Source organism: Tachypleus tridentatus, chromosome 7 (assembly GCF_004210375.1).
Source record: "Tachypleus tridentatus isolate NWPU-2018 chromosome 7, ASM421037v1, whole genome shotgun sequence".
In the NCBI taxonomy this organism is placed as follows: Eukaryota; Metazoa; Arthropoda; class Merostomata; order Xiphosura; family Limulidae; genus Tachypleus; species Tachypleus tridentatus.
Window position 1 is genome coordinate 137,136,105 of NC_134831.1, and position 72,089 is coordinate 137,208,193.

General features: G+C 34.1%; 1 protein-coding gene and 1 pseudogene across 3 annotated transcripts in view; one reads left to right on the forward strand and one right to left on the reverse strand.

Moving 5' to 3' along the window:
• Nucleotides 1-9,152: 9,152 nt before the first annotated feature.
• On the reverse strand, nt 9,153-29,335 carry LOC143256688 (programmed cell death protein 10-like). 2 transcript variants are annotated; one of them, XM_076514233.1, is made up of 8 exons: nt 29,284-29,335; nt 29,053-29,134; nt 25,837-25,890; nt 22,990-23,113; nt 19,230-19,356; nt 17,656-17,737; nt 15,087-15,169; nt 9,153-10,929 (listed from the first exon to the last, which is right to left on the reverse strand). In XM_076514233.1, the coding sequence occupies exons 2-8, from the start codon at nt 29,122-29,124 to the stop codon at nt 10,839-10,841; spliced, it is 633 nt and encodes a 210-aa protein (XP_076370348.1). In that variant the 5' UTR covers nt 29,125-29,134; nt 29,284-29,335; the 3' UTR covers nt 9,153-10,838. The 2 variants fall into 2 exon arrangements, with proteins under 2 accessions (XP_076370348.1, XP_076370347.1); XM_076514232.1 differs by having other exon boundaries at nt 29,263-29,328.
• Nucleotides 29,336-69,727: 40,392 nt separating this feature from the next.
• LOC143257818 (glutamate [NMDA] receptor subunit 1-like) overlaps nt 69,728-72,089 on the forward strand; it is a 212,548-nt pseudogene continuing 210,186 nt past the window's right edge. Inside the window, exon 1 of the transcript XR_013032002.1 lies at nt 69,728-69,870. The product of XR_013032002.1 is annotated as a glutamate [NMDA] receptor subunit 1-like (transcript). The remainder of the gene's footprint in view (nt 69,871-72,089) is intronic.

Below are 72,089 nucleotides of genomic sequence, written 5' to 3' on the forward strand. Positions count from 1 at the left end.
AACAAACTGATGTAAAAGGACAGTTGGGGTCAACAACTTATCGCAATTTTCAACTAATTAATTTTCCACAGACATGTTGTTCTGAGTAGAATGATTCGTTTAGTGCTTATAACCACAAATTAGTTATGAAACATCGATTGTTATCGCCAGTTGAATCACAACTATATTTCTTTAACCACAGAAGACTGTTTGGCGTGAATATCATGTTCAATGATCTACACTTAAGAAAACCATTCATAAAACATGTGCAGTTCTAAACATTGTGAATGCTAACAAACTCTCATTAAGAAATACACTGTTTTTAGTTAAACTTGTTATTTGTTCAGCCTTTCAACTTCTAACCATCTTCGGTGCCAGCGAAGTTATATGTTTATATATATAGAAAAATAAATAAATAATGTCACATATGTTATATATATATAAAAGTAATCGTAAATGTATCTACACGTTTATGCTGCCAGCAGAGAAAGCGTTAATAATGAAATCATTGGACAAACTAATAAATTATCATGGAAACACAGACATATTTTGATTTAAAGAACACAGATATATACTTTGTACGTTTTAAGACATTTCTTATGCATAAGATTGACAATCTCAATTTGAATTAGTATTGGATTTGAATACATGCTACAAGGTACATGAAACTTGGATTGTAGCAGCACAAGAGAAAAATGAACCAGGAGTCGGAACATGCTTACGTGCTCTATCTCAACTCGAATTTATGATTACTTGCCAAGTTGTTGAAGCAGCTGTTCAGGCTAGTTTTATCTACACAAACACGTGCATGTAGGGATGAAATGGTTTCCTTTCTTTTCCATATCACAGAGGAACCATTTTCTCGGAATGTTGAATCATATCTATCCATTGGAAAATTCAGAGATTTTTAAGGGTTACTAATAAATAGAGGATTTGTAAGGGTTACTAATAAGTATAGAATTTTTATTGAGTAAACATTTAAATGCAGAATAACACTTTAAGCCACATTATAAACTACACTAGGATTTATAAATTTAAAGTCGCATTATAAGAAAATATTTATCCATTTTGAAGCCAATTGGACTCTTGGTACAGTCAATTTAAATTGGGTCATTGTTAACTGGTTTGATTTGTTCGGTTTGTTATGAATTTCGCGCAAAGCTACACGAGGGCTATCTGCGCTAGCCGTCCCTAATTTAGTAGTGTGAGACTAGAGGGAGGGCAGCTTGTTATGCCACCTACCGCCAACTCTTGGGGTACTCTTTTACCAACGAATAGTAGGATTGACCGTCACATTATAACGCCCCCACGGCTGAAAGGGGGAACATGTTTTGTGTGACGGGGATTCAAACCCGCGACCTCCGAATTACGAGTCGAGTGCCTTAACCACCTGGCCATTTATTGTTTACCGAACAACTATCCATCAAATACAGAAGCAGTGATAAGATCTATCTTTTAATTTTTACAAAGTATATTAAAAGACAAATTTTAGTGTTAAGTTCTCAATAAACGAATTAATCTAACATATAATTCACTTATCTCTATTTGTTAGTAGGCTCGGCATGGCCACGTGGTTAATGCGCTCGACTCGTAATCCGAGGTTCGCGGATTTGAATCCTCGTAACACCAAATATGTTCGCCCTTTCAGCCGTGGGGGCGTTATAATGTGACGGTCAATCCCACTATTCGTTGGTAGAAGAGTTGGCGATGAATGGTGATGACTAGCTGCCTTTCCTTTTGCCTTACACTACTAAATTAGGGACGGCTAGCGCAGATAGCCCTCGTGTAGCTTTGCGCGAAATTCAAAACAAGCAAATAAACTTGTTTGTGTTCATATTTATCTGTGCACATTTTTGTCACCTAAGTACAGTCGGTATAAGTTGATGAAATATAATTTTAAAGCCCCGGTTGTTCAGCGTTAAACCTGAGCAGCTATAACGCTAGAATTTAAAATTTCCACGGCAGACACAGAAACTCCATTGAGTAGGTTTGTTCAAACTCAAACAAAATAACCTTAAATTATAACAGATTACAGGTTCGTCATAAGAAACCTATACTGAGCACCCATAAATTACCATAATTTCTGTTGTTTTTGTTTCTCTGTTCGATTTCTCGTGCGTCAGGCGAGTGCTCTAACAACTGGTTATACAAAGCCCACACTGTATTTCCTGCCAGTCAGTCAAACTGTGGCTACTCAGCTGGAAGTTTATGATCCAAATTCTATAAAACTGTATAGGAAATTACGTGCAGTGACTGTTTTTGTTCACAGATTTACTGTTCAGTTAGTGATACCCGATGAAGGGCATTGCCCAAAACGTTGTTTCGTCAACAGTATATATATTAAAACATGTTAACATTGTAGTTAACGTCTTGATGGTTTGACCCACAACAACCTTCTTCTTTTATCTCTAATTCAAATTCTACAGTACAGGACAAACAAAAAGTCTGGGCATCTTCTACACACCTTCATTTAAGATTCACGCATTAACAATTTTAGTTGTTCACGTTTTAATAATGACTTTTTTTTTCTTTTTATTTTCAGGTTTATTATAGGTAGATATGGTAGATTAAACTAAGTGTTCAATAAAAGAAGGCTTAGTTGCAAGTGTATGGTTGTACGAATGGAATTACACAGGTAAAACATTAGAAGAAATAAGATGTGACTTCTATATACGATTTGGAAAATAAACGCCCCTTAAAGGAAGATAGGAAATATGTAAGGATAGAATAAATTATTTCTTTCATGTAAACTCTCTTTATTGGAGGGGTGCCCATGCCCACCTTGTAAAGCTTCAGATGAAGTAGGATATAGTATTTTGAAAGCTTATGTTTATGCATAAGACAGAAGATTCCCGAACAAGTTTGTACTTGGAATTTCGCGCAAAATTGCACGAGGCCTATCTGGATAGCCGTTCCTAATTTAGCAGTGTAAGAAGGGAAGGCAGCTAGTCATCACCATTCATCGCCAACTGTTTTACCAACGAATAGTAGGAATGACTGTGTCACATTATAACGCCTCCACGGCTGAAAAGGCGAACATATTTGGTGTGACGGGGATTCGAACCCGCGACCCTGAGATTACGAGTCGAGTGCCTAAACCACCTGGCCATGCCGGGCTCTTCATGACATGGTACAGGTTGGAAGTTTGCTATACTTTGATAAATCCACGTTCAAATAAATATATTTATACAACTTTTTAAGAAATAATTTTACGGCCTTGTTATTTTTGAAGGAAATGTATTTTTGTCTGTTTAAAATAATATCAAGTAATATTGTTTCCAAGAAATATCGTTTGGAAAATTATATTTTATTTACTTCAAAACCAAATCTTTGATTCTTCAAAATATCGTACAGAGTTAATAAGCATATTTGTGTTAATATGCTAGGAGGAGATCATATGAACAACTCAAATATGCAACAGCACAAGTTTGAAAATGACATCAGAAAGTTTGTGTGTGTGTGTGGGATAAAGACATAGATTTGACGTTTCTTGCAATATACAATATGGAAATATATTTGTAGTTGCTTGGCTAAATTCCAAGTCACAGATGATCAATTTCAAGTCGTTTTCTGTGAAATAAGATATGTCACAAAATTAATAATCTGAGAGTGTCTAAGAAGCAAACCAACGAAAAGAAAATCTGAGATCACGAGTTAATTTACGCACTAACTTCCTGAAATATTTGATGTTCTTGACGAAAAACATTTATTCACAAACTGTATGCAATCGTTCCTAATGCATGAAGCACGTTAGCAACAAAACTAACTCTTCTAGTTAAGAAGTAACTCGCCAGGTGGTACGTTGGCACACGTACTCCGCTCATTTTGGTATTTCTGGGTATTTCTAACTGGTCAGTATCAATTCAGTGTCTAATCACATAATCGATGTATAGTTACTAGCAAACCTAAATGCACAGAGTAGAAAAGAGTATATATAGATAGCCCGTTGTGGCTTTGCTATAAAAAACACACAATTTTACTTGACAATAAAAATAATATTTTTATTTCAGAAAAACATGTCACCCCCTCCAAAAAAGCATGACAATTTTTTGTAACATCCACATTTTGGAATTTGCATGGCAATGACATAATAATTATTTAAAGAACATATGTAATGTTCGTAACATGATATATATATATATATCACAGGCCTACAAATTGTGTGTTTGTTCTTGTGATTCTCGTGTTCTTACCAATCGAATTACATAATTAGGCCTAGATGTAGGTTTTTTCAGTAGCCGAAATGTACATCTTTAATAAAGGCGTGCTTCTAAGGTTTTTGATCTAAGCGATAGTTCGTAAGTATCAGTCAGTAGGCCTAAGTATACACGCAAGTATCGTGGCAACAAGATCATTCTGTGACTGCATGTTTACAGCTTTCAGGTTCACGTAATCAGAGATTACCAATTTGCAAATTTAACAGTCCACATAAGTGGTTGCAAAAATCATCCTCCCCCCATCGGGTGTAAAAAATCTACGCCTCTGCATTTAACAAATCACAAACATTATTTCAACATAAGAAGTAAATCGACATTATTCTCTCCGATCAGAATTTTCGTTTCGGTAAGATTTTATAATGCTTTTAAATGTACGCAGCTGGGAAAACGATAATTAAAAGTTATCTGTTTAAGCCTTTTTTAAAAACTAATTTGATTTTTAACATATGAAAAACCATACCCTGACGGCTCAGTGGAAAGTTTAAAATACTATACTTTGGGGCTCAATTCTTGTGATTGACATAATTTAGAAAGCCAAGTGAGTAGCTTGGCACTTGAAAAACAAAAGGGAGAAATCTCAAGAAATAGAATTAGCCGAACATGTTTAGCCACCGTCTGAGAACCCAGCGAGAAAAATACTTATTTATGATATTAAACTTTAAAACCTTATGTCGCATGAATGTTTTTGTGAATGCATGTATAAAGCTGTTCTTCTATTTCCTTTATTGGATAGACATAGTTGCGCGCGCAACCGCTTCAATGGATCGTTGCTATCGCTACAGCAAGAGAAAAATACAGCTGCGCGACTACTGCTATCGCCACATATTTATAAATACAGTGTTGCTGTCGATGCCGTTACATTTGAAACTGACATTTAAATTTTTTTTTTTTTGTCAATGGATACTTTATCATTCTACAATAACTTGATACAGGCTTCTCAGAACAGCCTGTCCGTATTCGAGAATAATGAGAGGAAAACAGCTGATAACCAAACATCGGTCGATACATGTCTTCCGAGGGCACAACTGTAAGTCTTCGGGTTTACAACACTAAAATAGAGAGGTTCAATTCTTCTGGGCGGACCCAGAAGATAGCCCGATGTGGTTTTGCTATAAGGAAATACACGAAATATACGCCCTTCAATACATTCAATGATAGTACTTAAAGTACATAACGTCAAAAAGCGAACGAATATGATGACAGTGGTAATAATAAATGAGCTTATTAGTTCACAACATCAAAGGCATGATGGAACACGTTGGATTTTCGTAAGCAAGATGCATTGTATATATAATCAAACACGAAATTCTATAATAATATAGCATTTAATTATAATAATATATATTATAAATCACGATTTATAATAGTATATGCCTGGAATTTTCTTAACTAATTATCCGACATTAAATATAAGTTGGTATGTTTTGTTTTTTTTAAATTTCGCGCAAAATTACAAGAGAACTGTCTGCGCCAGCTGTTCCTAATTTAACAGTGTAAGACTAGAGGAAGGGAGCTAGTCATCACAACCCACTGCCAACTCTTGGGCTGCTCTTTTACCAACGAATAGTGGGATTGACCTTTACAGTAGAACGCCTCTACGGCTGAAAGGGTAAGCATGTTTGGTGTGACGGAGATAACGAGTCGAGTGCCTTAACCACCTGGCCATGCCGGGCTGCCATGGTTTATATGAACATATTGTATTATCAATAGAAACGTCTTAACCATGAAACGTTTTTGTTAGAAATGTCCAGTTCGGGAATTTAATACCATGTTTAGCAGTACTTTTGAATTAAATTTCTGCATGAAGATAAATCAGTGAATCTTATAAATAAATATTAAGTTATACTGAACATATAAACAGTAAATATAACAATATTATAAACAAATGCAAAGAAGACTTTATATATATTACGTCAGTGATAGCCAGCAAACCTTGACTGCAGATCGAATCATTTGCTTAGTCTAGCTTAATTAAGTCCGAAACAATATATATATAATACTATATAACAATTATATAATTATATCATATATAAATTATTATAATTTACATTAAAAATGTAACGAGTAGCGCATCCTATGAACAAAAAATGAAGCGACGCTTCCTACAATCGCCAAGAATTTTCCAATGTTGCGTCGACACGCTAATCAGTCCTAGAAACACAGTGGCGCTACGGACCGAGCGCTATTTATAATGGCGTTAAGTACAGCTTTATGAAGAGGGTGTGTCACACTATAGATCTTTAGGTTCGTAATTTGCGAGCCGTTGACGAAAACAAAAAAGCACCGTATTTTCGGACAGTAAATGCGTTATAAGTGACAGTTATATCCTATTATTCAGTCGGCCAAAGAGTTCGGGCCGATGCTATAGATTAGCTGTCTTCTTGTCTTTCAGTTCAAAAAGTAGGGATGTACAACTTTTGCACATATTTTCTCGAATACGTGAAAACAAACCAACAAAATAGATAGATATGATTAATTCCGATTTCACGTGAATATTAAGGGCACCACGAATTTAAAATATTGCAATTTATAGGATTCCGGAAAGTACGATTTAATACTTGGATCTTAAATCTGTTACGATTAATTCAATATTCAGTTTATACAAATAAAGCTGTGACATGTCATACAGAATATAGGATACAGTATTTCAGTGAAAGCAAACAAATCGTTATTGATTTATGTGTCCAAAGAACTTAAGGTACAATTACGATAATTTACACAAAATGAAATGAAACAGCGTAAATAATACATCTGATAACTTGACACTGTCTGACCTTACATTTAAATCCTGGTCGCACCAAACGTGCTTGCCCTCTCAGCCGTGGGGGCGTTATAATGTGACAGTCAATCCCACTATTCGTTGGGAAAAGAGTAGCCCAAGAGTTGGCGGTGGGTGGTGATGACTAGCTGCCTTCCCTCTAGTCTTGCACTGCTAAATTAGGTATGGCTAGCGTAGACAAGCCTTGCGCGAAATTAAAAAACAAAACAAAACAAACTGACCTTACATTTAAGAAGTTCAAAGTTTTTGGTTGGTTTGTAATTTGAAACACAAGAGTTTTTTGCTTTTTTTTAACAATGTACTGTTTGTTTTTTAATTTCGCACAAAGCTACTCGAGGGCTATCTGTGCTAGCCGTCTCTAATTTAGTAGTGTAAGACTAGAGGGAAGGCAGCTAGTCATCACCACCCACCGCCAACTCTTGGGCTACTCTTTTACCAACGAAAAGTGGGATTGACCGTCCCATTATAACGCCTCCACGGATGGGAGGGCGAGCATGTTTGGCGCGACTCGGGCGCGCACCCGCGACCCTGAGATTACGAAGCTCACGCCTTAACGCGCTAGGCCATGCCAGGCCTCCCTAAGTTAGCAGTGTAAGACTAAATGGAAGGCAGCTAGTAATTGCATCTAAGCAAAAAACTACATAAATTGGCTATTTGTAGAGTAAACACCACATATGTCGAAACCCTATTTTTTTATCACGCAGATTTACCGCTGAGGATCATGGAATCTCAGAGAGTATGACTTAATACTTCAATTCCAAATATGAAACTTCAGACTGGGTATGTGAAAAATTATGCTAATGAAAACAAACAAATCGTTCTCACCTTATGCAGTTAATCAGCTAAAGGAATGTGTAGCTTACTTACACAGAATTAAACGAAAAATTAGAAACCACATAACAAACCTACAACAGACAAATTAACACTGCATGATGTTTTACACATTAAAGCAATTATGCAACAAATCTTCGACAGAAAACGCTGCATAATGTCACTCATAACAAAACAGTATAACAAACCTACAACTGATAACTCAATATTGTATTGCGCAGTGACCTGGAAGGTAATTGTTTTTATTGCACAATGCAACTCATCGTTTAATTATTAAGTAAAATAAAGAAACAAGCTAGCATTAGCATCGAACGTCATTTTAATATATATAAAATTTAGTTGGAAATATAACCAGTGACTTGTTATATTCCTTCATTAATTTATAACACCACTTATTAAATATGCGAACACACACATCAGACATATTTTAGTAGCCTCTTAAACGATAACTACAGCCAAATTTCGTGAAGTAAAATATAGTTATAAACGTTTTTCTCTAATTTGTTCATGATATTAACAATTGCAGTAAATCAGTAAAAAAGATATTAAAAACCAGCGACCTCTATCGATATCCTTAAACACTTAACATATAAATACACGAAAACTTGAGCAAACAGGTAAATTAAATCACATTAACCGAACAAAAATTAACATATTTAAAATTATGCTTTCGTGTGAATGCACACGTATAGGTTAAATAAATCTATTGCTCTTTGTGATGATTGTTTTTTAAATGAGCGAAGCATAACTTGGTTTGCTTTGAATTTCGTGCAAAGTCACTCAAAGGCTATCTGCACTAGCCATCCCTAATTTAGCAGTGTAAGACTAGAGGGAAGGCAGCTAGTCATCACCATCCACCGCCAACTCTTTTACCAACGAATAGTGGGAGTAACCGTCACTTATAACGCCCCCACGGCTGAAAGGGCGAGTATGTTAGGTGTGACAGGGATTCGAACCAACGACCCTTAGATTACGAGTCGAACGCCTTAACCACTTGGCCATACCGAGTCCGAAGCATAACTATGATATTAAACTTAGATTGGGATGTTCATTTGATTCCCTCAACACACAGTGTATTACTAATATTGCATACATCCTGTCTAATAGTTTCTTTTTTGGCAAAGTCAATTTCAATTTTGTATATTTTGTGTTATGCCTTAAAAACATGGTAACTTATGTGAATGACTGAGTATTCTTTATATTACTGAAACAATTTTTGAACACTTTTAGTAATAATAATGTTTGAAACAAAATACATATGATAAAGTTTTACCCTTTAAACTTGTGTTTATTGTTGTGACTATTAACGTAGTGCGAGTACAATAATTGACAAGGGAAATATATCAGCTTCAGAATTTAATTAGAAACTCTTCATATACAAATACACATATAAAACACAATCCTAAAATCAGATATTATATATCTCAACTTTCAAGCCCGTAAAAAAATCAAATAAACAGTAAAAAACAACACAAATAGTGCCTTTGGAAGGTAGATGTTTCTTCTTTATGAAGTAAAGACAGGCCTAGCTTTTGGAAGGTAAATCTTTCTTCTTCAGGAAATAAAGATAGGCCTACCTTCCAAAAGCAATATGGCAATTTTGAGATTTCAACGTTTAAACACCACAACCACAGTGTATGACTGATGAATTATCCTATATCCTACGACCAATTTTTATTTTATCTTTACAACTGTCATCGACATATAAATTTCCTATATGATTTTTAAATGTAATTCTTTATCACACAAAACAGAACTGTAAGTTAACCCTTCACCACATGATTCGATTACATTATAAACACCACGAAACAAAAATAAACACTGGTTTTCTTTATACACTGTATCGGCATGCAATGTGGCACAAATCAAAACTATTCTTTAAATACACTTGTGTACATAGATATACGGTAACTACCAAAACTGATATGGGTACCTAGTTTTGCACAAAAAAATATTACTTCGTGAAACTTACTTCTTTGCAGGCTTGGAACACACTAAAGGTATTTGTTAAAATAATATCAATAATTTTTTGTGGGGGAAATACATTTTCTAAGATTTTTAAGATCAATTGCCAATATATAGTATGAAAATTAACATTTATAACCAACTATACAATTTCGCTACAGACAGTCATCTCACTGCTTTTTTATCATCTTAACCAAATGATTAACATGTACTATAACATCAGGAACATGGACAATTATTAGTGATATAGAGGCTACAAATTACAATTACATTTTGGTAATTAATTTAGGGTCTTGATAAGGAAAGTAATTATTAAAATACTTTCCACAAGTCTCTTAAATCTAATAAACACTACTGTAAAATTAATAACTTAAGTATGGATTTTTTTGTTCTTTTCTGCAATACAAATAAAATATTAGAAACTTACTCAAACAAATTTTTATCCTCAATAAATAGTTTTATTTCTATCTTATCTTTCATTCTTAACTTTTAAAACTGTATAGCTGAAATGCTGAGCGTAAATAACACACTTTATCCTCTGCTAAGATGTACTAATACACTGATGTTTGTAGCTGTACAGTATCAACTCTTATTTACAGTTTTTGCAGTAACTAGGAAGAGTATACCAGTTTGGTTCATAAAGAAATAAAGGGGGATCATTTAGATGAAACGACTTTCTTTCACCGTGATGAAAACACATGAATTGGAAGTATAAAAGTTCAATTTGCTAAGCCTACCAGCTTAACAAAGTTTGGATATACATAGCAAATAAAATGTACTTTTGATTAAAAATATGCCACTTTTTAATTACCTTTCATGCCAAGAAATTATGTGCATAAAAGAAAAGGCACCAAAGAGTTTGTTTATGAAAATTATCTTAATATTCACATATAACCTGACTGGGGATTATTACATCATGGCCATTCCTCTTTTGATTTATGAATATTTTGTCTTAAAATCACGGTACATCAAGTACAGTTTTTTTTTTTCTTAGTTCCTCAAGATGGTTCCTCGTCAAAATAAATACACGTCTTCAGCTGCTTCCCGTTCTTAAGACCTTAGTTTTGTCAGTATTTATCACTTTTGTTCTTGACAGTCACCATGATAACGTTAGTTTGGTGAATCAGGAACAAGGCACTTACAAATACAGCTTGAGCTCTGTAGAAAAATTAAAAATGAATTCAATGCCTTGCATCAATTAAAACTATTTCAACTGCATAAAACTGTGTTATATATGCGATATCATAAACTAAATTTACATCCATTGTTTGATGCAAGTCGTGTTAATTTTGTGATTTTATAGTAACAGCGACTTTTCACTTTTAACACCTTATTTTGGTAAACATGTATACATGTGTGTGTACATATACACACACACATCCTGTTTTGCAATTAAACATGTAATTTAAGTAAAATAATACAACTTTCTTCACATACTGATTTCTCTCACTTTTAAAGACTATTAATGTCATACACACTTCACAAAAAGAGTAACAAAAGACATAGCTAGTTATCAGTCTAATGATAAACAACAGGTGATTTAAGTGCTAATTAAACCACCCAATTTTATTTGAATAACCATATGACAAACACAGAGCAGACAAAAATAAACTGAATGACTGATATAGAGAAGGATTTATAATAGCTAACAAGAAATAACTATATGAGTTAATGAATCAAGACCTATGGTGTATGTTTTAAAAGATAACATAGCCAATATCAACTACATTATCATAAGTTCAACTAAATCGTCAAGCTCAAGGGTTCAAGATATAGTCTTAGTACTGTTTGGGAATACAATTCAGATGAGGAATTAACATAACTAAGCAATGTTTGATCAAATCAGACAATTTACGTACAGAACAAACACTGATTATATGGGAGATGATTGTTATGTGCCTGAAAGACCATATACTGAATGAGGTACTACATAAACCATGTATCAGGTCATCCAATAAGTAATGTCTGAAAATTTAATACAGAAAGTGTATCATCATTTCTGTCTTTGTAAAAGGCTTTAATGACTAAAATACGTAGTAAGATGCGTATAAAAATGTTCAGACAAATAAAGAAACTAACCCAACTCCACTTTTACAGATCATTAATCAAATAAACCCTTATAAAGATGGATGTGTCTGAGGGGTACATTAGGATTATAATGCTTTACGAGTTTAAAAAAGGCAATAGTGCAGAAGAAACTACACTAAACATTCAAGGTGTTTATGGTGTGAAGTTTCTCAATGAAAGAAAATGTAAAAGGTGGTTTCAGAAGTTCAGATCAGGTGACTACAGCTTAAGTGATGCGCCACGTTCAGGTCATCCTGTTGGGTCTAATGATGACTTGCTGCTGGCTGCACTTGATGAAGATTGTGCTGTAACAGTTGAAGAACTAGCACAGAAATTTAATTCAACCCATTCAACAGTTCACCATTATCTGCAACAGCTTGGAAAGGTGTCAAAACTTGGAAATTGTGTCCTCCATAATTTGATAGAAGCCAACCTTAGAGCAATAGTGGACATTTGCACTTCTCTGCACTCTCATGAATGTAACTCACCTTTTTTAGACACGTTAGTGACTGTAAATGAAAAATGGATATTTTATAAAAATGTTAAGTGCTGCAGACAATGCAAAATGGCTAAAGCACAGCCCAAAATGGATCATCACCCTAGGAAAGCCTTGTTAAGCATTTGGTGGGATATTGTTGGTGTGATCCACTTTGAGTGGCTGCCACTCAATGCAACGATTACATCAGACTTCTATTGCTAACTCTTAGAGTGCATGAATGTTGCACTCAAAGAAAAGAGACCTGCTTTGATCAGTCATAAAGGTGTTGTGTTACACCAGAATAATGCATGGCCCCCATACAGCAAGGATCATATCTACAAAGACTGAAGAGTTAGACTGGGAAAAACTTCCAAATTTTCCTTATTCTCCAGCTCTTGCTACATTTAATTATCATCTATTCCAAAGTTTGCAGAACTATCTTGATGGGAAAGAGCTTGGAACACATGAAGATGTCAAAACCACCCTCTCTACATTATTTTCCTCCAAACCCCAAGAATTTTATAGAAGTGGCATTCAGAAGCTTGTGAATCGTTCACAGAAAGTAATTAGTAATAATGGAACATACATTATTGATTAAATAACATTAAAGAATTTGAACTCCTTTCTCTTTTTCTGAATTTAAAATCAGACATTAATTAAGGGATGACCTGATATAAAGTAATGTACGAGACTAGCCCTGTATAAAGGGGATTTAATCGACTAAAATGTCTGTAGTAACTTAATGCACAGTGAAAGATTTTTCAATTACTTATCTTCCTGTTCCAAAAGTTTTACTGAATAAATACGAACAAAATTCTATTTTTAATGTTGTTGTATTTTGAAAAATCAACTAAACTGAAAATATACATTAAACTACAAAAAACAAGTGAAATCACAAACCAGATTTATATATAGTTATAATTTGTAAATTTTCTCTCTTTGTGTGTATAAAAAGCTCACTGAACCTTTATTTTCCCGATGTATTTTGTTGAAATGTCTTAATAACCAATTATTTCTGCTGCATAGATATGAATAATGGTTGAGAAATATGAAACTTCCTCCAAATTATAAGTTTTGTGAACTAAAAATGTCTAAATATTCTGACTTCAAAAATTTCAGTTGTGATTATAAAAATGTGAACATGTTCATTGTATTCACTAGTTCATTTCCATGCACTCTACAAATGTTTCTCTGCATATGAAATTGCACTTAAAAACAAGCTACGATATATTTTACATTACTTAAAAAAATATACTGTGTGACTAGGATAAAAGTATGGTAACTGATCTTTGTAATTTGATTTAGAAAAACTGTACAGTTTTGATGAATTACTGATTGAAGAATATATTATATTCACATGGCAATTTTTATGTTATACAAAAACTAGTACTTTTTGTGGTGTATAACAACAACATCCTTATATACGATATCACAAAAACATATCCTAAAACAAACATGAATAACATGATGTATAAAACACTAACAGTTGAATTCCTTGTATTAATGCTTCTACATTACGTTGCTACAAATACTCTACATTTTAATAATTGCACCAATCATATACAGTTTTCTTTCACCTATTATTTATAATTAAAAAAAACTGCATCATGAAGTGATAAACATTGAAGTAGTCTCATAATATGATAATAATGAAAATCCCAGAACTGAATGAAAGAATTAAAACCCTTCAAGTAATTTACTAATGTTCATTTGAACTTTTGTTTAAATTTTAATACATTATACTATTAATTTTATAATCTATATTAAAAACAAACTGATGTAAAAAGACAGTTGGGGTCAACAACTTATCTCAATTTTCAACTAATTAATTTTCCACAGACATGTTGTTCTGAGTAGAATGATTCGTTTAGTGTTTATAAACACAAATTAGTTATGAAACATCGATTGCTATCGCCAGTTGAATCACAACTATATTTCTTTAACCACAGAAAGGTGGAGACTGTTTGACGTGGATATCATGTTCAATGCCCGACACTTAAGAAAACCGTTCATAAAACATGTGCAGTTGTCTCTAAACATTGTGACTGCTAACAAACTCTCATTAAGAAATACACTATGTTTTTAGTTAAACTTGTTATTTGTTCAGCCTTTCAATTTGGGTTAATAAAATTTTGCACTTTCATTACAGTACTAATTCACACAAAACTTTATCACCACCTATATCATCCAGAAAAGGAAACCTTTATCAAGTACATATGCATTGTGAATATTAATAAAGATAAATCGATGAACTTTTTCAATTCACTTAAATATGACTAGTGTTTTGTGAATGAAATGTGCTACAAAGAATTTCCAGTAAGTGCCTCATATGCTAATTGCACTCACTGTATGTCCCATTATCCTGTTACTGCAACCCTTATATATTTCCAGTAATCTTGGAAAGCATTTTTCCTTTTTACCATTAAAGAGATATAGATTTGTACTCAGAAAACAAAGTTAGAAGTAAATAAAAAACCAAAAAGAAAAGCAAATTTTCAAAACTTATTCAAAAAAGGCTTGCTTAACATTTTCTCCACTAGGAACATTAGTTTATACTATATTCCTAGTGATTCTTCAAGATTACAAGCCTAAATTTCAGCTTGAACTAACTAATAAACATTACAGAGCAGCCAATTATAATGACAGATGAATACAAAACAGCCAATTGATGGGCAACAATTGCAGTGACTGAGACATAATTTATTGACAAACACAATAATTAACTGTTGAAATGACAGATGCCAGTGGGTGAGAAAAACATGCAACTTACTGCCCTTCTTTAAAAAAGTCTTTCAGCGTGTTGCTGAATCGTTTAGAACACTTCACAAACTCTTTCTTTCGCTGCTCCAAAGCCTGAAAGAAAAGAAAAACCACCATAATAGAAATCATTGTTAGTTGATTTTTCTCTTTTGTTTCAACTTACAGTTTTGAAAGACAATTAACAGCACAATCATTACAGAGAAGACAGGAACTTCTAGGCATAATCCAAGAACTAAACACACGTAACTCACAGCATGTTCAAAATACTGATTTGAAGAGCCAAAACTTAGCAGTTTTCCTCTTTCTCTGCCAAACTAATCTAAACTTGTATAAAGAGTTCATTTATGCTACTTGATCTAATTTTTAAAAGTAAGAATTATCAACTTTAAGTTATATCAATACCATCAACTACACTGCTGGCCAAAATCTTAAGGCGAATGAACAAAAGAAAAATATGCATTTTGCATTATTAGACTCAACCACTTATTTGAGTGGAGCTTTGAAAGATGAAAATAAGAACAGGGAAAATAAAAATAAAAAACTTTTTTAGCATTTAATAGGGAAAATGTGAACACTATGAAATTAGCCTAAATACTAGCTGATCAAAAGTTTAAGACCATACTAAAACAAAGCATTAATCGGTAAACACGTAACGAAATTTAGCCATTTGTGTTCAAGCATTAGCATTGTCAACATCTCCCACTGACATATCCTGTGTTACATTGGGTAAAAACATGGCAAAGGCTAAAAAGTTGACAGAGTTTGAATGTGGCAGAATTGTCGAGGTGCAAAAGCAAGGTCTCTCTCAATGTGCCATCGCTGGTGAGATTGGGTGTAGTAAAACTGCTGTTGCAAATTCCTTAAAAGATCCCGAGGGATACAGAACAAGAATTTCAAGTGGTTGGCCCAAGAAAATTTCATTGTCATTGAGCAGGAGGATTCAACGGGTTGTCCAGCAAGACACCAGCCTATTGTTGAACCAGATTAAGGCTCTTACAGATGTAGAATGCAGCTCAAGAACAATAAGTCAGCATCTACGAGAGAAAGGCTTTAAAAATCATAAACGTCTTCAAAGACCACGCCTCCTTCCACACCACAAAACAGCTTGGTTAAACTTTGCAGAGAAGCACCAAACATGGGACGTAGGAAAGGGGATGAAGTTTTTGCTCTCTGAAAACATTTAACTTGGATGGTCCCAATGGCTTCCTATGTTAGTGGCACGATAAGGATATCCCACCAGAGACATTTTCTACACAACACAGTGGAGAAGGTTCCATCATGATCTGGGGTGTTTTATCCTTCCATGAAACAATGGAGCTTCAGGTTATACAGGGGCATCAAACAGTGGCTGGCTACATTGGCATGTTGGAGAGAGCATCCTCACTGACTGAAGGCCCTCGCTTGTGTGGAAATGACTGGATCTTTCAGCAGGACAATGCTGCAATCTACAATACCTGCAGGACAAAGGACTTTTTCATGGCAACTAATGTGATTCTTTTGGACCATCCAGCGTGTTCGTCCGAACTGAACCCCATTGAAAATGTTTGGGGATGGATGGCAAGGGAAGTCTATAGAAATGGACATCAATTCCAAACAGTGCATGATCTTCACCATTTGGAATAACATTCCAAAGCAAATGTTTGCAGTTATTCACAATGATGGCCGTGCAACTCACTACTGCGACCTCTTGTTGGGTATTTCCTACCCTGTTCAGGACTTCTTTTTGGTATGGTCTTAAACTTTTGACCAGCTAGTATTTAGGCTAATTTCAAAGTGTTCACATTTTTCCATATTAAATGCTAAAAAAGTTTTTTTTTTTATTTTCCTTTTTCTTATTTTCATCTTTCGAAGCTCTAATCAAATAAGTGGTTGAGTTTAACAATGCAAAATGAATATTTTTTCTTTATGTTCATTGGCCTTAAGATTGTGGCCAGCAGTGTATACAAAACTAATGTTACTGCACTGGTAAGGGATAGCATAATATTGTACATTTACTATAAAATCTCCATTAATCCTTTGAAGAAAAACAGTGTAAGATTGCTTTTACTCATAATAGTAATTTACTATTTCCTTTCAAATTGTGAAATAAATTGTATTATTCTATGTGCGAATTTTAGTAATAAATCTAGAGATAAACATTCTGGGATGCTTTTGGTGCAGTAGATTCTAACTGTAAACTCTGAGGAAGTAAAGTGTCTGATAATACAAACCTCCTTTAGAACATCATCTATACTTATTTAATGTTTAAGCAGTGAAGTGCAACACAAATTTTGCATTTAAAACGTACTTTTCTTGCTGGAAATCCATATAGGACATTGATAAAATGAAAGATATGATTACAATTATCTGTCTCTTGGCTGTGTAGTATCACAAAGCCTTCTACCAAACAGATCAATTAAATAGTCTTGAATAACTCTTTAACAGATACCAAATTTGAGTTGCAAAAAACATGTTTCTATCAACATGAAACACAAAAACAAAAAAAAAGAGAGATAAAACAGTAGTTAATATAGAACTTTAAGAAGTGTAATATTTATTTTAAGAAATACAGTTTACTAATTTTATTCATCCAGGCTTACCTGCCTTCCACTAGTTGAATGAATGAAACTAGTGACTTCATACACAGTGTCTAAAAGCTTTTTAATTGCACTGGCAATTTCTCTAAAAAACAAGGAAAAAACAGTACTTATCAATTTTGTTGTATGTTGGTCTAAACATAATTTCAGGCAAACATCTTTAAAATTAAAATATTAGGTTGTCCAGTAATAAATTTCGGAATTCTCACAATGACATTCAGAAGCTGAACATTGAGTAACTTATTGTTGGCTGGTTGGTTTAATCCAATGTTTGATGCTTACCAGATGTCTTAATTGTTTGCTGTTTCAAACTTGAATAAAAAAAGCTACTGAAACTACATGGAACATCAACCAAGCATTTGGCCATGGATTTGTCACTGAACATATAGTTCAGCATTGGCCCCAATGGTTTGGCCATGGTGATGAAAGTCTTGAAGATCACAAAGGTCATGGAAGGAAGTTATCCTTAAATGAAAACACATTATGGGAAGCAGTTGAGACAGACCCTCGCACAACAGTATGCGAGCTTGCAGAAAAGCTAGGCACAAGCAAATAAAGTTTTGCCAATAATTTGAGTGCAATTGGAAAGAAGAAAAAGTTGGATAAGTGGGTTTTGCATGAGCTGATGGGAGATTAACAAAATTGGCGTTATGAGACCTGTCAAGGATGACGCTCCAAAAATTGAATGAATTGGGAATCGAGGTTCTGCCTCACCAACCTTATTCCTCAGACCTTTCCCCTACAGATTTTCATTTTTTTAAGCACTTTGACAACTTTTTGAACAATAAATGCTTTCAAAACTAGGCAGCTGCAGAAAAAGCTTTCAGGGAATTTACTAATCATAGAAACTCTGATTTTTAGAGCAGGGGCATAAACAACATTGTTACAGATTGGCAAAAGCGTGTTGAAGCAAATGGTGCTTACTTTGAGTAAAGCATGTTTTACAACACTGGTTTAAACTTTCCCAAACTTCACAGTTCAAAAACAACATTTATTTCTGGACAACCTAATACAATAACAATTTCTTACATGTTTCCTTGGCTTTAGTAAAAATTTTGTAAACACTATAAAACTGCTTTTTGATACACTCAAATTTTCATGTTCCTATACAAATGAACACAGAAGAACATTGTTACCAATGAAACTATAAAAACAGAATATTGAAAGATAATTATTATTTGTGGATTTACTTATTTAATATGTCTTCAAATACATATTTTTCTTAAGATTTAAAATACTTTTAAACATGGCTACACTTAGCTTTCCATATAGTACCACAAAAACTAACTGTTAAACCTGATTTACCAGAAATCTTGAATGCTTCTGCTGAAGATTTTGAGAAGACAAGAATAAGAATTAAATTATTTTCTTTATACTGATGAATAAATAGCAAAAATATAAAAGAAAATTTAAAAAAAAAGAAAGTATTATATTAGAAACCATAAGTTTACTGTTGATAATTGATTTTAAAATCTGTTAGCTCAACACAGGTAATATTAAATTATTAACAAAAAAATGAGGGAGGAATAGAAACATACAACACAAAGACCCTTAATTATAGAATTAGCCTAACTCACTTGATAGTTTCAAGGAATGTTTTTCGATCATTTATTTCATCTGGAATGCGACTCAGTATTTTTTTCAAGGAATATGCCTTTTTATTCAGTTCCTGGAAGGCATCTTCTGGTCGTGCTGACTTGTATTCTATCAAAACAATCAAGTAAAATATGATGAATTCTATTACACAACAGCAAATAAATTATTAACAAACTTTAATTAATGAAAAACACGTTCTTCTATGTAATTAGAAATTAGGACATTATTTAAAAAAAAATTAATTTCCTGTATAAATTGGCAATTGGATACTTTTAAAAATAATTAAAAGATATAGTTTGTAAATCCACAAATAAATTTTACTTTGGATATATTAATAACATTCATATTGTTTTCTAATAAATAAAAGTCAAAGTGCACTGGTAAACTTCACTGTGCAGCTTTCAATCACATAAAGTATACTGAAGTATAAATGTGCACAGAGTTACTTGTGACTAATAGCACTGTGTAATCTAATGTGTTTCAATTAGAAAAAGTGTTAAATAATACACTTCAAGAGACAGTAGATTACAGGTGAGAACTGATGTTAAGGAAAAGTGTTTGCAGGTGATTGTTGTTAAGTATATAAACCACACGACTTCAAGTTCTAGGATCAATTTATAAAGTTTCGAATTCAAGAGGAAGAAAGTTTTTGTAACCTTGTCTAAGACTGGAAAGGACTATTCTTACAGTCATACATGCTTGTAGTCTTCTCACTAAAAGAATGTGATTAGCATGATGTAAAGTAAGTAATGAAGCTATCAGAACAACAGCTATTTTATAAAACTGAGCTGAGGAAAAGAAATTCAGATTTTTAAATTGTTAGGATAATCTCTCTGTGGGAGATCTGTTCAAGTGATGAAATGATAATGTTGAAAATCAGAACTTGAATATTAAGAACTGTGGAGTAATAAACAAAAGTTTGAAAGCCAATATTAAAGTTGTGTTTCATCAAAATTACATGTTTACTAGTTATAACTTGCAGAATAGATAAATAGTGATTTGTGTTCTGTTGTTTTTTAACTTTTAGTGATGAAGAAAGATGTTTCAATCTACATTTAGTTAGAGTAGATTGTTCTGATTGGTTGTTTTAATTGTGTAGGTGATAATCACAACAAACTGAATGGCTTTTTGTAACATGATCACTTTTATTGGATAATCAATATGGTTTCACTGAGTGAAAATCTTGCCTTAAAAATCTTCTGACATTATGTGAAAAAGTTACTGTTTAAGTAGATGAAGGTAAGGATGCAAGTTTGGTGTATCTGGATTTTCAGGAAGCACTTGACAAGATGCCACATAAAAGGACTGCAAAAAATTGACTCTATAGGTGTGGGAGATAAGTTACCACACTGGATAGAAGAGTGGCTAGATGGAAGAAAGTGGAGGATTGTTACAATCAATCTGTATTAATGTCACAAGTGGGGTACCTCAGAACTCAGTCTTAGGACGTTTTTTTTGCTATTTACATCACTGATATAGATGAAGGAATAGTCAATACATAACTTAATTTTGCAGATGATATTGGATGTAACTAGCTGTAAAGAGGTTGCTGTTGAGTTATAAAAGGATATTATTTAGTGAGTTAGTCAAATAAATGGCAGATGGGTTTTAATTATAATAAAGATAATGCATGTGGGTTATAATTTGAAATATAATTTGGATGGGATAACCTTAACAATGGTATGAAGAAAAGAGTCTTGGTGTATTAGTCAATCAGTCCTACAGCCATCCAAGCAGTGTGCTGTTCTAGTGGTAAAACAAATAGAATTTTAGGTTTTATCTAAAGAAATATTGAATATAAGTCTAAAGAGTCATAATTTCATTGTACAGGTTACTACTTAAGTCGCATTTAAAATACTGTGTTCAGCATTGAACTCCTTACTTCAGGAAATGCATTGAATTATTGGACAGGGTTCAGAAAAAGGTTATTAGATTGTGCCTGGGATAGAGGGGTGTTCATACAAGGAGAGGCTCAAATTGTTTTCTCTTGTAGAGATCTGATTGTTTAAGATTGTGAAGGGAATTGATGGTGTTGATACATTATCTCTTTGCATATTTAACAGTGAGAATAGTAGGACTATGAGAAACATGTTAAATTCTAGTAGGGTAGGAGTCATCTTTAGCTAATACAGTTCTATTTATGTAACAAAGTGGTTGGCCTTTGGAATGGGTTGCTTTTGGATGTTGTAGAGCCAGTAAAGTTAAATGAGTTTTAGAAAAAATTTGATAGTTATATGAATAATATAGGCTAAGCTTTAAGTTTGTTTCTTTTTATTAAGTTAATTTAGTTTAAGAGTGTGGAACAGCCAAGATGTACCAATAAGTCCCATGTTGTCTCAAAACATTATGTCATGTTAAATTCTTTCAATTTTCTACAGATAGACACAAACTATAAGTAAAACATAAAAGTTAAATCAAGCAAATTCAACATAATAATCGATAATTTTCAAAATAAAAGAAAATGTTGATAAACATGAATTATTTTAATGGTTTGTTTGTTTGAAAGTACAATGGACTACCTATGCTCTGTTCACAGTGGATATTTAAATCCAATGTTTAGCATTATAAGCCCATGGACTTACTACTGGGAGGCTATTCTAACAGTATTTGAAATAATTAATTAGTTTTGTTTGACTTACAAAGCAGCACAACAGATATGTTCTGTGCCTACTGTACGGATCAAAACCTAAACTCCAGTGTTATTAGCCCTGTAGTTCACAGCTGAGTCACTGTAGAACAAGTTGAAATAAGCTTCTATGTATTTAACTTGTTTTTTTAATTTGAATCAGTTTATTGTTTAGTAATTTGTTAAAAATTTCAATTAGATTTTGGGATCTCTTGCAAAACATTTATAAAGATGATCTGGATATTCCTGACAGAAAATTTTCTTAGTACTTTGAAAAAAATAGTGTTGGAGGATGTAGTCTTTGTAAGACTAACAGCCATGACACATAACAGCAAAATAATTTTATAAAATGTAAAAACAACCAGTTTTACTTCTTTCCTATAGACAACTGAATGATAAAGTGCATAGGGTTTAGAAAAACATCTGATAACCATGCAAGATATCTTAATGACTGCAAAGTTAACTATATTTCACAATATTTGATATCCACCAAACACCTCTGGTAGAAGGATACTTTCATTTGAATGGTCTGATAAGAAATGATAAACCTATTGGCTCATCTAACAAGAGACACCAAATCTAGTGATGCTTTAAAAACCTGGGTTGGGTATCAGTGGTAAGTATTAAAACTCAGTGATATTACTTTCAGGTAAGAGTACCAGTAGTCTAAGTGTCTATAAACAAATGAATGTACCTATACCCAAGATATTAACATGTAAACACTGCTGTATCAGACAGGATTTTAAAAGATGACAGATCCATTCATCAAATATATTTCCCTTTGGTGTGTATAGTACTAGCTACACTCTAACTTCACTTACCCACATGTTGACAGTGTCTTTATTTTTTTACTTTTAGTTTAATGAAGTTTAAAATTCTCCATATTCATGAATGTTACTCTTTTAATTATGCCTCCAATGGCACAGTGGTATGTCTGTAGACTCACACTGCTAAAAACAGGATTTCAATACCTGTGGTGGGCACAGCAAAAATAGCCCATTGTATAACTTTGTGCTTAATTACAAAAGAACAATCTTTTAATTATATAAATTTATCTTTATGACTTAGCAAATATCCAACTACAAGTGTGTGAATATATATAAAAGAGCTAGTACCTTCTGTTTCCGGGATGTTTCCTTGTAATTTTAGTAAACTCTCCGTCATGTTAACAGAAAGATCAGCACGTTTAAGAAGTCCCATTACCAAGTCATAAGCAAATCCAGGGTTAAGATGTTCCACCTGTAATATCATGCACATGGTAAATGTCACACCTTTAAATTATTTTCAAAATAACAAGAGTGTCAGATCATAAATATTTCAGTTTATTTCTATTGGTTTTTCTTTTCCTATGATATTTTCAAATGATAAGAATTTTACAAATTTCAGAAATAATTACTTCAGATATTGAAGAAATATGAGAAAAGTTATTTCAAACATCAAACTAAAATTACGTGATGACGCAGTTGATCTCAAACATAGTAAACCTGAGGTGCATAAAAATGTATTTCTAAAATGTGGAGAAACACTAGTATCTCTGGGAATTACCTAATATATTTTGGAAGAAAAACTAAAATATTAAAAGTTTATACAAGTTCTTATTTTCTTGTTTGCAACTGGTAGTTTTAAGGATTTATATTCTGATATTTTGATAAATTATTTAAACTTTATTGTATTAAAAGAGTTAATTAAATTTCTGAATCAGTTATGTAAGGTATCTAAAATCCAATGTAAGCTTTTGGTTCTCTTGCTGGAAAGTTTAAGGAGAAAGATCTACACTGTGTGATGTGTTTATACTTTTTATGTAAGGTCTTTTCTATTTGTAACAACTCTTGTATAGTTTGAAAGCCAGAAAAATTATGATAATTATGGGACCTTGCTGCTTTTTGTATGCTATTACTCCATGTTTTTTGGTGCATTATTTAATTAAATAAAAATCATTTAGTGCAGTACTACTATTATTATTAAAAACTTTGATTGAGTGTCACTGATAGAAGCCAGCAACAAAAGGAGGCCCAGGTAAGTACTTTATTTATTGTTTTTCATGTGTATTCTCATTTGTTATTCTCTATTTATTATTAAAAAAGTATCTAAAATCTAAAAATAGGAAACTCTTTAGGTTACTCAAGGTTATATTCAGGTTATATTACATAAAATAAATAATAATATGATAAAAACTTGAAATTTGTGAGCAGCTCACAGGCTAGATCTGATTATATTTTAAGAACTCATCTGGCCCACAGACCGTAAGTAACACATGCCTAGTTTAGGCCAATTAGAATTAAAGTCTCAAAGTCACAGCAGCCAAAAGAATTACACAGTTATTTGTGAACTTGTTTATCTATATAAACAGCAGGTGAATGTGTGGACAATGCCATAACAAGTAATTATGGTATTTGAATCCAAAATTATTTTATTTTTTTAGTAAAAACAGAAGAACAGTGCTGGGTTGAAATCAGCAGGCATTATGGCAGGCCTGATGAGGTTCTAATAAGCCCTCTTAAAACTTATTTTGTGAGTGCTTTTGAGCATCAGTGTGATCTCCATTAAGCTTGGATGACAGCTGTTACTGAGCCAAACAGATTTTTCTAAAATATATAAGAGCCAAATTGCATGTAGGCCCATAATTTTATAGACTGGGTCCCCAGTAAAATACAAGTTACATAAATAGAGAAAACACAATTCATGAAAAACATCAGTGAGATATCTCTTCTGCTCTTGAAGTATGTAACAAATATTAACACTCCTACGAAAAGACGTTTCTAGTCCTGATTTCTCCAAGCCCGTTCCCCTGGCTGTGGTTTCGCTAGATAGCAGATAGGGACAGTGGGAATCTCGTTAATCCATTCATTAATGGATTTAAATGGCAATTTCATTTAAATACAAAATTATTAGCCTAATATTAATAACCTTTCAAGTTGCTCTGGGGCCTATTAGGCCCCACTTTTCACAGGAGTGTTAAGAAACTATTTATTAACATACTATAAAAAAAAGAAGAAGCCTGGACAGAAACTCTCTTCTTCAAACTGACAACTATGTAATTTGTGGCGAGTGTGATACCATCAAGATCTGTTTTACATCAGAATGGTTGAAACTTTACTATTCTTAGTAACCTACACATAAACTGGCTTAGAAACAACTTCTAAAAATAATACTTCTCTTAATCTGCTTAAAAATGACACCATAAAAAAGGGGGAAAATTTGGTGGTAAATTGAAAGAAACAAAAAATTAATAATACTAGATGTAGTAAATCCACTGAAATAACAACACACACACACACACTAATTCATTAGACACTTATGACAGAACTCTGCTGAAATAATTTGAGTACATTGGTGTATAGATTTTAATACTAACCTATCAAATTAGTTCATCTACTAATAAATGTTTTCATATGATTCATAATGTAAAACAATGTTTACAAACAGGCTGAAAAAAACCCAACAAAAATACAATAATTTGTGTCACTATTTAAATTTTTCATCTCTAACGTAACATTATTTGGTCTCCTAAGTTTAATACATTTAAGATTTATTAGCTTATATGTTATAAACTTAACAAAAATTAATATTAATTTATATCTTTAACTGAGGTCTGAAATTCAGCTGTCTGGTATTCTCTCAGGTTAGGTTCTACTTTATGTATGGCTAAAATTCAATGTGTTTATTTGTTAAATAAAATTTGGATAAAATAATTTGTAGTACATTTGTTTTTTCAAAGTAGTCATAACTTGATATATAATTATGTTCTGAAAACTAAACCCATATTTTTGAGCAACTGTTAATTTGTTTAGAAGGAAGTTTCAATTTAATAAAATAATTTTGTTAAAGTATGTACGTTAAATTCTGTTTCTGCAGTTTTGAATGCTCTCTCTTAAAACAATGTAAAATGTGGAATAATATAAAAACACCCCAAAAATATTTTGACACAGTCAAAATAAGAACATAATTAACAGTCAGAATACCTTAGAAAGTGAACTTTTCAGAGCCTCAGCTGCAGTGGTGTCCTTTCTTTCAAGCTGAAAAAGAAATACAAATTTGAAAGCCTTAAATACCACTATTCTTCTTACAATCATTATGTCAAGAAAATATGCAGGTTCAAGAAGTTTTAATATAAAATAATAAAAACCTTATGACCCAAGAGTTTTCAAAAGGTAGTCCTTTTTTTCTTCTTCCAACAATGAAAGGCCCACTTTTTGAAATCACTCAGGTTATATGGCTTCTTACGATAAGCAACATTTCAACTGATCTTCTAGATAAGTGTAAAATAATCAGCATAGCCAACAAGAGAAAATGTGAATACAGAAAAGAACAACATAAAAAATATACAGTGCGCTCTTATTTTTTAGTTGTTTTAAACCTTAAAATCTGTTCTGCACTGATCAATGTTGTAGATACACTAGTTTTCTCCAAAACTGACTATCTTGTAATCTTTGCAAAAGATGGCATATAAGAAAGACAGGAAAACAATGACACATGCAACAACTCATCAAGAACTGCAGTTTCTTTAGTAACATCTTAACTAGCTGTTTCTGCAATGCAATACCAGTTAATTTGCTGTTGCACTTGAGATAATTGAATGCAATAGTGAAAACTGAAATATGAATTTATTGTAAAAGTTGAAATAATATCAGAGTACTATACCAGTGTTACGAGCTATAGCACAACATCATATCTTAATGGTTTAGTATTATATATGCACAACAAGAAAGGATGATACTTAGGGTGGAAATGTTGCCATGCATGTTAAGATCTCTGAAATTTTCTCTTAAGAAAAGAAGAATTAGAGAATCTGATTGAGTTGTTTAAGATTGTTAAGGAAATTGATAGTTTTAATTTCTCATCCTTTTTCATACTAAAAGTGAGAACAGAAGATTTATGGGCTTTGTGCATGTTTACAGTTTAAAATTTAGTATGGTGAATGGGGATGGCCAAGATGGACAAACAATTTTGTTTCATTAGTTTTGGATTTCACACAAAGCTACTTGAGGGCCATCTGTGCTAGCTATTCCCAATTTAGCAGTGTAAGACTAGAAGGAAGGCAGCTAGTCATCACCATCCATCACAAACTCTTGGGCTACTCTTTTACCAATGAATGGTGGGATTGACAGTCACATTATAACATTTCCATGGCTGAAAGGGCAAGCATGTTTGGTGTGACAGGGATTCGAACCTGCAATTATCAGATTATAAGTCAAACACCTTAACCCACCTGGCCATATAATAAGGGAAAAAATAGAGAAGTGAATATAGGAAGACTTTGTAAAGAAAGAAAAGAAATAGTTCTAACACTAGTAAAAGAACACTTATAAACACTACATTATAGAAACATGTCAAACCAAAAAAGTACCATAACAATATTGTTGAAAAGGATGAACAAGATTAAGGGGCACACACTACAGAGTAAAGCAAAGCAAGTATTTCACAAATCAAAAACCTGCCAAACACAAAAAGGATCAGTTTCCATGTCACTTACTGAAATATTTGTGGAGAAAAGCATTCACACTGTAAAAAAACATACTGAAATGTTTAACAAAGATTATAATAACTATAATAAAATGTAACAACCAAAAGATATCACAAAAGACAATTTTTAACACTGCAGCTTTTATTCACCTAAAAAAAATGTAAAAACTTTCAAATTACAATATAAACTACATTAAAATTTTTATTAATCCACTAACAGAAGTAAAATTGCTCATGAGATGACCAACATACAGAATTATAGAGAAAATCTATCATATGGCAATGGCAGAAAAATAGTAAAACAAAGAAACCAAATTTGTAACAAAAAAGCATAAAATTAAGTAGGTATGAAAAACTTAGAGGTGTATGATAAAAACTAAAGATAAGATACAACAAAATAATCCATTAATATATAACTCACCAGAACTTTTATTACATTCTATGGAATTTTGCAACTTTTGAGCAATAAATTGGGATGAGTAAGATTATCAGCAAACTGGTCACTAAAGAAACTAAGGGAATATGTTGTATATCATTTTATTCCATAAGTATCAAAGAAGGTTTAAGGTCCTTTATAAGGGATTAGAAATCTAATCTAGAAAATCACAGGTTTAAAATATACACGAAACTGACAATATTATTAAAAATTTTTCCAACCTATATTTTTGTTTTACTGATTGCTGTATGATAATCTTCCTGTTCATGTAAACATATTGAAGCCATAATGATACTTTGTTAGACAATTACTACAAATGAAACTATACTTAAAATCTTTCAATTTGTAAATAGCTACTAACAATACTTGGTCAGTTTATTGAGAGGCTAATCAACCAGAACATTAAAATTGTTTTTTTTCATAACACTGTTAAAATCAGACTCTCCAAAATTCATCTTATAATTCAAATTATGATATTCCATGTGTATTACCTTACATTTTTATAGATAAAAGTCACATGTCATTTATTTCCCCAACTCAATACATTTGTAAATCAATATTATCTTCACAGATGGCAACACCCTGAACCTTTATAGTAAACTCAACTAATTTATTAACCACATCTTTTTAGAACTATCTTTGAATTTCTGGCTAGCAAATAAATTTCCAAATACAGCCCTATCTATAACATTTAATTCTGCTTGCATAATTTCTTAATCCAACTGTAAAAATTATAATAAATACTACACAATAATATATAGTTTATCACTGTTACCCAGCTACATCCTAAGACTAAGAGGACATATATTTCCAATGCTAACATGAGTTGGAACTCATGGCAGATACAGATGGTTAAATCTGATGAAGATAATTTTTTCAGTGTTAAATTTAAAAATTTAAACTGTTACTGTAAGAAACAAATGTGAAAACTCATATATACATTATAAGTTATAATCTTAATCACATCAATTGATTGATGGAGGATACACTGAGCATTATTTTTATGCTGAAAACTGTGTAGACTTATTCTGATGTTTATACTTAACACTAACAGTAATTATATTGTTAATTAATAATCAAGTGAATCAAAGAATACTTTCCTACTTTTTCAGTTTTACATTAACCAAAAATTTAATTTAAAAACTTGAGCAGTATTTTATTCTATTTTTAACCAGGCATACGAACAGATTGTAAATGCCTAACTATTAGTAGTAACCACTATTTTTGTTTCACAAGTTTTATTATTTGCCTTGGCTAGAACTTGTTTTGGGTTTCATACCTTATCCAAAATTGGCCTCAGAAGTATAGGGTAAACGAGATAATTTATCGGTAACTCCTCACCCATAGTCATACTTCAAAATCTAGAATCAAAGTATAATTAATTAATTGAATAAGCATTAAAAACAATGATATACTTAAATTTAGTTCAGCTGTTTTTTTTTTTTTTTTTAAAGGATATAGAGTTAAAGGTGAAAACGTTTAAACATACTAAACAGGAACTACGAATTACAGGAAACAGCTTCTACTATCTGGATATTGCCACCTAGTGAGAAACAGTTAAAGCGTTTGTTAATATATATACATATATATATATAGAGAGAGGGAAAGAAATATATTTTGTATGTGGCTGCGATCTGACCTTAATACTTATTAAAATAAAAATATAATACAATAAACATTTAGTTGAAATTCTATTTGGTAAACAATAGAAAGAGTGATTAAAATATATAAAGGTGATGTAATACTTGATATATTCAAACTAAACGACATCTTATGTGACACATGCGTTAAATGTTAAACGCTTAAGAATAGTCATACCTAATTTTGAAGCGATTGTATCTCTTACGACTGATATAAATAACATTTCAACCAAATCTTTTTATAATTTAATCTACCTAAGCAAATTTTCCCCATCAGAAGCGAGACACAGTAGTATATCAACACAAAAATTTCATAAAGTCTCATTTACACACTTTAATTATTGAAATGTAAAGAAGGGTATTTTGGACATAATTGATTTGAACTAAACCACAAAATTTTGAAAGGAAAAACACTTAAACTGCTGTGGCTAGTAAACTCTTTTACTTGTTATTTTATTTCATTGTTTAAATATAGATATATATTTGAGATTTTACCAATGTTGTGATCTGAGTACCATTTTTGATTATTATTTATATTTGAATCGGATATGTGAATTTACTGCCATTTTTTATAAAGCGCCCATAGTTAACACTCCTACGAAAAGTGGGGCCTAATAGGCCCCAGAGCAACTTGAAAGGTTATTAATATTAGGCTAATAAATTTGTATTTAAATGAAATTGCCATTTCATTTGATTCATTTCATCAAATTTCTGCCCAGTGCTCTGAATGTCAAAGTGAAGAAATTCAACCAAGCGCTGGTAAACGGCGGGAGTAACTATCACTCTCTTAAGGTAGCCAAATGCCTCGTCATCTAATTATTGACGCGCATGAATGGATTAACGAGATTCCCACTGTCCCTATCTACTATCCAGCGAAACCACAGCCAAGGGAACGGGCTTGGAGAAATCAGGACAGTAATTTACTGTCAATTTTTGTGCATTATACACAAATTATTGGCCATTAGTTCCTATTGTCTAATAGGAACACCCTACATTAATTGCATTGTTAATTAATAATCAAGTAAATCAAAGAATACTTTGATAAAGTATATTTTATATATACTTTATAAAGTATATATAATAATATTTATACTAAGAAACTAGTATATATATGTAAGATACATGTATCTTACATGTATATAAATATATACATCATTTACAAATATATATATTTGTACAGTTCACACAACTGTAGAAAGTTGTCTACATTCGTCACCTACTACTCTGTCTATAACAGCATGGAAATCAGAATCATGGATTCAGAACCGGGAGTCGAATACACTCAACAATGCGAAGCGAGAACTAGTGATTTTTTAATAAAGCGTGTGGACGTTAACACCATTTTATTATGTATGCAAGGATAATAAGTTCATTTGGAGTAAAATAATAGTTATTTTTAATGCGTTTTGAGTGACGAATTGAAGCAAATATATCACATTTACCGTGATGGCTGTAGCAGAAAGTCAGTTTAAAAACAATCGTCAGTACTGTGAAACAGGCAAAAAAATAATATTCTATGAACTGCAGTCAAAATCAATGTGTTGATTATAATATCAATTCAGTCGATAAACAATCACTACTATTGTGAAGCGGGCTTGTAAGCGTCTTCAAAGCGTATAGAAAAGTATTCGTAATGAATCTTCTACAATCTTGTTTAATTTTTTCACTCGTTTAAAGTTCCCCGCTGGTCCAGCGGTAAGTCTTCGGAGTTACAGCGCTAAAATCAGGGATTCGATTTCCCTCGTTGGACTCAGCAGATAGCCCAATGTGGCTTTGTTATAAAAAAAACACACACTCATTCGTTTAATAAAAAGCTATTTCTTCAAATTTAACCAAAACTTGATATTCATTTAAAATAGATTTGGATTTTCCATACTTTACTTAAGATAATGTTTTTTATTATTTTATTAACAAAACGTACTATTTCATTCAGAGTGATTTACCACTCCATGGAATCATTATGTGGCGTTAGAAATGTGAAAAAAGATGTGTAATTATATTTTGAGAAATTTAGTATGAGAACATAGTGTATCTTACTCTCCTACATCATAATTTCAACAGCTTTTTCCGTTTATTTTAATTTTTGTTCGTAAATAACACATCCATTTGAGGTGATGCAAAAAATTTACCTTGAAGTGTTATTTTTTGTAGTTTGATTAGTTAAGGAATTCTTCTGCTGTTTCATGGTATAATTGTGTCCCAGCTTGAGCTTTTATATAAAAATTACCTTGCGATTGTGTCATGTAACAAAGATATATTCACACTCTAGTGCTCATTTTCTGATTGGGAAACTATAAAGAGTATCTGTATTGTGAATGCAGTTTGGAAACTTTCATGCCAGATTTATTCCAACTTGGGAAGGGAGTGGTTCTTGTCCTAGTCTGAGAGAATCAAGATTTTTTGTAGAAGTTTCACTGTTTTTCACCTGCCGATCCTCTGTGCTGCAGTTCAACACCTATTGTTTGTTAAGTATCGGTTGTGCTAGATTCAATCTTGGGATTACAATAGATTACCATGTTCCGACAAATTTTGACCTGTTTTAATTTTTATAGAAGTAGCAGATGATTTGTTCAATTCCTCAGATCTACCTTTTCTTTCTACTGTTCCTTGTGTGACATTATCCAATACACATCATTGTGTTTTTACAATAACATTAGTGAAAATGAAATAAGGTGAAGCTGAGTTAACTTGGAGAAGCTCTTTGTTGAATAGCAAGTGCTCACTTGCACGATGTTAGGCATATCAGATATTTATGCTTTACCAACCCAGAAAGATGGCTAAGCCATGACTTCCTAGTTCATCACATACTGTTAGACGAACTATTTCATTTCAAATAACTCAGCGGAGGCTGAAAGCACAGACGAAAAGCTACCGTGAAAATGTGACCTGACAAACCATAGATTTACTGAGATTATTTCTGGATAATCTCTTCAGAGGCAACCTCAGATGAGCAGACATTGTTTGCCAACCACCTCTACCAATCTCTTAGTGGCATAGCCACAGTCATTGCAAGTACGTGATTCATGAACATGGACAACATGTGATGTATCATAGATAAGCAAGGACCCATTTTCACCAACCTTAAATATGTATTTGAGTGACTTTGGAGATTGCTTAGTAATGCGTCGTTGGAGCAAGCATGAGTTGAAGTTCAACATGTGAGAATTACAATCATTAGAGAGGGACTAATGCTCTTACTGACGTCAGTTATAAGACCATTATAAAAGTCATTGTTGCATAGTTATATCAACGATTTAACACAGTATGAAACCGAATAATCATTTATTGCCCTTGAGAACTTTGCTGTGTATGTTGATAAGTTGTGATAAGTAAAGTGTACCCCACCATTGCAGCAGCTGACCAATAAAATATCTTGACTGATAGGCCTATGCAACGTCACTTGGATATTAGAGATATGTCTAACCAAAGCTATTTCAATGGCAACAAGGTACGAAATGGTAACTGTAACAAACATCTTGGAGCAAAATCTTACATTACATCTGCAGTGGATCATCCAGGCTACATTACCAAACACATGTTATGGAACCCCCCAGTTATTAGCATCCCATTTGCAGATGCTGTGAAGAAACATGGTTCAGCCTGATTAGTTGACAGCTGTGCCAACTGTGCAGATGATGAAGATGGAGAGTTGTCTTAAGCCGTGGAATAATAGAATAAATATTTGCTGAAATTGTGAATAATTTAATCGTTTCTGACATAGATATCCTTTCGATGTGCTTTCACAAAAACTCAAATTCTCTCCAGATAGACCAAGTAATCAACAACAGACTCAATTGAAAAGATTTACAGCAAATTATTCAAGTCCACTAATTTAAACTTGCGAGACTTAGATCAGATATGGTGGTCGCTGATCTGAGCTAAAATAGCGTCTACCTCTTTCAGATCTGTAGTTTAGTACAAAATCTACAGAGACGAGTATGGCTAGTTACGAACCTGTAAAATTACAATGATGCATGATTAGGGTGTACTAAAACTCTACTTGATCTCACAGGTATCAATCATTATCAAGTAAACAAGCACTCTGGCCAATAACTACAAATATTTTTCCTTGAAACTGATGATTGGTTTTTAATGAATGGAGAATTCTGATTCCTCATCACTATTGGCTTAGTCTTCCTATAGGTAATATCTGCTGGTATATTTTGTGTGTCAAGTGAACTGTAACTCTAACATGAATCCATGAAATACTGATGAGAATATACACAAGAATCATGGACGACTGCAAGAAGGGACAAAAATAGAAATTCGCTCACCTTACTTTGCACAAGAAATTTCAAGTAAACTTAACATCGTAGTGAAACTAAACATTCTTAGTAAATTTAATTAGAACTGTAAATGTGTGTCTCGTTTAAGCGCGCGTAAAAGCCTATCCCCTACATAATATATATTTTGTCCCCCTCTGAAAATGTTTTTGTAGAATTATTTGACACGAACCGTATACTGCACGAGCTTATATAAAGAACGTTGTCACATTTGTCTAATATATAAGTGTTTTAGATCAATTAAAGTCAACTATTAAAGTTTAGGACGGATTTAACAATTCTAACTAGTAGGAAATTTTTTATGTGTTGTGTTTGTTACTTATAAACAAGTTAATTTTTATAAAAGATTAAATTAGATGAGTTTTTTATTTATTCTTCTAGAACACTAAAATAAATTATATAGATGCACTAAGTAGTAGTGCCAACTAATAGTCTTTAAATTGGTTTTCTCTTATTAAAAGTATGTTTTATGATCAAATACCTTAGGTAAAAATATTAAATATATTAATATATCAAGTTTCTCATCGTGAAGAAATGTAAATGAGCGTCAAATACCACTACATAAGGTTAAATATTTTATATTTAAACAATTTTTATATATTAAAGCAGTGGCATCTCGCCGCATACGCGAAGCATGACATCATACACAACTTGATTACTTCAGACGAATCCCTGACCATTCGACAATTACTACTGGTTGGAGAAATATACAGAAATGCTTTCTCAAAGAAATATTCACACAAAAAGATTTTAACCGACAAAGAGTTGAAGAACATAAAATTTACAGGACAGGTCTTAAACGTTAAAAAAAAAAGCGTAACACTCGCAAAGCGAACCTTTTAGGACATCAACAATCTCCAAAACCACACTTAAAGTCAATCCAGAGAAACACTCTCTTTTGTAAAGTGTTTGTTTGTTTTGAATTTCGCGCAAAGCTACTCGAGGGCTATCTGCGCTAGCTGTCCCTAATTTAGCAGTGTAAGACTAGAGGGAAGGTAGCTAGTCATCACCACCCACCGCCAACTCTTGGGTTACTCTTTAACCAACAAATAGTTGGATTGACCGTAACATTATAACGACCTCACGGCTGAAAGGGCGAGCATGTTTGGTGCGACTTGGATTCAAACCCCCGACCCTCGGATTACGAGTCGAACGACTTAACACGCTTGGCCATGCCGGGCCTTTTGTAAAGTGAAGAATGTGGTTACGAAAGAGAACTTCCTGGTTCAAAAATTTCCACTGCGCTGAAGCTGTACACGTTTCCTAGTTCTGTTAGCAGCATAATAAACAATGTATCAAACTCGACTTACAAGCTAAATGTGCATAGGCTTCAAATAACACTTCGAAGCCATATCTGTTCTTATGAAGAATATGACCGAATAAATTAGAGTCATAGCAAAACTTTTCAATCACATATTTGTTACAAGTTTCTCGATGCAAGGTCAATAAAATTTTATATTCTCAGTTAGCTTCAATGTGGTCTTGGAAATCAAAGTCAAAGTAGATGGCGTGTGGAAATTTTATGAATTTCACAAAAATAACTCAAGAGTTGGTGATGTGTAGTGAACTTAAAGGTGGCTAGTAAGTATATTTGTGCGAAGTTTAACAAACGAGCAGTTTTCCTGATAACTTTACCAGATTTTAACCGATTTGAATACGAATTTAAGTTTACGTAATTTTTACCTTCAAACCGCTTGTGGTTCTGTGAATGTTTTTCTTTCTGCTGAGAAGAAGAGTATTGTGGTCATATTCTGGATGACGAGAAACTCACTTGAAATAAAAATGTATCTCAGAACGGCTGGTAGGGGTTTAACACTTTTGCTAATAAAGCAGAAAACAGCGTTTCGACCTTCTCAGGTCATATGGGCCTGGTATGGGCAGGTGGTTAAGGCACTCGACTCGTAATATGAGGGTTGTAGGTTCGAATTCCTGTCGCACCAAACATGCTCGCTCTTTCAGCTGCGGGGCGTTATAAATTGACGATCAATCCCACTATTCGTTGGTAAAAGAGTAGCCCAAGAGTTGGCTATGGGTAGTGATGACCAGTTACCTTCCCTCTAGTCTTACACTGCTAAATTAGGGACGGCTAGGGCAGATAGCCCTGGAGTACTTTTGCGCGAAATTCAAAACAAACCACACCAAACCTAGGTCATATGTTTAAAACACATTAAGATTTATAAAATGAACTATTGATTGTTTATTAAATATCAAACGAGGTACGTGTACCTCTTTTTTAACCTTTCGATTGAAAAATGTTTTTTTTTCCTTTTTGAGCAAAGCCATATGAGGCTATCTTCTGTGCTCACCAACGTTAGATGCTCAAGGTTATATTTGGTTTATAAGTAACTAACTTTAAAATATTTAGTTATTTTGTCCAGTATCCTGGAACGGAAAGAAATGCTTGGGCAGTAAGAGCCGAGACGTTGTGAGTTTAAACCTCTCAACTCCGGATTTTCTTTAGTTGCTAACTAGTTTGATGTCGGCGTATTGAAATTATTTGATAGATGAGATTCCTAATGTGTTTGGATGTTATGGCTACAGGCGTCATCTATTACAAGTTTTAATAATTACAACAAGGACTGGTAATTAATTTTGATTTTTGCGTCTTTTTGTACTGTTTTTGATTTATATTAATTTTAATATAGTGCTGATAAAAATAGCCTTTTTACGGTTAATGAAATTGACAGTTTTAGAACTATCTATCTGTCTATACAAGATATACATTGTATATAGGTCAACGTTTTAGAAACGCTTCGAACTGCTTTAGCAACTTTAGAAATGTTTTCCAAAATTTGCTTTACCTAACGTATCTACCCTGATGTCTTACATTGTTTGTGCAGTCCATACCATTCTGAGCGTTGAACGTATTGAGATATTGTTTAGAGAGAAAATCTTAATATATGCATTCTTACACTTCTGTAACAAAACATTAAGTAGCATCATTAACGTTACAAAACAGGGATGATGCTACACATTGTACATCATCAAATACATCAAATGTTAAGTGCTCAACAACTGACTGAGAAACAAGGCTAGTCGACAGACAAAGATAGTTTTGTTTGGCAGGATAACTTTCAACTATATTTTAAACATTTTTTATAATATCAGAACTCGAAGAAGTAAGTTTATAATTATGTTTATCGTTTAATTTTAATTCAATTACTTTACGTTTATTGTCATACGTAAAAAAGAGCGGGTTCGAATCCCGGTCGCACCAAACATGCTCGCCCTTTCAGCCGTGGGGGCGTTATAATGTGACGGTCAATCCCACTATTCGTTGGTAAAAGAGTAGCCCAAGAGTAGGCGGTGGGTGGTGATGACAGCTGCCCTCCCTCTAGTCTTACACTGCTAAATTAGGGACGGCTAGCGCAATAGCCCTGGAGTACCTTTGCGCGAAATTCAAAACAAACAATCAAACAAACAAACTTTCCCGTGTATACTCAGAGATGGATCACTAGTGATAAGGGCATTGAGTTTGTATGTTTTCCTCTGTATTGATGAGTGATATATTATAAAAGACCATCTGAATAATTTCATTTCAGGCTTATATAGAAAATATTGGGTAATTTTTAACCTTTGTCTTTGCGTTTTGTGATTTTCAACCACTGGAAACAAGTTGATATTGAGCGTTTCTGTTCATGATACGGTAAATAAAAAAACATGAAAATAACAATATTAAACAGTATTAAACATAACGACATTTTATACATTATGATGTCTTTATGATACTAATAACTCTTTTTATGAAGTTTTTCAAAGAACGTTGATACATTTCAGCCATTGCTGTTATACAACATCGACTGGGTGTGGCCTATTCTAAGCATATCTAAACTAGGAATCCCGTGTGTAATGGTACACATTTCACTATTACAAAAACGCACTCTGACCTTTTGATTCTTAGGTGCGTAGTAAGAGTGAGACAGAATCTTTCTGTTCGTTCGTATGAGAGTACTTCAAGAGTTTGATGATGGATCACTTTTTTATAGTGAGATGCTGTAACCCTGTGTTCGATGATAAACCACTTATTTGTACGTTACTTTGTTAAATTGTATTAATATAATTATGCCATCATCAAACAGAGTTTACCAGAAAACCGAAAAGTAGATCCGGCTATACTATACTACACTGATGTGTTAGTCACAAACATTATTCTGCAGTGGCTGACGCGGTATTTTCTCCCAGTAAATTACAGCAGTAGATATCATGCAATTGTTTTGCCACACTGGCAGAAGATGCAGAACTTATACATATTTATGTTAAAAAATGAATTCGGCCGCATAGCATTGCGTAAATTATTGACAAGTGTGAAATGTAAACACTACTACAGCTCTCCCATGCTTCAAGCTAACCCAACAAGCGCACCTTATTATTGAAACCTTGATGGTGAGAACTACTATTCAATTGTCTTCCTATCAGCTAAAAACTGGGGACGGTTATACCAATAACGGATTCTGTAAAACATAGCGCGAAAATTGGAAAACAAATGAAAAAAAAAGTGATACTTCAAAGAATGTATTGATTTAGATTTCAGTTATTTAAATCGAAATGCAAAAAAAAACAACAACAAAACGTATAAAATAAGTGGTCTAGTGTAAATGTTTCTTTCCCAGTTGACTAGACTGTGCGAATTAAATTACGTATTTATACATGTACCCTGTTATGAAGAATACGTATGCACTGTATGCATACCCTTAATGTGTGTTGTGCAGCTACTAATTACATGCATACAATTTACATTCTAACAGTTCATATTTTACATCAGTGAATTGTTTATGGACTTAGTTATTTAACTTCTGAAAACGTAAAAAGGGTGTTGTATTTCCTGAATATCTCCATGAATATGTGAGGTTCTTGTAACACAAAGCTACATATTAAACTATTCGCACTCTGTTCACCACGTGGAAGAATATTTCTGTGAGTTTGTAAAATAAAATACAGTTTTTGTTTTCATACAATTCTATTTCTTGCTCTTTGAATAATAAAAAAAAAGCCCAGGTATTATTCATATTTCTGTGAATCCTATATTTCTTTGTACATAACAAAATTAAGGTAAACAATCCCAAGTTTAAAATTTTTAGTTGCTAATGTTTTAATGCAAATTACAAGTCATGGGACAAAAGAACAAAAAGAGGAAAAATATGTTTGAAGAACGGTTGTACTTGAAAGTATAAAAGATACACAAGTACGTATATACATATGTACACAAAATAATACTTCAACAACTGTATGTGAGCGACGTAAAGCATCACAAGAAAACAGTAAAGATTTATATAAATAAACATCAACATGCATTTCCACATTTCTTGGTCAGTCAGCAGTAAACTTGACATAGTAATATAGGATGAAATGATGAAGGTCATAGGGGTTGGATCCTCTCATTTAATTTCACATCTAATTTCAGAATACTACCAATGTTGTATATTTCTCAGCATTAAACTGAACAATGATATGACCAGTATTGTTACAATTCTTGTAAATAGCATGTCTTCTTCTGCATTGTTGGTAAGTACAATTTCTTATCCTTTGTTACAAACGAGTATTTTTATTTCACCCTTCCATCAGACGGGTGGTCTAGCTAGTATAATAATAAAAAAAATTCGACTTTTAACAAAACATATCAATTACAAATATAAAAGTATGTAATGTTTTGTTGTGAATAATTACCTTATATCACCCATATGGTATTGGAGATATCCCTTCTTATAACGCCAAATAGTGTTGAGGATATCCCATCTTATAGCACCCAAATAGTGTTGAGAATATCCCATCTTATAGCACCTAAATAGTGTTGAGAATATCCCATCTTATAGCACCCAAATAGTGTTGAGGATATCCCATCTTATAGCACCCAAATAGTGTTGAGGATATCCATCTTAAATAGTGTTGAGGATATCCCATCTTATAGCACCCAAATAGTGTTGAGGATATCCCATCTTATAGCACCCAAATAGTGTTGAGGATATCCCATCTTATAGCACCCAAATAGTGTTGAGGATATCCCATCTTATAGCACCCAAATAGTGTTGAGGATATCCCAAATAGTGTTGAGGATATCCCATCTTATAGCACCCAAATAGTGTTGAGGATATCCATCTTATAGCACCCAAATAGTGTTGAGGATATCTCATCTTATAGCACCCAAATAGTGTTGAGGATATCCCATCTTATAGCACCCAAATAGTGTTGAGAATATCCCATCTTATAGCACCCAAATAGTGTTGAGAGTATCCCATCTTATAGCACCCAAATCGTGTTGAGGATATCCCATCTTATAGCACCCAAATAGTGTTGAGAATATCCCATCTTATAGCACCCAAATCGTGTTGAGGATATCCCATCTTATAGCACCCAAATAGTGTTGAGAATATCCCATCTTATAGCACCAAATAACATTGGAAATATTCAGTTTCATCATTTCTTTATTAAGATGAAAAAGTGAAAGTAAAGTTCTTTTTGTTCGTTTAATTCCTAATTGTTGTCAGTTTTGTCAAAGCGCTAATTTTATATTAATATACACATGTGTTTGTGTGTGTATACCACTTTGATTCTCAAATTATTAATACTGGAACAGCACATTTCCAGTTTCCTTACATAAATATAAATGGCAGTATACTGTCCAAGAGTTCATCGGTTTCATTCCATCGGTTGAGCCTAAAGTGACAACAAACAACTTGAACTACAATAATGATGTGCCATTGAATGTCGGCTTCTTTCAGGTTGGAAAACATTTGTTTATCCACCCATTTTTTTTTTTGCTTTTGAAAGCTTAAGTTGTAAAAATAATACTTCACTCTTATAATTTTTCTTCCATTTTGACTAATTTTATAATTTTGTGTTCATATGACTGACAGAAACATGTATACAAATTCAGTTTTCTGTAAACGTTATTTGTGTTATTGTATTTAACCATTAAACATAGCGCTCGTGTGTTGTATTCATGTAATTTTTTCCCTTGCTTATGATTGTTATAGCTGTATGGAGATGATTCATTTACGTTATTTGACGACTGCCCTCATATTGTACAGACTTCAGGTATTCCAAAGTCAGAGATCCAGGCGATGTGGACAGCTCCAATTTCAACATCTGGATGCGTTGTCTTTAAGTACGTTTATCACAATAAGTTATTTTCATGTAATGCTTAAGCAAGTCAATTAAAATATGTTATTGTCATGTTACGTTTCAGGTAAGTTAATGATAATAACGCGTTATTCCCATGTAATGCTTACTTACATAAGGTAATTATAACGAAGTGTTATTACTCTCACTTGATAGTGTCTGTTATTATATTAACCGTGTCATTCTGATGGATTATTTCCACAGTACGACGTTTATATCATCGACAACACTGCGTGATAGGTAAACTCAGAATGAGGACACAGTTTTAATAGAAGTTTTTAACAAGACAGCTACATTGAGTTAGCCTAGCCCATAAATACACAGTATCATGTAACGTGAAACGAAGATCTGGTTCTTCACTGACGTTGAATGTAAACTGAAAAAAAAAAAAGCTCATAGAGTGACGATAGTTGGTTTATTTTTAAATTTCGCGTAAAGCCACACGAGGGCTACTTGCGTTAGCCTTCCCTAATTTAGCAGTGTAAGACTGGAGGGAAGGCAACTCGTCATCACCACCCACCGCCAACTCTTGGGCTACTCTTTTACCAACAAATAGTGGGATGGACCGTCACATTATAACGCCTCCACTGCTGAAGGGCGAGCATGTTTGATGTGACGGGGATTCGAACCCGCAATGCCGGGGTTGATCTTACTGTCTTGGGCTTTATATATTATAACATAAATCTTATGAGGTATAGTTTGGTGCAATTCGGACGGACTTCCTCATAGATGAGTCGTGTGATTGCTATACATAAACCATCGCAAAATATCATAAGTTAAGCATGCTCATTAACGAGACTTATCCTCAGAGAATGCATTTCATAATAGCAGTTAAAGCGAAGCTTTTATGATGTTATGCTTGAGTGTTAACAAGACCTTCATATATGTTACGGAGAAAATATTTTGGAACATGGTCAGTAAAGTTACAACCAGTGCTCTAAGTTGGAATACAGAAGAGGGTGTACGTTCGCGCGTTAAATATTGATAATGTCTTTCATTGTTTGGAATTATTAATCCAGATGCACGAGAAGTGGGGGTCAGCAAATGTCAAATTAAAACAGCGGATGGTACGCGTACCCCTGCGTTAATCTTAATTTAGAGCAATGGTTATATCTTTATTTGTAAGTTCTGAAGATAAGCACAAAGATACACGTTGGGCTATTTTTCTATGCCCAGCGCTGCGCCACTAAGAGGCTAGTTATATCTACATGTTAAAATATATTCATGTCTTACAGAATGAAGTGTATGGACTGTTAGTATTTTCAGGACATGGAAGACGAAGTCATATCTAAATTTTAATAAAATCTTCATATCTTACAGAATGAAGATTATGACTGTGAGTATGTTCAGGACATGGAAGACGGAGTCATATTTAAATTTTAATAAAATCTTCAGATCTTACAGAATGAAGAGTATAAACAGTATGTTCAGGACATGGAAGGCGGAGTCATATCTAAATTTTAATAAAATCTTCATACCTTACAAAGTGAAGATTATGGACAGTATGTTCAGGACATGGAAGACGGAGTCATATCTAAATTTTAATAAAATCTTCATACCTTACAAAGTGAAGATTATGGACAGTATGTTCAGGACATGGAAGACGGAGTCATATCTAAATTTTAATAAAATCTTCATATCTTACAGAATGAAGATTATGGACTGTTAGTATGTTCAGGACATGGAAGGCGGAGTCATATCTAAATTTTAATAAAATCTTCATATCTTACAGAATGAAGAGTATGGACAGTATGTTCAGGACATGGAAGACGGAGTCATATCTAAATTTTAATAAAATCTTCAGATCTTACAGAATGAAGAGTATGGACAGTATGTTCAGGACATGGAAGACGGAGTCATATCTAAATTTTAATAAAATCTTCATATCTTACAGAATGAAGATTATGGACTGTTAGTATGTTCAGGACATGGAAGGCGGAGTCATATCTAAATTTTAATAAAATCTTCATATCTTACAGAATGAAGAGTATGGACAGTATGTTCAGGACATGGAAGACGGAGTCATATCTAAATTTTAATAAAATCTTCATACCTTACAAAATGAAGATTATGGACAGTATGTTCAGGACATGGAAGACGGAGTCATATCTAAATTTTAATAAAATCTTCATATCTTACAGAACGAAGAGTATGGACTGTAATTATGTTCAGGACATGGAAGACGGAGTCATATCTAAATTTTAATAAAATCTTCATACCTTACAAAATGAAGAGTATGGACAGTATGTTCAGGACATGGAAGACGGAGTCATATCTAAATTTTAATAAAATCTTCATATCTTACAGAATGAAGATTATGGACTGTTAGTATGTTCAGGACATGGAAGACGGAGTCATATCTAAATTTTAATAAAATCTTCATACCTTACAAAATGAAGAGTATGGACAGTATGTTCAGGACATGGAAGACGGAGTCATATCTAAATTTTAATAAAATCTTCATATCTTACAGAATGAAGATTATGGACTGTTAGTATGTTCAGGACATGGAAGACGGAGTCATATCTAAATTTTAATAAAATCTTCATATCTTACAGAATGAAGAGTATGGACTGTAATTATGTTCAGGACATAAAAGACGGAGTCATATCTAAATTTTAATAAAATCTTCATACCTTACAAAATGAAGAGTATGGACAGTATGTTCAGGACATGGAAGGCGGAGTCATATCTAAATTTTAATAAAATCTTCATACCTTACAAAATGAAGATTATGGACAGTATGTTCAGGACATGGAAGACGGAGTCATATCTAAATTTTAATAAAATCTTCATACCTTACAAAATGAAGAGTATGGACTGTAATTATGTTCAGGACATGGAAGACGGAGTCATATCTAAATTTTAATAAAATCTTCATACCTTACAAAATGAAGATTATGGACTGTAATTATGTTCAGGACATGGAAGACGGAGTCATATCTAAATTTTAATAAAATCTTCATACCTTACAAAATGAAGATTATGGACAGTATGTTCAGGACATGGAAGACGGAGTCATATCTAAATTTTAATAAAATCTTCATACCTTACAAAATGAAGAGTATGGACTGTAATTATGTTTAGGACATGGAAGACGGAGTCATATCTAAATTTTAATAAAATCTTCATATCTTACAGAATGAAGAGTATGGACAGTATGTTCAGGACATGGAAGACGGAGTCATATCTAAATTTTAATAAAATCTTCGTACCTTACAAAATGAAGATTATGGACAGTATGTTCAGGACATGGAAGACGGAGTCATATCTAAATTTTAATAAAATCTTCATACCTTACAAAATGAAGAGTATGGACTGTAATTATGTTCAGGACATGGAAGACGGAGTCATATTTAAATTTTAATAAAATCTTCAGATCTTACAGAATGAAGAGTATGGACAGTATGTTCAGGACATGGAAGACAGAGTCATATCTAAATTTTAATAAAATCTTTATACCTTACAAAATGAAGATTATGGACAGTATGTTCAGGACATGGAAGACGGAGTCATATCTAAATTTTAATAAAATCTTCATACCTTACAAAATGAAGAGTATGGACTGTAATTATGTTCAGGACATGGAAGACGGAGTCATATTTAAATTTTAATAAAATCTTCAGATCTTACAGAGTGAAGAGTATGGACAGTATGTTCAGGACATGGAAGGCGGAGTCATATCTAAATTTTAATAAAATCTTCATACCTTACAAAATGAAGAGTATGGACAGTATGTTCAGGACATGGAAGACGGAGTCATATCTAAATTTTAATAAAATCTTCATACCTTACAAAATGAAGATTATGGACAGTATGTTCAGGACATGGAAGACGGAGTCATATCTAAATTTTAATAAAATCTTCATACCTTACAAAATGAAGAGTATGGACTGTAATTATGTTCAGGACATGGAAGACGGAGTCATATCTAAATTTTAATAAAATCTTCATACCTTACAAAATGAAGATTATGGACTGTAATTATGTTCAGGACATGGAAGACGGAGTCATATCTAAATTTTAATAAAATCTTCATACCTTACAAAATGAAGATTATGGACAGTATGTTCAGGACATGGAAGACGGAGTCATATCTAAACTTTAATAAAATCTTCATACCTTACAAAATGAAGAGTATGGACTGTAATTATGTTCAGGACATGGAAGACGGAGTCATATTTAAATTTTAATAAAATCTTCAGATCTTACAGAATGAAGAGTATGGACAGTATGTTCAGGACATGGAAGACGGAGTCATATCTAAATTTTAATAAAATCTTCATACCTTACAAAATGAAGATTATGGACAGTATGTTCAGGACATGGAAGACGGAGTCATATCTAAATTTTAATAAAATCTTCATACCTTACAAAATGAAGAGTATGGACTGTAATTATGTTCAGGACATGGAAGACGGAGTCATATCTAAATTTTAATAAAGTCTCCATATCTTACAGAATGGAGACTATGAGACACGAAGATGTTCGGCACACGGATGATGGAAGCTTGACTAAAGAGTTATGTGAGAAAAGTAAGTTGTAAGATTTGATACAAAGTTAGTAGTTTTACGACTATTTCGATAGTTCTTTATATGTGTTATTAGATTATTCAGTCTCAGAGTAACAAAGTAGAACAAATAAGCTTAAAATGCTATGAAACAACGAGAAATGCACTTGAAGAGAAAATTATTTTTATTTATACAGGATTATGCGAGATAGGGGCAATAAATCGTCAGAGTTTTGCGACGTATGGACACTAAATGGTCAGATCAGTGGCCTTACTCATCTCTAACCCAGAACTAATTACAAAAGAAAGGTAATCAACGAGATGCGTCAGTTGTCTACACGGTTACTTGTAACTGAATAATGTAATTGATTGATGTTACTATTATACTGCCCTCTAGCTGAAAATAATGTAAGAATGGTCCATTGGAGTTGAGTGAGAAGATATGACAGATACGTGGGCGATTAGTATTTCTCGTCTAATTTTTCTTAAGAAAACTGATCAGGCTTGACCTGACTCTCAATCCAAGGGTCCATGTTTCACGATCTGTTGCTCTCAAATTACGCTCCGAACTTAGTCCAGTTTAATAATGCGTTTAATACCACTATTCTATTAGAGTGGTTCAAGATTTGGCGGTGGATGCTTTTTATTAACTGCCTTGCTTCTAGTGTATCATTTTAAAATTATGGATCACAGTATGTAATTAAAAACAACCAACCGATATGATTGGAAACTTGAGAACTTTTTTAGCTTATGAGTTTTCGCTGTTTTCACCCAAAAGAGTAACCTAACCTGATTAGAGTGGGATGTTTGAGTCAGAGACTGCTCTTCCATAGCTCTGGCCTTCGGCTTAAGTTGTTCCATATTGACTTTAGGTGTGGTTTTGAAATCCGTTGTTGTCCTAAACAATTTTTGCACGGATTTTTACATTCTGTATAGAACACAGAGGGCATCCTTCTTCGAAATATTGTGTCTTTTGGCTCTACATTGTTGAAGAGTCTTGCTATACGAATATCCTTTCTTGTTAACGTTGTCATGTGTTCCACCAGCAATAAGCCTACTCATGGCCAAAATACACTATCAATTTTCAGGAATCGCCGTGAATCAAACATATAAGGGCTGAACTTGTCGTCCTTGTAGCATATACACACACGTATGTATATATATATATACAAGTGTGATGGCGCTATATTAAAACCATTTTGGAGACTCACCAAGTCGTTCCAGTACATGTGCCCACGTCGAGTAATTTTCTTTCTGACGTCCATGTTTCTTGAGAATAGTCCTGCAGTATAGTTTTCATTGCAAAAGATTCCGTCGTGAGGCTGCTATATTCAAAGCATAATGCTCTTCTCATTTAGCTTTCCATAGTCCATTTAGTGTACTAAGATGACGGTTTCCGAGTGTCTGTTTTAAAGGTTCAACTACAGAGAAATCCCTAGGTATTGCGCCTGATGCCTTGACTTTTATGTCATCATATTGAATAGCACTAATATCAGTTTTATTCTATGGCTGATTGAGGTATGCTACAGTTCAACGAATATGCTGTGGAAACAGTTTGTAGATACGTGATTTGTGTTGTTTGTCTAGTGTCAGATGCCTTTTTATTATATTGCATACTGTAGCTTGGGGCACGTGGACAGCTTCTGCCAGATACTGCCACTAACCTTTGTGTTCGCAAATTCCCACCTGTTACAAGACGTCGCACATTTCTTTCCGCGATGTGGGTACAATCTGCTACACGTGCCCTTCTGGACTGTCTTGATATTCCCGGTTAATCTATGTTCATTTGTTTTCCATTGTATTAAGTATAAGGGAGATTTCCGCCTCTGATATTCTAAATCTCCGGTATAAACACATTTGTATGACCTGAATTTCTGAATGTATTGAATAGGAAAATGTTGTTAGCTACTCTTCCCAAAGCGATCAATTTTCTTTGTAATAACTATTTTGTTCCATTCACACATGCATAAAAGTAAGGGGCCCGGCATGGCCAGGTGGGTTAAGGCGTTCGACTCGTAATCCGAAGGTAGCGGGTTCAAATACCGGTCGCACCAAACATGCTCGCCCTTTCAGCCGTGAGGGCGTTATAATGGGACGGTCAATTCCACTATTCGTTGGTAAAAGCGTAGCCCAAGAGTTGGCGGTGGGTGGTGATGACTAGCTGCCTTCACTCTAGTCTTACACTGCTAAATTAGGGACGGCTAGCGCAGATAGCCCTCGAGTAGCTTTGCGCGAAAATTCCAAAACAAACAATTAAAGTAAATAAATGTTTGTCAGTTTTTCATATAAATATATTTCAAGCGCGTTTAAGGCCCGGCGTGGTCAAATGGTTGAGGTACTCAACTCGTAATCTGAGGGTTACGGGTTCGAATCCCTGTCACACCAAACATGCTTATCCTTTCAGCTGTTAGGGCGTTAAAATGTGACGATCAGTTCCATTATTCATTGATTAAAGAAGTAGCCCAAGAATTGGCGGTGGGTGGTGATGACTAGTTGTCATTCCTCTATTCTTACACTGTTAAATTAAGGACGACTAGCGCAGATAGCCCTCGTGTAGTTTTGCGCGAAATTCGAAAACAAACAAATAATCAAGCACTTTTAATGTTAATGTACTGCAATACTTTTTCCAAATAGTCTTTGGCTTCAAGAAGTTACAAGCCGATAGGTATTTTATAGATTTTTAGTGAAAAATGAAGTGATATTCCGAAACTTTGTTATTACTACTTGACGAATTTTGAAGATGTCTCCATACAAACAAAATTGTTTCTAAATTACAGTTTCTTTAAATTTACCTACAACGTCTCCTACTAGAACACACGTATACAACAGCAAGCCTGTCGTTAACTTCTAGGTTTCTAAATGGTCTAAATTTAGCTCGTCCAACGCCACCTGTGGGCAATCGTGGAAAGAACGGCTTAGAAGAATTGAAGTACGTTCACGAAATGGAGGGAAAAGATGCCCAAAAAACTTGTTCAGCGTCGAAAGTGCAGAAACATTCCGTAAGTACATTAAAAATATAGAAAACTCTATATCACTTTATAAACACTCTATAGTGTGGTGTCGTTTATGATGTTTATGCTTTTTATATGTACAACGCGTTTCTATTTTTTTTAAAGACGTGGATCAACGCAAATACATGAACATGTTTTGTGACCGTTGTGAAACTTAGGCGCAAAAGTGTTTCTTTGTGTATTAATTTTACACTTATTAAAAATAGTTTATATTGTAATTTTCTTTATGAGTTACAAGTTAGTAATTCGTTTCATTGGATCAAAACGAGCCTGTAATTAGTGGCATAGCTACAAAAATGTCCCCCACCTTGCATAAGGAAGCAATTGAACCCCTACATTTGTTCCCTTTATGGGAAATTTTTGAGTTTGTCAGGCCTTTCGGAACCTCTTTTGGGTCGCCTCTTGTCACTGCCTGTTATATACTCAGTATACATTAAACTGCAAATTTTAATTTCTTTTCTACAATGATTTATAATGCACATTCATTTTGTGGTTATTGTTATTTTATAAAACTAGGATAAATGAGTTTTCATGGAAAAAATATCGTTAAGTAAATAGAATATTCAAATAGAGTTTAAAGAAGGTGTATATTCAAAGTAGGTCTGACATAGCATGTTCGAATCACCGTTACTGAACATGCTCGATCTATTAGTCTTAGAGACATTATAACGTGACGGAGTATCCAACTAAAGAGTAGCCCAAGAGTTGACGGTGGACAGTGTTGATCAGCTGACTTACTTTTGGATAGTGTTGACTAGGTGACTTACTTTTGGGCAGTGTTGACTAGCTGACTTACTTTTGGGCAGTGTTGACTAGCTGACTTACTTTTGGCCTATCACTAATAAATTAGGAACGGCTAACGCAGATAGCCCTCTCGTTTCGTCGCACGAAATTCAAAACAAATCAAACCAATTATTTGAGGTATGATTTCCCCCAAAAATGTCCTCCGAAATTATTTGAACACGTAACAGTAATCTTTAACTTATCCCTAAATTCAGGATATATTCCAGTTTCTTGGAAGCATGAAACTATATTAATGTTCCGTAAAGCAAGAAAGCCAGCTGATAAACCAAATATTTACCTTCCAACCAGCCTGACTAACTGCATAAACAAAATTCTTGAACGGATAATTAGTAATAGACTATCTACGTTCCTGGAGATGACATCAAAATTACCTGGATCCAGAACATTCCGGTAAACAACCGAGCATTTAGTTAGACCCACTTAATTCATAGTAGATAGCTTTAATGAAAAAGAATGCACTGTCGCATGCTTTCTCGACACGATAAACCTTTCGACACTCTATAGAACAACGTTCTCCAGTCCCGAATGACAGAAATGGAACTACAGCGTGGAATTATTTGTTGGCTCTCAAACGTTTTGGAAAACAAAAAAATGTAGAATAAATGTTGAGGAAACTTCTCGAAGCTAATTATTCCAGGGTCAGAAAAGGGTAGTTAATCCTATCTCCATCATTATGTGTGTTAACAATATACCTCTAGCAGACCCAAATCATGGATACTTGTCACAGTTAGTTTATGATGTTGGAGTCTGGAAAAGTGACACCCACACCATCAATAGCAGCTACGAATTTAAAGTCCCAGTTAAACAGAATAAGAAAAAACTGCAAAAATACAGAATCTAGCTGTTTTAACGAAATTAACCAAATATAAAAATGAACAACCATAGCTATATGAACGGAACATTTCTTCAGACTGCTACATCCGCAAATTTTTAGGACTAACCTACGACTAAACACTTACATTAGGCCAACCGAACCAGCAAGCTTAAGCGAAGTGTGTGACAATATCAACTCAGAATTAGTTTGTTCGTCGGACCTGAATTGTTCATAAAATATTTAGTTCTAGACCGAATATAAGACTCAGTACAGTTTACAAGTTTCTAAAACTTGTACATGAACCATTATTTGTAATAACTATTAGTAATAACCATTATAATAGTGTATTATGTTTTGTTTCTATATTAAACTATATTCGTGTTTAAAAAGAAAATTATGTGTGTATATCGGTCTTGTTGGCAAATACCATGAATTTGAGACATATTAATATTTAATTAACTTATAAATTACAGTTCAAATTTCTGATTATTTGAGATAGTAACACGTTAACATATACAACATAATAACTTGGAAACTCGTCTGAAATAAAGTATAATACGTATCACGATTAGTATTTACAGTTTCCAAATCAGAAAACAATTGATCAAGTTATTACTGATAATATCATCAGCAAAAACCCTATAGTTAAGGACAGTTGTTGTGTAACTGAGGGGTATGCTGCGTGTGCCTTCTTCACCTTTGCCCCTGGTTGCATATTTTCCAATACTGTAGACATTCAGCAGATAGCTCCAAGTCCCTCTGACAGTCTGACAGTGGGCCCGTAATCCGAGGGTCACGGGTTCGAATCCCTGTCGCACCAAACATGCTCGCTCTTTCAGCCGTGGGGGCGTTATAATGTGATGATCAATCCCACTATTCGTTGGTAAAAGAGTAGCCGAAGAGTTAGCGGTGGGTGGTGATGACTAGCTGCCTTTCCTCTTGTCTTACACTGCTAAATTTGGGACGACTCATATTCCCCCAGTTACTTGCATATGCAAAGTTCCGAAATGTTTGTCTTATATTCTGTGCTAACGGTCTGACTACAATAGACGCCTTGATAGTCCTTGTGTTGAGGCAAATCCATCTATGAAAACAAACGATGCTGTGGTGGCGCTCAAAAAATAGGTTTGGTGCTGAAAATGACAATATTAGTAGTAGTGGTAGTCTCCTTCTAGGTTAGAAGATAAAACAATTGTCTCCAATTGCAAATAGACAATGAAGGAAGGCTCCATAATTTGATTTGAGAATCATAAAGAGGCAATATGTGTATGTGACCATTACTGGTATGGGATGTGGCCATTCCGAAACTGTGTGTATTTTTGACTGCTCATAACTCTGATTACAACATGTTAACATCATACGGATTACATATTTGGATACAACAGATTCGGGACTTTTCAACGGTATGCAAAACCTCCAAGAAATCATTATTCAAATTTCTTGTTCCTCGTTCTGTCTCCCAATACAATACTTCGACTCTGGTGAGTGAGAAATCCTGTGTTAGTCACTGATTAGGATCCACCCATGTACCAGATGTACCAAGAGAACGTGCAATAGCTTCACTTGCTTCCAGTCTGTTTCAAATAGCATTAAAAACCTAGAATAGTGTAAACTGCGTTCTACTCAAGGGGGTTGTCTGTACTTTTTGTGTACTTTGTTTTCATAGCTTTGATAAATACTAAATATTGATGCACTATGTCTAGTAGTTCGTTGTTTTTTTACAAAATCATTTTGATACTAAACAAAAATATCATGTTATGTGTAATGATAAATATTTTATCATTTTAATGAATCAATACAATTTAATTTACATAATGTTTTCGAAATCATTGGAATTCTAACAAAATCCAAAAAAATTACTTTAAAAATGATCTCATAGACCGTTAAAAGTTTTCGAAAATAATTAAAGTTATTCCAACTAATTCTTACCTGTCAAAAGGCACGCGCCTCGTCAGATTAACCCTATTAATAGTCGTAAAGACTTAGAAACATCATGTTATGCAAATATCTGGAGTCAGTTAATCAATTATTGTCCGAAATAACATGTTCATTGAAAAATATCCAAAGAACTGATAGCAGTTAACAAACCATTTTATAAGACTATGCTGTATAATTCCTATACAGTCTCATCTGGGATGCTGTGTAGAACTGTTAACCTAAAGAAACAATAAAAAATAACATTTATTACAATATAAAATTGACGCTTCACATAACATACCCTTGCACTTCAGTTATTATTTTATGACAAATTATTAAGTTAAATCCATGATATGCCATGCCATGATGGTACATAGGATCTAGTGAGCTTTGGTTTCCATGGTAAAAGCTTACGAAGATAGTGGGACTAAGTCCCTTCTGACTGAATGCCAGTTCATCGCAGGTTAACCCTCAGCTATCCTCAGGTGCCCATCATACAACTGGGTAGATTGAAACAAGTGAGGTAAAGAATATTGTTTAAGGAGATATTGCAAACAAGCTCTGCACTTTTAAACTTCTGACTAGGCACTAGTCGCCTGGCAACTCTGCTTCCTTACCAGATTATTAATAGTTGTAATTCGTGAACATTAAAGGTTTTGGAGGCCTGCGATTCTAACTGCAGGTTTGGTTTGATCGTCACAAACAAAAATTTAATACTAGTGATAGCGTAATTTAAAAGCGGGAAAACAGAACACATGTAGTACTAATTGTAATTCTTTGGTCCCATATTGTATTAGGCTTACGTGCATTATCAATAAGTACGTCTCGTAATTTCGGTTTTTACAACTGTGTTTGTATTAAATAGATTGTTAACATCCATAGTGTTTTTCTTTATGAGAGGAAACGAGTTGTCATTATGATGGAATGATGGCTCACTCCATCACCACATACACACTGATAAATTCAAAACTGTAAAACATCTACAAAAACATGAATTTTAGAATAAAATCAGTAAACATTGAGATGATAGGAAAAAGAGGAAAATAGATATATAAAAACTAGCACCTTTTTGGTATCAAACTGAAATCTAAATAACTGTTTAGCTTAACTTTGAAGAAACTTAGACGAAAATTAGGAAGTTTAAAGTTTCAACAGCTTCTCAGTTTCATTGGATTGAAAATTACGCCTAATTTTGAAATTTTCTTTATCTGAAGAAACAGTCGTTGTGCACATAACATTAACAAATAATTGGTTACAAAGTTTCAGTTGGGAATGAGTCGTATTTCTAATACCTTTTCTTTGGACATAAACACACTTCGCTTTCTATTTCACTCTATTAGTAGGATTTGACCGTTAACGATCCGGGAGAGTCAGGTGCACATGATGTTGTTTATAGAGTAATGTTATTTTATTTACTATAAGAGAATCATGGCTAATTACGCGCACTTACTCTGATCCCCTTCAAGGCCATATACGTAAGTGTGGTAACATTAGATACATGGAACACAATTTCGCTTCGTTTGGTTAGCATATAGTCCTATATTTCACAAACAGTTCCAGTGGTGTTTTAATGTTTTGAGCTAAGATAAGACTATCTACATAAATACACTAAAATGATTTCAAAATAACTTAAAATTATGGTAGATTTAAAACGTCTAACAATTAAGTGGCCTGTTTTATGTACATACATATATATAGATATATTCACTGGTAGTCAGGATTACATTATCATATATCCAGTATATGTCGTGTTCGCATAGTAAATCATTTTTTCTCCAATTTTTCACAAATAATTTAGTGTACTATATAGGAGTCTATCTGCTACTATTTCTGTGTTTGAATATTTGTGCGTGAAATCAGAGGAAGTTGTTCTTGGGACTTTATATGTTGTTGTGAGTAACGTGGTTTGTATTGTTTGTAGTTTAGTTTGTATTAGTTTTGGTGCTACGTTTACTCATTCTGGGGCTGCACAGAAAATTACAAATCGACTGTATGGTTTGTGTGGTTTTAATACGTTGTCGGTTGCTACTTCATTGTTTTGACCAGTTAGATTTCTATTATAGTTGGTTCTTTGCCAGATTTTGGTTCTAATATTGTTTACCGACGAAGATATCTTATGTCCTCGTTGAAACACTAATAATCAAAGCTGATTCACTGAAGTTGAATGGTTTGTAATGTTTGAAACCTATAATTTATAAAATTCCTGTTCCACTTCTGAAGTTTTTTGATTAGTAGGCATTACTCACAATTAAAGCTTCCTAGGCCTATAGCTCACTGACTGTAGCCGACTAAATAATAATAATTTCTTTTTCCTTTGGCGCGTCGGTTTTATATAGTAATCAGCAATGATCGAGCACGCCAACGTTTTCGCAAAACAAATGTTGTTCATTCTTACTTTCAAGAATCTTCTAGAAATTTCGAGAACAGGCGGAACTTGCGCAATACACAGTCAACTATATACTTCACATGCATAAAGAAGAAAACTACACTGATTCAAGCGTAGGCACTAAAATAAATGTATAGTGAAAAAGTGGTTACAATCGTCTTATCTCATTGTATGCTACACCCTCTATAAATTTTATTAATATTGGATATCTCCTGGATGTTTTACGTTCAATTCCTGCTACTGAGGTAGCTACGGCTGAGAGAAAAATCTGGTGCTAACTATATCCTCAACTAAGGCCCTCCAGGTGTTGGTAATGTGTAATTGCAAAGCACGAGGCTAGGCAGGGTCCAGCGGTTAAAGCGCACGACTCGTAATCTGAGTAGTAATATTAAATATTCTAAGTCCATCTAGTTCAATTCAATAATGCAATTTCAGAATATTTCTTATACGCTGTAGAATGAAGAAGCGAATCCGGTAAAAGGTTATACAATCTTTGCACAGTCTTAAAACACCTAAAATATCTTAACATAAGTATTTTTATTCATTCTGCGTTATTTAAAATGAGCATATGAATAACAGACGAAGCAGGAATGTATCACGTCTAGAGAAGACGTCTGCAAGAAGCCATTGAAATAAAAACAAAATCTAGGCTTACTTTCAATAAGGCATCGTTATGAGCCATGTGAAAGTACTTGTTAGTCATTATGTGTGACTAAATACTTCTGTTCCTTGCATGTTATATAGAATAAAAAGAAACAGGTTGGTATTGAGAACAACATAATATGGCAGAAAGACTACAACGTTTGAAATGGTGTGGATTCTTCTGTTAGGAAAGAGAAAATGGTGGTTGGTATTGAGAACAACATAATATGGCAGAAAGACTACGACGTTTGAAATGGTGTGGATTCCTCTGTTAGGAAAGAGAAAATAATGGTTGGTATTAAGAACAACATAATATGTCAGAAAGACTACAACGTTTGAAATGGTGTGGATTCCTTTGTTAGGAAAGAGAAAATGATGGTTGGAGATCTAAAATATTTACGCATGAAACTTTAAGATTTTTTTTTAGGAAGTGAAAAATATACAATTATTAGCGTAGCTGACATAAAACATAGTTAACTTAGGTGGGCCAGAAAAGAAAAAGTGAGCATTTTGACCAACAGCTGTAAACACTTCAGTTTATGTATATTTTGAAGCGACCAACAGCTGCAAACACTTCAGTTTATGTATATTTTGAAGCGACCAACAGCTGTAAACACTTCTGTTTATGTATATTTTGAAACGACCAACAGCTGTAAACACTTCAGTTTATGTATATCTTAAACAACAGCTGTAAACACTTCAGTTTATGTATATTTTAAAGCGACCAACAGCTGTAAACACTTCAGTTTATGTATATTTTAAAGCGACCAACAGCTCTAAACACTTCAGTTTATGTATATTTTAAACGACCAACAGCTGTAAACACTTCAGTTTATGTATATTTTAAAGCGACCAACAGCTGTAAACACTTCAGTTTATGTTTATTTTAAAGCGACCAACAGCTCTAAACACTTCAGTTTATGTATATTTTGAAGCGACATTGTAGTCATGTTAGACGTTGATCGGAAAGTTAATTTTAAACCTTGGACAGAGAATATTGTTTGGTGCTTGCTATTTTATTCATCTGAAAGGCACTCATTATTAACAAAAAGTGGATAAAGTCAAAAACTAATTATAACATTACTGGAATTATATTTGTGGTTAAACGTTTTACAAATAAAAGTGTCGTACAAAAAATATTTGTCATAATTTACTACTTCACTCAGATTTATTGATATTTCTACTTGACTGATCATAATAAATAATTTACCTTTCCATGATGACGAGAAAACCCATTTGTGGAGAAAAATATATATGTAAAAAAGGCTGGTGTGGGTTGAGAAAAATTTTTTATGTAGAGGAGCGGTTTGTTTGTTTTGAATTTCACGCAAAGTTACTCGAGGGCTATCTGTGCTAGCCGTCCCTAATTTAGCAGTGTAAGACAAGAGGGAAGGCAGCTAGTCATCACCACCCACCGCCAACTCTTGGGCTACTCTTTTACCAACGAATAGTGGGATTGACCGTCACATTATAACGCTCCCACGGCTGAAAGAGCGAGCATGTTTGGCGCGACCGGGATGCGAACCCACGACCCTCAGATTACGACTCGCACACCTTAACACGCTTGGCCATGCCGGGCGACACTGTTCTGAACAGTATACTTTTATCTTTGCTCACAGACGATCCCCATTGAAGGGGCTTCTTTCAATAGGAGTTGTTCAGGTGAACTTCTTGTATATTACCAAAAGGTTCTATACCTCCCCTTCTCTATGAGCTTAAAAAGATAACTTGAACATGTTCTCCAGTATTTCTTAGATGTTTTACACAGATGTTGTTCATGGAGATCTACTTCCAGTTCTCGAGTTACATCATGTTTAAGTTTAGAAATATCCGAAGGCAACCAATAACATAGGTAATTCAAATGCTCTGTGAATATAATTTATTATATCTCTATTTAGATATACAGTTTTCACGTATTCCTGCAGAGTGTTCTCTGGAAAAGTTTTGTCTGCTGTTCGCTGCTCTCGTTTGACTTTTTGTCTTTGTTCATCAAAAGATTGACTTTTTCTTCTCGGTTCTTCCTATTTTATGCAGATTAGTCGGAATTTCAGTTTGTCCCTAACTTAGCAGTGTAAGACTAAAGGCAGCTAGTTATCACAACCCACTGCCAACTCTTGGGCTACTCTTTTAACAAGGAATAGTGGGATTTACCGTCACATTATAACGCACCTACGGCTGAAAGGGCCAGCATGTTTGGTGCGACGGGGATTCGAACCCGTGACCCTTAGATTACGAGTCGAGTGCTTTAACCACCTGGGCATGCAGGGCCAGAAATTTCAGTTTTAACTACGTAAATCTTTCCCTGTTACAACTTCTAGTTATTAGCAGGTTTCTTGTATAAAATACCGAACTTGAAAATATTAGATTAGTGTGAAAGATATTGTAATATTTATAAATATGTGGCTCGTTTCAATGACTAGAGGCAATGATAAAAGTAGATTGATCTTAGTAAATTATTAATTAACAATAACATTTTAGTAAATTACCTGGCTTATATGTTGCCTTCATGTAATTTGGGTCGTTTAATGTTTTGCTATCTTGTAATCAGGTATTCATTCAGTATCGACAATATAGCGAAAACGTCGTTGTTATCAATATTTTGTTGTTTTAAAGCTACAAAATAAGCTATGTGCACTCTATTGTAGCGTTATAAGTCTACACTTTCACCTCTGACTCGAGCCAGCATGCCCAGATGAATAGGGCGCTCGACTCGTAATCTGAAGGTCGGATATTTGAAACCCCGTCACAATAAACATACTTGCCCTTTCAGCTGTGGGAGTCAATCTCATTATTTGCTGGTAAAAGAGTAGCCCAACAATGGGCGGTGGGTAAATTGTGATCTTATACTGCTATACTATGGACGGCTAACGAAAATATCCCTTGCATAGCTCGCGAAATTCAAAACAAACAATTATTCTAGTTATGATTAAAATCTTATACGCCACCTGGTGGCTTACTGGTAAGACACTGGACTTTTAACAATAGCCCGTATGTAGTATTATATCTTATGAAAAGAAATAAACAAAGAAAAGGTATAGAACTTTACATTGCAAGTGTTAAAGATGATGTAATGTGTGATGTCATCTTTGATCTGTCGTTTATAACAAAATGGAAAAAAAAAAACTATTATGTTACCAAACATTGCTGTTGCTACGTAGGCCGTTTTATCTTTAGTATTGCCCAAACATCACAGCTTCCCAAAAAAAAAAAGAAAAAAGGATGTGGTGAAAAGACGTATAAGTTGGTACAATATAATAACTTAATATTTTGTTCCATTTTTTTTGTCAGAAACAGTCCTGGTTTCTTCGTTTATCAGAATGATCAAAGCTTGATCTAATTCTAGAATATCGAGTTTGAGATGAGGTTCTGTGAGATTCACTTCGCACTCTTACCTACGAGTGCATATTAAGAATGACAGTCAGACCTGTATTTGGTTAAGAGTATTTGCTTCAAGTGGCGGATGTTTCCAACTGGTTCCTTCCCCTCTGGTCAAAAGTTCAAAACCAGACAGCTAAGTCTGAACTATAGGAGTCTTTGATCTGGCCGTTTTGTGTGAGTCATTGTTTGTTTGTTTATTTTTGTCGCAAAACCACGTTGGACTAATTGCTCTGCCCACTTCAGTATATCGAACCCCGGATTTTAGCATTGCAAGTTCGATGGACTTATCATTGTCCCACCGGTGGGTGGCAGGTGTCGTTCAAGAGAACAAACAAACTAGCTCAACTATAAGTTACCTTATTGAATTAACCCAATAATGTCTGTCAAGAAATAAGCAATATATGTTTTTATGTTTTCATATTCCTCGGTTAATTATTGGTTTAGCACTGTCGAAAACCGCTTAAACTTACTACATTTACATGGGAGCGGTTAATTAATAGTGAATATTAGCTTGAAATTGACTCTTAAAGTTGTTGTGTGTTTGTTTGTCTGTTGTTGTTTTAATTGAATACAAATCTGCACAATGGGGTATCTGTGCTGTGCCCACCACAAATATAGAAACCTATTTTAGCGTTGCAAGTCCGCAGACACGCCGCTGTGCCACTAGAGGGTGCTCTGTTTGTTTTTGAATTTCACGCAAAACTACACGAGGGCTATCTGCGCTAACCGTCCCTAATTTAACAGTGTCAGACTAGAGAAAAGGTAGCTAGTCACCACCACCCACCGCCAATTCATGGGCTATTCTTTTATCAACGAATAGTGGGATTGACCATACATTATAACGCCCACACGACTTAAAGGAAAGCATGTTTGGTGTGACGAGGATATGAACTCGCGACCCTCAGATTACGAGTCGAGTGCCTTAACCACCTGGCCATGCCGGGTCAGTATGCCGAAGCTAAAAATTGAAGATTCAAGGCCACGCATTGTGTAAAATAACGGAAAAGAAGATATTTCTGTAAAATTGATAAATCATCAAAAAGAAAGCCAAGGGGTCAGGAGAAATAAATAGAAAAACTAGCTGGCGTATAGCTTAGATTCATTCTTTCAGTTTTTTCTTTATTTTCAGTTGAAATTTAATTAATTACTTATTATATAATAATATATAGCATTTGTGGTGATTTGTTATCTTTTAGTTGTGTTTTTTACCGTGCTACACTGCAATTTGTAAACTTTACAAAATATTTTAATGACTTTTGTTTATTTGTTTTCTGTGTAAACGTAGCTTTAATCATTCCGCTTAATTAATATTTAACTTTTTTATCCTAATTTGTACATGGTGTCAAATATAAGGTAAGATAATTGTGTTAATTTATATACTAGGTGGTTAAGGCTTTCGACTCGTAATCTGAGGGTTGCTGGTTAGAATTCCCCTCACACCAGACATGCTTGCCCTTTCACCCGTGGGGGCGCTATAATACATAATCAATCGCACTATTCGTTGGTAAAAGAGTAGCCTAAGAGTTTGCTGGGGGTGGTGATGATTAGCTGCCTTCCCTCTATTCTTACACTGCTAAATAGCCCTTATGTAGCTTTCCGCAAAATTCCAAACAAACAAACCCACCAAGATTGACACACACAATTTTCTTTCTTAATGCAAATATATTCTAATATATCAACAGTAATACAATTTGTAATAATGGTTAATACAAATAATAATTTTGTAACAAACGTTTTACAAATTTACAAACAATATTAAGTCTTCTATCTGATCTGTAATTTCTTTGATATCTTATCGAAGGTTCACGATGAAAGAATTAATTCTAAGTTAATATAGGTACAATTCAACTAACGGGAAGCTAGCTAGCTCTTCGCTGATCACACGCGAGGTTTGCACCGCTGAAGTTATATAATGTCTTTGTACAAATACAAGTATCCGAAGTTAATCCACTGATGTTAAACGGTTTGTAATGTTCAAAATTTATAAACATCTGTAATTTTCCGATTAATAAGCGTCAATCACAGTTATAACTTCCAAGGTTTATAGTATACTACCTGCAGCAAAATATCAATGGAAGAAGCATATTGAACTGTAACTTGGTTGAAAAGTGATATTCTATTGTAATACCAGGGTTTTCTAAGTTGGTACCAGTTAGAAGTTATCTTGAAGAATTAGGGGAAGAAAATAAATACTTTGTTGTTTTACATTGTGATACTGCTGACTTAAATGGTAAGCTCCTCCCAATAATATTTCCTCTGATGTGTAATGTTTTAAGTTTGTTTGTTGTTGTTTTTACTTACAGTTTGCGAAACTTGGTTTTGTATTACTTTAGTGTTTAACAATGGGACAATATTTTTAGTTCACTCTATCGATATTAGATGTTAAGGGTAATTTACAAAAGGTGAGGTAACATTAAAACAACGATCACAAAAATCTAAAGTATCTTGTGTATAACGTGTTCTCACAGAAAAACATAAATTAACTTACTTAGTTTTATGGAACAAAAGGTATCGTGCTAGTGTCGCCATCTTTAAATTATGTTTTAATTTTATTTTCATAATTGCAATTGATACAAATAATATAACACTATAAAATTTATATATTTAAGGTCCTTAATGCCTTACAGTTTATTAATAATTTAAAGGACAACAGTTATTAACGAAATAAACAAAATATTTTCCCCCCAATTCAACCGGGGTATGTATTTAGATATAATAATAACAATACAAGGGTTTTCAAGAATCAAAATATTTCTCTTCATCCATCTGTTGAATTATTTCTGTCTAAGGCTTGGGATGAGGCATAAGATTTGAAATCAAAGTAAAAATAAAATTAAAATTAAACATTGAAAACTGATACATAACCATTCATAAGCAATAAACAAATAAAGTTGAGAAATATAGGTAGTGTGACATTAGTTATACCTGTAAAATAAATAAAACGTAGAAATATCTGTTTGTCTGTGAATATGAACCGAGTTTTGATACTCATAGTGGGCAGAGCGTGGATATCCCATTGTATAGTTCTATGCTTAACATCAAACAAACAAACAAACATAGTTTAGCTCATCAGTGTCAACCTTTGATTCCTGATCTTGTAACCTCTCGAAGAGTTCATCAGGACTATGTCGCTTCAGTTTATGAGTATGATCAATGTGCCCATGTGACTTATGTTTTAACTTGTAGTTTATTAGAACAAATCTTTGGAGTACGAAATAAGAATCACGAAAACCAGAATTAAACTGCATTTGAAGTGCAGTTTTGTTACAAAGCCGTATTCAGTGCCCATATTCGAACTTTCAGTCTTTCATTAACTTATCGTAAGAACTCTTCTGCAATATGGTAACTTTCTTCAGCTGCTGATTTGTGAATTCATGTGTACCAACAAATTCAGACCTTAATCACTCGATGTATTCTTGCATTAAGTATGACATTTTTACTTTTACATATTTTAAACCCATCCAGCTCATAAAATAATTGTTGAAATAAGCCTCTTGGGTCAAATGCATTTCATCAGGTACTTCTTATCGTGTTATTCATTATTCAGCAAACACGTCAGCGATGGGTTGGCTAACATATTAACACCAATGGATAAGCTTCGGTTCAGTTAATGAAGTAATACATAATGACCAGAGCTTATTAAATCAGCCCACTCTGTTTCTGACTGAAGACCAGTCATGCACATCTGTATTCTACGCTATATAGAATCAAACATTTTGTGATGTAACTCCCCTTTTTTGGGCATTTTCTCCTGTACGATGCATGTACAGTACTGGGTTCACACCACTGTTCAATGTCTCAATATGAACGTGGCTAGAAAAAAACTGCTTTTCACAATAGCACATACCACTTCTGCAGTTTCCGCTTCTTCCATTAGACAAAGTTCGAAGTAACAGTTGCCTTAGAGCTCTAGAGACCATTAGCCGCAATACTGATTGAAAACCACATCTTTGTGGTTTATAGCAATGATGCAGTATGCTTTCCTGCGTAACTTCTTGCACAAGAGTCACGGGTTATGTGCATTTACAGTAAACACTTTTCACCTTGCTACACAGTAAGTATCTCTAAGCTAGTTCCGTGTTCTTCAGTTTCTCTTTCTCAAATTCATTACGTACTGTATTGTTTAATATCACTGCCACTGTAATAAAGTTTTCTTCCATTTTGTGCTGTCACTCTTTGGAATCACAATCCATTGTAATTTCTGTGTTTCAAAACTAGTTTGACAGTTAGTTTCAACTACTCTCACTTTGTTTAATGTGCCTATGACCATTCTAGCAGGAAACTGAATGGACTGAGTGTATATAATTAGAGAGCAACATTGGAATAATATTATCACTGAGTCAGACAAATGTTCAAGCAAGTTTGTCCTGCTTTCTGGACGATAAACAGTGTATTTCATACTTCGTTCTACCATCATAGCATATAGTTATAATATTATAGACTTTGTCCATATTATATGAAGAGCTTAAAGATACTATGACTCCTTCGTTAACATGCATGCACTCATGCCTCCTCAGTCACATCTAGTCGATCATCACTCCCTTTTGTGCTAGATCGATCAGAGTCTTCGCTGCTCTGGTATCAACCAAGAATTCAGTCTATGTTTGTGTGCATATATTGGCATAAACCAAGCCAAATCAAGTAATAAGTAAGGTGAACTGACCATTAGACGTTTTGATGTAAGTTTACCATTGTGGCTCTCAAGGTCAGACCTAATCTAGGCTCTGTTAGTTCTCAAAAGCAGTAAAACTGTAACTATGACTTGCTTAAGTCTTTCACTTGTTGATGCGTCATACAAAATGTCATTTTGATTATCATGTGACAAGGATAGTTGAAGCAAAGGTTTTTATTATACACCTGATCCCTGTAATTGTTGACAAAAATTTTGATGTTGTACAACCAAGCCACAATCTTACAGTGTTGTGGTTCAACATATAACCATCTGTTTTAGACGTTTAAAGTTTACCAGCCATTTCACTGGTGCAAGGGTTACTCAATGAGAGTATTGCAATGTATAGTACCATATATGTCAAAAACTGAAGTAGCTGGTTCAGTCCTTCCTTACAGAGCGAAATCTAGGCAGTCTTATTAGAAGCACTTGCTGAGGAACAATTTGCATGGAAAGCCCCAAAGACTTGCCCACTCACTGGTACCCACTATGAATAGGTCTTTTGATCAGCATACTTTAGCAGAGCACAAACTTTAGATGATTTTGGCATCTCAGAAAAGTGGCATAAAATTTACATTAGATTACAATCTCACACCTAATCACAACAAATAATACATCGTCTTCTTGTGGGTGAGGGATAAGTTAACGCACTTCTGATGCAAATATCAAGGAATCGATTCTGGAAAGTGGACACAATAGATAGTCCAATGTGGCTTATTCTAAAATAAACAAACGAAATAGTACATCCGTCTAGGTGTAATTGTTACTAACTCCCAAGTGATGCCATATTGATGAGGATATTTTTGTAATCTGCTGACACCTGTTGGGACTTGCTTTTCCACTTACGCAACTAACAAAATTCTCATATGGACCTCTTATGAGTCTTGAATTCAACCTGTTAGATAGTTCACCACTCGCTCAAGATGTTAGTATAACTCAGCTATGATGTCAATCACTGACTTGCTCCTCATTGAAATACATTATTTAACTAACATCAAGCATTGTATTATTTATGCTAGAATCCACCAGTTACAAACAGAGCTGTGCTTGAAGTGCCAAAGGAAGAGTCACGGATCTTTCTTGGCCTCTCAGTAGCTTATCAGAAAGTTTACAGGTTGGCATAAAAAACCTGATTTTGATGTACATGGTGAGGACAGCACAGATAGTCCATTGTGTAGCTGTGCTTAATAACAACCAATATTTGACAGTACCTTTGAATATCAGAAGAGAAACGTCCCTTTGTCCACAGGGATCTGTTGGTCCATAAATAAGACATATCTAGTTGCATTTCGGCCCACACAAAGCTTTCTTAGTTTACAACTAGGTCGAGATATTAAATATGGAGCTTGCAGCAATGGTAAAAGACTCGCATTTAGGAGATAACTTCATCAGGGGCCTCAGGGAAACATGCAACTGCTTGTCAGCTGCGCACGTCAGTAAGGTTTTCTGTAATTCTTGTGGTTTCAGCATCACATGTTCCCTCTTGGAAAGGCTCTCCTTTGCCACAAAATTATCTTTTTCCCCATTAGGTGCTTGGCAGAGAGACAGTTCTAACTGGCAAACTTTGTCCACCAGATGTACCTTCAGTTTCCTTTGACTGGACATAGATGAAAGTAATCAATGACTGGGTTGCTTTGATTAAAAAATAGTCTGAGTATTCTACAGAGATCTTCTTACTTGATCTCAGGATTTCGTTTTGTTGATCCTTAGTAATCCACGATCACTGGGAATTAATAGGATCGTTCAGACTTGGAAAGTTTTCAGCAATTCTGAGAGCACCAGGATGTGATTTACCTTCCTTAGTTTACAACCAGGTCGAGGTATTAAATATGGAACTTGCAGTAATGATAAAAGGCTCGTATTCAGGAGATAACTTCTCCTAGACCTTACTACTTTTTCGGATCATTGTTTACCCTCAATATCGAATTCCGTATGCAAATTTCCCATCTGGAAAATTTCTTTTCCAATTTCATTGACTACGAGATTTATCTGCAGAAGAGTGCAAAGAATCATGGAAAAGTACACTTATAAAATAAGCAAAGTTCAAAAAACGGATCATTTGATCACAGCACTAAAAGCTCTCTCTAACATATTACTTATGTGATATTCCTAGGTTCATCGATTTTCTAAAGTTAAGGGCACCTCTGCTAGTGACTAAATGATCTTCCAAAAAGAGATTTATAGGACTGAAACCCAATGTTTGAGTCCACTGCGTTACAAGAAAGAGATTGAACACAATATTCAACCCAGAGGAGTCAAACTTTATTTTCAAGAACGGCAACAAGTCAAAAATAATTGACGAGTAAACAAAATCAGGAATTATCGAACAACTTTCTGTTATAGACTGAGGGAATATGAGATTGTATAAACAGACAGAAACACATCGCAGGTGGTACCTATGCCATTGGTTATCTAAGATGTAGGTAGGGAGAATTTAACATATGATTATTTCTAAACTTAAACACTGTGATGTTACTAGAGAATAGAAGACAGATCTCTGTCAATATCGTCTCGAGAAGTGTGTAAAAGGGACACCTTCTGCCTTGACCATGTGTAACTAGCACACGAAATAAGGCTGTTACATACGTCACCTTTTCTACTTTTAGAAGTACTGATATCAGTAAAAAGTTTGAAACGTTTGATCAACACTACAGTTTATATTCCCAAGCTAAAAGAAAAAGGAACTATATTACTGCTGGATAGCACATAAGGATAAAATTGTATGGGAAAATGTATCGAAAAAAAAAAATATTCGGGACAGAAATTGACTTTCCTCTCTGTTATTTATACTGATTTTACTGTTTTTTTGGTTGCTGCTATTTTAGAGCACTTTCAAGTATCCGAACAGTTGGTCTAAAGATCCGTGGTTCGAGTCTTCTTACAAACAGTAAAGGTTACCCACTGCATTTGGGGCCTGTGGGTGTATTATTCGATTAGAGTTGACGACTATATATTATAGAATTGCTGTCTTTTTTTTATTCTATAAGTTAAATATTAGCAGTTATTAGTGCTAATAGCCTTCGTATAGCTTAGTGCAAGTATCCTAAGCGAAAATACCTTCCAGAAAGAGTGAACACGATCTTCTGGGATAGAACAAATATAAACGTTTTTTTTTATTTACTTTTGAGAATTCATCACTGACATTCTTAAAATTGAATTACATTCCGTAGGATACGAGTGTTTTATAACATTACCAAATTACTTTTAAACTTGATAAATAAAAACAAGCTGTATAGAATAAATAATTCACCATAAGTATCAAAAAATAAGTTTGATCAATTAGTTCGAAAATAAATATTTAAAACAAATCACTTATTTCTTAAGACACAAAAAGAGCTTAAGGAATAACCAAAGAGTTTCAGAGGTTTTGTACTCTAATATTGTATGTTATACTCTCCAGTATGTCTGTGGACTACCCCGGCTAGAAACCAGGTTTCGATACCAGTGGTGGACAGAACATAGATAGCTCATTCTGTTGCTTAATTCCAATTAGTCAATATCAAATTAATTGTTAAAGAAATTCAGATTTTACATTTTCTTTTCTTTTTCTAAAGCCAGCGCATGTTAGCACCATTCTTTCTAACTATAACATTTCCTCATGGTACCGAGTCTCAAGTACATGTCTGTTATTGTACTGTTTACAATATATTTCCTTCTGTCGTATCTGCTTAAGGCCACAGTTTCCTTTATCTATAAAACCGAAAAAAACTCAGAATGCATAAATACGTAATATGCGATGTATAAAGTAATTTAATTATTTGTATTACCTGGTTTGTAAACTCTTAAGCGTAGTCGCTATTATAAACATTTAAAAAAAAACTCTTGGGTAAATAAACAGGAAATTTGTGTCTGCACATTTAAAAAAATATATACGATTCCCTGTGACTTGTTTCTTCAATTTTTAAAAAAAAAACTGAAAACCTTTTCAATATATATTTTATTTGTTTTGTTTTTGAATTTTGCGCAAAGTTACAGGAGGGCTACTTGCGCTAGCCTGTCCATAATTTAGCAGTGTAAAACCAATGGGAAAGCAGCTAGTCCTCACCACCCACCTCCAACACTTGGGCTACTCTTCTACCAACGACTAGAGATGCCCGGTACGGCCAGATGGTTAAGGCTCTCGATTTGTAATTTGAAATTCGCGGGTTCGAATCCCTATCACACCAAACATGCTCGCATTTTCAGCCGTAGAGGAGTTATAATGTGACGGTCAATTTCATTATTCGTTGGTAAAAAGTGTTGCCTGAGAGTTAGTGATGATGGTTAGCTGCCTTTCCTCTAGTTTTACACTGCTAAATTAGGGACGGCTAGTGCAAATAGTCCTCGTGTAGTTATGCGCGAAATTCACAAAACAAACCAACGAATAGTGCTTATGTTGTAAAAGTATAGAAAATGACCATTATTCCCTTCAAACTTTGCTTTTGTGTCCTGGATAATGAAATTTAAAATTAACCTATTTTCTATCTAAAAACGGGCAAATTTAGACATTTTCATTTATATAAAGGCTCAATAAAACAACATATGAATCAAGGTTTACAAGTATATCTTAGTAGAAGCGCTCGTCTTGCTCCTCTGAGTATATTCACATGTTCTCCTTGAATTTATCAAGATGAGCGTCAAGGATATGGACTTTTAGGGACATTTTGCAACCTGTTTTGCCGTAGTTCTCACCACAGCCTCAACTAGTTCAACATAATTCTCGGCCTTGTGATTGCCCAAGAAGCTCCGAACCACTGTGACAAAGCTGCCCAAAGCTTTTTTCACCTTCCTACTGAGCCTCTTAGGGAATTTTGTACACTCAGGATCTTCTTTATTTGTGGTCCAACGAAGACATCAGCTTTGACCTCTGCCTCAGACAGCTTAGGGAAGAAGTCTCGAAGGTACTTGAAGGCTGCAGACTCCTTATCAAGAGCTGTGACGAATTGTTTCATAAGACCCAATTTTATGTGCAATGGTGGGAGCAACACTTTCTGGAGGTCCACTAGCGGCTCACACTTGACATTGTGCCTCCCCACAGAGACCTCGGTCCGTTGTGGCCAGTGCTTTCTGTTGTAGTGCGCTGCGGTGTCCCTGCTGTCCCAAAGGCAAAGATAACAGGGAAACTTGATAAAGCCTCCTTGGAGACCCATCAGGAACGTCACCATTTTAAAGTCTTTTATAACTTCCCAGCCATACTCATCATACTTCAAGGCTTCTCGCAAGGTTTTGATACTGTTGTATTCCTCTTTAAGGTGCACTGAATAAGCCAGAGGAAGAGACGAATACTTATTCCTGTCATGAAGCAGCACAGTTTTGAGGCTTCTGGATGAGCTATCAATGAAGAGGCGTCACTCGTTCGGGTTACAGGCAATTCTAATTGCCTCGCACAGACCGGATACATTGTGGCGGAAGCAAAGTCCATCTTGACGAGTGAAAAAGCTTGAGAAATGTCGATGACGCTTCCTCTGACTTGCGACTTGCACACTTTCATCTCACAAGTTCCTCTATTTGAGCCTAGATGTCAAAAGCTCGGCATTCGACTTTGTAGACCAAAATCTCTGATCAAGTCATTGAAATCTCATTGGTTGGGGTAGTATGGGTTTCTCTCACCAGCTGCTCCTCTGAAATTGTAATCTGGATCTTCAACGTTTACCTCCTCTTCTGATTTGCTGCTCTCTTCTGAGGATGGCTGCTTTCTTTCTGGCGGAGCGAGTACAGGAAGCTCAGGGCAGTGTGGCACTGGGGTGATTGATGATAGTAGGACCGGATACATGATAGCAGATCCATTCTTGCCAGTCCGACGTTTGGAACAGTCCACTATGCAGAAGTAGCAATTGCTTGAGTGGTCAGCAGATTCACGCCAAATTCTTGGAATAGCGACCTTCATGGCTCTTTTTTCTCCTTTGTACCATCCTGCAAAAGAGCAAAATAAAATTGTTATTATGAAGAATAAATTTATTTCATCCACAACTAATGTGTAAGAGGTTCATGCAAAATATTTTATATGTGATATTTTTCTATACATTTGAAATTAAAAAATAAATTAAGAGATATTTAAATTCTAAAAGGTCTAAAATTTGTATAATATAAAATCTTAATATTCAAGCAAACAAAAATTGTCCGTCTTACCTTCTAGAGTTTTTTTTGCAGTGCTCAAGGTAGAATGAGGTGCCCAGGATTTGTTTTGATCCCCGACAGGCATGTCGAAATATACATTGTGGGCTTCACACATTTTAGTAGATGCTGTCACAGAGTACTTTTTCAATCTTGTTTTGATAAAGTGACCACATGCATAACAGAATGAATCTGGACTATGCTTGCAGCTTCTTGGTACCATCTCTGATAAAATCAGATAGGTTTATGTGTTTACTCAGGCAGCTAGAACTAAACTGAAGTGGTGGGTTGTGAGCCTCTGTATATATATTGCTATTGAAAGTTCTAGAAAATTCTAAAAGGTTCTTGAAAATTCTTGTAAGTTCTACGATATTCTAGAAAGTTCTTGAAAATTCTCTATCAGCTACTCAGCACTGAATCTTCCTGGAATGTTCTGGAAAATGGGTGAATTTGAAAATTTCATTACTCAGGTCACAAAAGCAAAGTTTGAAAAAAATAGGTCTTTTCCAATTACCTTAGGCATAAACAATTGGGAAATAACACTTTCTGCCCAGGAACAAGAAAAAGTAAAATTTTGTTACATTGTGTTATTAAAGGAATAATAGTAAATTTAATCTATATGTTCATTCATAGATGGCGCGCAACTCGCTGAGAATGAATTCTCCTGTAAGTACTGTGCAAACGACTTAGTGAGATGATCGGTAATGGTAGAACTCGAGCGTCGAGAAAGATGCTGCATCTCCTGTGCTACAAGATGAAGAAAAAGTGATAAAGCTTGTGCAGCGTTTAAGAATGGTTCAGCCAGGATCTCCAGTCTGTACATAGAAACATTGGGTAAGTGAACCTTGTTAAATGGCTCCGAATCGACTTTAACCGCTTTGAGCATCAGTATCTGTGGTACTGTGACGCAAGATGCTTCTGACGAGGTTTCGGCCCAGGCAGGCTGCTATTAAATCAATGCTTGCCTCCATAGGATGCGTTTCACTCCCATCTTTGTGACCATTCTTCTCCTTAAATATAGATGCCTCAAGCAAGACTGCGCTACAAATAAAATAGTCAAAGATATTAATAAACGAATAAGTTCTGTTGTTAACCATACCATCGCAAATACCTGGGATCTATTGTCTTTTAAATAGCAGATGTTAAGCCTAACCGTACCAATGTACGATGTCGAATTGTGGTTGGCTCAGAACACTAAACAAAAAAAAGGGGAAAAGAAAAAAAATCCGAATAAATAAAAATAATATAAATGTAATTATCCGTAAAGATAAAAGTTCATGTCGCAACAGCAAAGACTGGGAGTTGTAAATTAAACTAAAATACCGAATTTTGTTTCAGACGATTTCTGCCTAGTTTTATTTATTCGGCATTACAAAACGAAAGTACATCTAGGAATAATTACAAATTAAGAATGTTACAAATATTGCATAATTTATGAGACAATCGCGTATCATCAAAATGTTAAGTCGGAAATGTTGATCCTCTCATCAATGGAAACATCAGAACTACAAAGCTGTCATTTTTCAATTTGTTTTCAAAATTGTGGGAATATAATTTTTGCACACGTGGACAAGCTCCCACATATCTACTATCTTCTTTTATTACGTTTTTAATTCTTCTGCGTTTTTCAGAGGAGCTGAAACATTTTGTTTCTTTATTTTAGCTGTGTCTATTTGAGAAACTACGCAATGTAGGTTAGCTATTGGGGTCGAAGTACACGTTTCATTAATTTGATCGACTGTGTTTAAAAATTCCAAATTTTCTGTTCGATAACACGCAAGCTGCTGATCAGTTAATATCACGATATCTCTGTTCTTGTTTTTTTTAATACGTAATATACATTTGCTGTTAACGTCGATATGTTGTCTCTTGTTTTTGTTTTTCATTCTGAAGTTACATGCATATTCATGTTCATGTATAGACGTATCTCTCCTGGATTCTCTAGAACAAATCTCAAACCTGAATTCGACATCTTTGTTGTGCATTTATATAATTATATGACAGGTTGATATGATCTTCGTATTTTAGGCATAAAATTAATTACAGTGTTGGCGGATATCTTCGTTGCATATATAGTAAAATAAGATATAAACAACTCTTGTATCTATGCGATAGAAATGTATATCTGATTATCTATAATTACAGCCGGATTTTAAATCTGTTATGGACTGGTGATAAGGACACTCGACTTGCAATATGTGGGTCACATTTCCGAAATCTGTCACTGAACATGCTCGCTCTTTTAGCCGTGGGGGTGTTAAATATGTCGGTCAATCCCACTGTTTGTTGACAAAAGAGTAGCTCAAGAGGTGATAGTGGTTGGTGGTGATTGGTTGTCTCCACTCTAGTATTTTGCTGTCAATTATGGTCGACTGCTGTAAATAGTCCTCCTGTGGCTTTGCGCGAATTTCAGCAAGCAAATAAATAATTGACTTTCTAGCTCTGTTCACATTAGTTAAGAGATAATTTTCTTTTTATAGGTTATAGGACATTTTTCTGTAAGTGTTTATGATACTTTAGCAAAATTCGAACTTATTAGATTACCCAAAGTCGTTGTGGCGAATAGTTATAGAACTGTATTACTTCTAAAATTATTGGTAACGTTGAACCCATTAACTCCTTTTCTCATGTTTATTTATTTGTGCCTTTCTTGTGCACAAAAGCATCTAAAGTGACGAATATGATTATAACAACGTAGTTCTCACCTAGTTTCTAAACATCTTCTCATGTTATCTACAGCCACAGAAGTTATTTTTTATGCAGAGACATGTTGTGTCATAAGTTGTTAAAGAAGTCGAGCTTCTAATTACCAGACATTGTCACTCTCCTAAAAGTAAATGCCGAAGACATTGAAACATAAAGAAAATCTTATATCATAAAATTGATTCAACTGACAGTAAATAACAAGACCGTTCTGAAGATGACCAAGGTCAGTCTAAACTTTGTTCTCTGCTTATCAATAAAAGTGTTAATACCAATACCAGCCGTTCTGAGATACATTTTTATTTCAAATTGGTTTCTCGTCATCACGAACTCCGATCTACCACCAGTTC

Bases quoted from the DNA above. Each gene is read 5' to 3' on its own strand.
- LOC143256688 (XM_076514233.1), bottom strand. From the start codon at position 29,124: ATGACTATGGGTGAGGAGTTACCGATAAATTATCTCGTTTACCCTATA. The intron at 17,738-19,229 runs GTGAGTTAGGCT...CTTGTTTTTTAG, and splicing joins ACATTCCTTGAAACTATCAA to AGAAATTGCCAGTGCAATTA. The intron at 10,930-15,086 runs GTAAGTTGCATG...ATTTTTCTACAG, and splicing joins GACTTTTTTAAAGAAGGGCA to AGCTCAAGCTGTATTTGTAA.